Source organism: Dipteris shenzhenensis, chromosome 16 (genome assembly GCF_047967505.1).
Source record: "Dipteris shenzhenensis isolate YYH24624 ecotype China chromosome 16, Dip_SZ_1.0, whole genome shotgun sequence".
In the NCBI taxonomy this organism is placed as follows: Eukaryota; Viridiplantae; Streptophyta; class Polypodiopsida; order Gleicheniales; family Dipteridaceae; genus Dipteris; species Dipteris shenzhenensis.
Genome location: NC_141611.1, coordinates 55,241,837 through 55,313,925, shown reverse-complemented (window position 1 = coordinate 55,313,925; position 72,089 = coordinate 55,241,837). Strand labels below are relative to the sequence as shown.

Here is a 72,089-nt window from a genome sequence, read left to right as displayed (position 1 = left end):
ATTCAAGAAAAGCAATGAAGAAACTTCGCTGTGTCCTACGTTGTAGTCAATATATCTTTGGAATTTCGGCGTTGGGTATGTCTGATCCTTGAACAAATCAAAATCAAAGTGGGGAGCTTGTTCTATTTTCTGCTGTTACGTACTTGTTCAGTTTTGGTTTCCCTCACCCCCTTTTATTATTATTTCGAAACAGAGATGGAAGCTTATGCTTGGGCATTGATGAGAACATAAGCATAGCTTTGCTTACTAAGTTATTTTTGTAAAATTTTCTCATTTATTCTTAATCTTGTTATCTTCCTCGTTTGTTTATTTGATGTATTTTAGTAAGCACTGGGTTTGCCCAAGAGACTCCACGGGTATAGCTGCTTATGCTTGGGCACTGATGACGACATAAGTGTTGCTTTGCTTTGCTTGCTAAGTATGTCTACCTTTTGTTTGTTTGTTTGTCTTTTTGGTTACCTCATTTTTCTTCTCTTTCTTTTTCTCTTTTATTTTCTTTGTAGAATTTTGGACTTTAGAACAACAAAAAAATTAAATTTGTACGATTGGATATATTCTAGTCTTAGAAGGGTATATATTAATTTTTTTAAACCTTGGTTACAAACTCTATTATTCCCTTTCTTTCGCTTTACTTTATTTACGACTGTTCCTCTTCTTCCTCTCCCTATCTGTTGCTGAAGGCCTGCTGGTTTTCCCTAGGATTGGGAGGCTGGGGGCTGCTGAGACTGCAAAGGCTGATTGGGAAATGAGGGGAAATAACCCTTTATTTAGGCCTTTAGGTCAAACTCCTTCCACAAACTGAGTCTGTAATTTATAGATGGAGTCTGCAAGTCTTTAGACTGGCTGAGTCTCTGCAAATCCACAGACTGCCTTACATCAACACGTCGAGAATGATAAGTTCTTCTTGAAAGCGAATGGCCGTATCCAGCACGTTATACCCACCTCCAAAATGGTATCTCTTCACATCTGTCAAGATCGTCGATGAATACCACGATGCAGAGATTGTTTTTGGGAGGAACCTTTTCTGATACATGTACCACTTATATATTACTGGTGGGAGCCCCAAGAAGCCAAGAATAGCAGGTACACGTGCAGGACGATGCAGAGATTGTTTTTGGGAGGAACCTTTTCTGATACGTGTACCACTATATGTCCCCAAGAAGCCAAGAATAGCAGGTACACGTGCAGGACAGGTCTGCGCAATCAGCACAAGGCTGGCACAGCCTTATGACAGCTGGCATCAGCAGTATGACAGCCGTAAGGTTAGCAGAGCAGGCCAGAGGCTGTCACGTGAATGTGCAGACATGGCAAAAATAGAAGCAGATGTACCAGGGCAGGAGGCGACTATTCATGGGTACGTACTTGGATAATTTCTCCCTTTTGCAGCTCCATTTTGCAGGTCTGCTGCTGTGGGCTGCAGTAAATCTCCTTTTGGACTTAATGGAATCATTCAAATAACTCCCATAGAGTCATTTCCTACTCGAGTACATCTGCCCTGGCTAAATGCATGATTTGAAAATCAAGAGTATCTTTGTAACCTTGACTCTAAATTCACACCATTCACCATAGTATCCCAGGCTTTTTCCTTAGCCTTTCTTTCTACTTACGCACATTTGGGACCTTGCACTTCTTAATGAGATGAGTAATTCAAAAGATATAAGGGCAGTACCATCCGTCGACCGTGACTTTTACTCTCTTCCCATTATGTACTTCATGCATCTTTACTACATCAAAGGTCAATTGTGATAATTCGAGGTTAGTTCATCATCTATAATAGTAGTAGACACGACCACAGGGAGCTGCTTTGTTTCCATGTGGACGCCTCTTTGGCTCCTTACTAGACCTCCGTGGCTATACATAAGGGCCCCAATATTGTTGATTACAAGTCCGAATGTATGGTTCCTTATCTATGGCCAACTGTTCCGACCACTTGATCAACCCTAGGTATTGAGTGTGGCTCATTGCTGATTCTGTACTCATTATCATTGGACATCAAGATAGGCACATGTCAATGACGTTTTATGTTATGACTGACACTTTCAATGGGATGTAAGCTTGAAAACTACCTACTTCATGAGAACTTTTTCGTCTATGCATGAAGCGTCATACGAACCTGTCTCATTATGGCCCATGGGTTGTAGGCTTTGTCTCAGTTAAGTTTTACTTCTGTGATATGAGAGGAATGTATAATTGTCCTGCTCCTTAGCACTTCATTCGGCTGATCTTGTTTTGTAGTTGCATAATGGCTTACTTGGCTGCTCTTGTTCTTGGACCATGATATCTTTCTACCCTTTCTTTGTATGTGAAGGACCTAGCTTGGGCCCGTTGTAAGGCGGTAAATATGCACTTTTGTCTTAAAAGTTTTGCATGACATAGGCTTGCTAAGTTTTTTCTTGGTGCATAGCCAATCAAGTTGCCGAATGAAAGCTGATTCACAGTCCATTTTTCCCCCTGCCATGGCTCCAACTTGCCTTTGAATTTACTTGCAAATATCAAAGGCATGTTATTGTTTTTCTCTCGTTGTTTATCCTGTAGTTGAAGGTGCACGAGCTCTTTAGATTGTGCGCTCTTGTCCATCTATGTAAGGCATAAGCTTGTTTTTACAGATGAAGATCCAGGCATGATAAGAAAACTTGGCATGTTCTTGATGTGAGGATTTGAAGCTCCTCTTTACTGCAAGTGGGATGATTGACAAGGTTTGTGCATCATTCTTCTCAAATTCTTCATGCCCTCTTTCAGTGGAGACTATTCTTGAATAGTCTCCGCCAATGAGGATACTTCTCAACATTAATCACTAGATGTCATAATGTCGTGGCTTTCAAATTATCTTTTTTGAAGCATCTTTAATTCCATGTTCGTTGTAAGGAATGTAAAAATCTCTCATCGGGTGGATCAAGATTTACCATGGATGCTGTCGGAGTAGGGACACTCTGCTATGAATCTAGCTAATCTCCACACGTATGTTGATATTGCAAGTATAACTTTTGAAGTGTATGTCAAAAGAGAAATAAAATCGGGAAAAACTTGAAAACTGGCTTTGGCAGCTTGCCTTTTTTCTAGTGTGCCATTGGGTAAAACCCTGTATGAAGTCCTGTAAACCCCTTGAGAGCAAGGGATGTGAAGCCTGCAGAGGATTGGTGGCCTGAGAGGCTGCTATGTGTGCATCACATATGAATGCCATATGGACAGATCTGGGCGGAAAGGAACATCCACCGAGCCTAATCTACAGGGCAATTGCAGAGCACTATGAAGGCCACTGAAGATCATAGGAAGTCTGTAAGCCCCCTGAGAGCAAGGGATGTGAAGCCTGCAGAGGATTGGGCCTGAGATTCTGCTATGTGTGCATCACATATGAATGCCATATGGGCAGATCTGGGTGGAAAGGAACATCCACTAAGCCTAATCTACAGGGCAATTACAGAGCACTATGAAGGCCACTGAAGATCATAGGAAGCATGCAGCCTGATGGAGTGTAAAGGGCAGGTTTTGATAGTAGATCTAGCTCTTACACTAAGGTACATGAGCAGTAGGTCCACTGCAGGAGTTGTGTATTTGTGTAAATTTTGGTGATATGCTTGGGCGTATCGTGCTGTCTCTCGTCCTAGAGTTGTGTTTGTTTCTTCTTGTGCACACTTGTTTAATGAAGTTGGATCTACATCAGTGTTCCCCTTTAGTTCAAGCTTTGTTCTTCTGTATCAAGATGCCAGGGTACAAGCCTAGATTCCCAATTTATTCATTAGAAGTGATTACTAGTAACAAAGGATAGATTTCATTCTATTAAGAAAGGATAGATTTCAAAGATACTTTCATGCCCTGTCTCTTCTGAACTGTTACGCACATTGAATTAATAACTAGGGTTTTCTTGTTGATTCAGTGTGTGTGTTTGAGCTTGATATAGTTGAGAGTTTTTTATTGTTTTAAAAGAGTTGATTTCTTTTAAGCATGACCAATTTACAAATTCCAGGAGAAAATCTTGTGAAAGGCTCATATAAAATCATGCAGAAAAGAGCTGAAATTGTTTTACCAATCCAGAGACTGAAAATGTCATGAAGTTCCTGTGGCTGTAAATGTGAAGAATAGACCATGGTCCCACTCTCTCACGGAAGCAGCTCTCCTGGCCACTGCAGCTGTGAGGAGCCTTGAATCCTGCCCTAGGTGGCCGTGAGGGTGTTTGTCTATTTGAAATATTCGAATCTGTTTGCTTGATCAAGAGCCTAAAATAGACTTGTCTCTAGTGGTGGGGCTGGTATAATGGATATATGATAAACTGCGTGCAAAAGCATCGTAAAACCTCCTTTTTTTGAAGCATGACCTTGGACTGCTATATTTTCGGCGAAGTTGGATGTCTAAATTGGTTTTTTATCTGGATATGTGTGCTTTCTATTGCTGTGGGAATTTTGGAATCCATTCAGGCAATTCTGATGGTACTGATTTTTTACCCCATGTGAACTGTGCAATTGTTTGTTCTCATATATGATGTGTCATGATATGATGCCATTAGATTGCTTCCCTGAAAGAGGGAGGGACTCCAAAGAGAGGAGCAGTTTACTTTGTTGCACCAGATGGAGAAGAAATAAAAAACAAAAAGTCGCTTCAGCAATATTTGAAGAGTCATTCTGGTGGTCCTGCTATATCCGAGTTTGACTGGAGTACAGGTGTTCCTTTCTCTGTCTTAAAAGTAGTTTTATCTGGAGTACTTTTTTTGTTCTCTGTATGTATGCTCTACAACATTGGAATCATCAATCTGACACGTACACAATTTTGTTCAGGTGAGACACCAACAAGGAGGTCTTCAAGGCTTAGCTCAAAGACAAGGCCTTCTCTGGACAGCCCAGAAAGTGGGTCAGGTGGAAAGCGGCCCAGAAGAAAGGTTACTGAGGAGGAGGAAGCTCCCCAGGATAAAGATGGAGCGGGACCTGAAGCACCACCAGCAGAAGTACCTGTTGCAGCTGGAAAGGATGAGGTGATGGAAGATGTTGGAGATAAAGAGGAGATCAAACCTGTAGAGGATATAATTGTACCCTCGCTTGAAGAAAATGATGATCACAAAAGTGCAGAACCAGTGGAAGATCAAATAGAAAAGGCTCCTGAAGAGGAGTCAACCAAACTTGAAGAAGCTGCTGAAGTTATCCAGGTGGATACAAAAGTAGATGAACAGAACAAACCTGAAGAAATTATGATCCCTGTCAAGGAAAAGTCAGCAGCAGAACAGGGTGAGGGGACTCAGGTTGATGTGAAAGTATGTGAAGATAAGGATGATGTGAAGAGTCAACCGAATTCTCATGATGGTGAGGTTGCCTTTGCAGGAGAGCATAAAGAGCAGAAGGAAGTTTCTGATAAAATGTCTAGTGGCTTTCCTCATTTCTCTGAAGCTCAAAATTCATCCAGGCCTGTTGGTGTTAGCATCTAATTATTACGTAGACCTTTTAGGTGTAATCATTAGTGGAGTCTCAGCGTAGGCTGTTAAATTTCCAGTGATGCTGCAAGACTAGAATGTGACTAAGCTTTGGAAGTTGCACATGGGGCCATTGGTTCTCTCTCAAGCTTGTTTTGACTTTGGGACCAGTATAATGATCCGGATGTCAGTTACTTCAGTGTTCTTCGAGTTGCAGCACTATCTTGAAGAACAGGGACTCCAGTTGTGCCTCAGAAGTGCACATTGCTCTGCAGTTCAGGTTCATACAGTATTTCAGAGGTTGACATTTTGTGACTTTTGATCTTTGACTTCATTGCTATCGCTGCAAAAAACTGACGTGCAGCTGTACTAGAATTGAGGGTTTGGCTCTAAACCTCTTTAGAAGCTTTACTTGTGGAAATCGCAGTGTTAGGATTTTCCCTTTTGCAACTAACAGAAGTACGTCTAGTTTTTGGATGATGAGATTGTCTAGTTTGGTTCTCAGGAAACCCTTTATGCTTGTCAACTTGTAACAAAATATATGAACTTTGGGATCCTTGTCATGAAATAGTGTTGGCATTTTAAATTGCTTTTAATATAAATGCTTGTGTGTACGTGCTTATCCACTAATGAATTCTGAAGTGAGTGAATTGTGTGAAGCTTTCCATTGATTTGTCAACGTGGGTTTTTAAAATCTTGATTGCAGTAATCAATCTCTCACAACTATGTTTAAGCATCACAGAAAATATTTTAGTTCTCGTGAATCCATCTATTAGTAAATTTCTTTCAAGCTAAGTAAAAAGCTAATTTAATACCTCGATGAGTGTTCAGGATGCTTCCCAATGCTCTGCTTCAAGTTGTATGAAGAATATATGAAACTCCAATGTGTTATACATGCAGGACAATGCAATGTGAAATGCATTGATGTTATGTCTCGCAGGCATGTAGTTGCCAGCTCACTTTTTGTTATATTGTTACCATTGCTGCTTGTTTATTTTTGTAACTTTTGCTCCAGTAAGTGGATCTTTTGGTGATATGATTATTTTTCGACGGTCTTTAGTCAGGTCTTTAGTCCGATCAAATATCAGACGACAGCAGATTGCCTCCCTCCCCCCCAAAAAAAAAGTTAATATGTAAAGGAATAGATCCTTCAATGTGGGAAAGCTTGTGGACTAATTTTATTATATCGATACAAAGGAGCAGCTTCAAATTGAATGAGTTTCTTTTTATGATATAAGTCAAAGTAGATGAATGAAAACTTTTCTAACCTATACGCAGAAGGATGAATATTTTCCATGGATTGTCTTAATCAAAGTCGTAGAAGCATACCATATATTTATCCTCAATTTGAATGTAAAAATGAAGATTTGCAAAAGCTTGACTACAGCTCCACTCATTGTTGGGAAAACCTAATTTGTCAACCGAACTGTTCTTTTCCCTCATCATTTGAGAGGAGAAATTTCATACACGAGTATCCAACCACTTATCTTGGACCATACCTACAAGAATGCTTACATGCACCTCAATGAAGTCAATGAAAGCCTTCCTTTTGCATAAATTCTTACATGTTGCACTCAGCATAAAGATTGAGAAAATTAAGGATGGAAGGCTTACATGCACCTCAATGAACTCAATGAAAGCCTTCATTTTGCATAAATTCTTACGTGTTGCACTAAGCATAAAGATTGGGAAAATTAAGGAAAAAGCTTTCTAAGTTGGGGAGGTACAATGTTTTTTCCTAAATCATTCACTTTATTTATTGGCCTTTGAGAAAGCTTGTATACTTTACTAGAGAGATTCTAGCTAGCTTGCTCATGGGTTTTGTTTGCTCAATCTCTAAGTATTTATGATGCATGGGGGGTAGGAGGACTATGGGGGATTGATTGAGGCTACATAGTGGGCAATTCGTTGAGTCACAAAACAAGCACAATCAAGTCCACCTGTGGTCATCTGAGCCTCACCTTCATCAGCTGATTTTCCTAGTTGGATTAAGTAGATACTGTACCTTGGACACATTGGTTGTTTGAGAGTATTGCTTTATGATATGTGATACTTGTTGGCTCCCTCTTTTGAAAGAACCAATATGTTTTTTGGCTATGTAACTAAAAATCAAATTGCAACATGTGAAACTTGGACACACAGCACGATCTTAGATACCCATTGCATGCATGCAAAACCACCACCCCCAAAATACACAATTGCGTATATGCCCACACCCCTACCCAACCCACATATGCACACAAAGTTGTGGACACATGGAGGTTCATTGCCAACATCCTTTCTTGACTAGCCTATTCATGGGGAGGTAACTTTCAGATTTTTCCCTTTCGAGCTTTCCTTCCTTTACGTGCGTGTAATGCACATTGATTACATACCATAAATCATCGCCTTTCGTTGTTAAACCTCACTACCTTTCATTTTTAAACATCAATACCTTTCATTTCCTATATGCACTATTGTTTTAAAAAAATCCAAAAATTATGCAGCTGTATTTTAAAGCCTCAAGACATTTCAACAAAGTCATATTGTATTACTTACACTGTACTACAATGCAACCAAAGTACTACGTGCCACTACTATGAATTCAAATTGGTATAATTGTTAATCCATTGTGATACTTATAGCTTCCTCCAAAGTTCCCTTATCTTCGACTGTTCCAAGCACCTCTTCGAGTTAATTTGTTAATATGTGGGGTTTTTGATACCGGTTTACATTCTACTCGTTCGTACTTCATGCACGTGTAAACAATATATGTATTAAGAAAAGTTTCTTTTATCTTCGAATGAAAAACAATATATATAGAATGTGCACATATAGAGGGCACATAAACATGCAATTCTTAAGCAAAGTAAACACAAGCAAAGTGACGCTCGACTTCAATATGAACTACTTGAAAGATTTCTTCGCATCTCTTAGGGGGGAGGAGCTGGAGTTTTCCTGGGCAAATGTACTTTAGCTTTGGTGACAAACCCGGAGGGACCGGAGGGGAAAATTAACCAATGGGCTAAAGATCATCAAGAAGTAGCCGAGGGACAAGCGTCCGCTACCACAGATCATTCGATAGCTTTGTATAGCCTTATGGACTACCAGGAGAAGGCCTACATTAAGTAGGATTTTCCTCGATGTCTTCCACTCTTGATCTTAAACAATCCAGGTGCCGTAGGACACAATCGTCTCTCACTCATGATATGCTAAGTATAGGTGGACTCCTTTTTGCTTTGGCTTCGTCATAGCTTCTTGTTGTCACTGCATGAGCTTTGTCTTTTGGCCTAAATAGACTAGGCGACTGTTGTGCTGTTCGTTAGAATCTGTATTCTGACTGTTTCAAATTCTTCTTCGCAAAGGCTTAAAATCCTGGTCTCATACGTTTAGCCGTAGATAGCAGCTCGATCTGCACGTCATGGACAAGGAAACCAAGCAGCATCTCCACGTACGTACGCTGACATTGTGCGAACGGCATTAACAGCCACTCAACACTGGCCCGTAAATCTGCTTAACCTTAAAGAAAGTTGAAGGCAAAGCCCCCTTGTAGCTTGTTGACCCTTAGAGAAAGAAGGCATCACAGAAGCAGCCGAGGAACGTGGCGAGGCTGGTGGTGATCCCATAATTCAGAAAGACAACAGGATTTGTCTTTCTGAATAGCCATTGGATAGAAGGCTCGCTGGTCATGTGGGCGACAAGACGTCTTCGGAGAGCTCCTTCAATTGCCTCACCAACCTTCCTGCAAGCAATCCCTTCCATCACAAAATGCAATGCCTAGTATAATTGGAATTTGGAACTAGGACGAAGCAAAATGAGGGGAAGTTATAACTCAATGTTTTTTGTTGGGATTGTGGCACTAGAGTTGGTCCACATTCAACAATAAATTGATAACATGGTCAAGATGCTCTAGACATGAACTTGCCCCCTATGAATAAAGGAAGGATTGCCATGTGATTTCCAAATAAAAATTTAAATACTTGATTTGACTTAGATTCGGTAATTTTTTTTTAAAAAGAAAAGAGTGATATATTCCATTCAAAACAAGGTGGGAGAGAAAGTACTCTATTCCTAGCCTCAACAATGTGGCAAAAAAGCCATGGAGGTGGTCTAAAATGCTATTCGAACCTCGAAAACTTTCAAGATCTAGCTATTCGGACCTCGAAAACTTTTGAGTTTGGATCCAAGAATGCTTTGTAGCCAAATACTGATTGCCTTGAACGTGGATCCCGGATCCCTTCAATCTAGACCTACTAGATCCCTTAATTCCGAGATCCTGAGACCCTTGACCCCAAGCTTTTGACATACTTTTCAGTGTGTCCAGCATATGATTGCATAGTTGGATGTTCGAGGGTTTGGTAATAGAGTTTGATGACATTTTGTACTAAGAATGAAAAATAAAAAAAGTATTTTACGTTCCATTGAAACTTCTTCATGCTTTGCTAGTATAGTTTATGTCTGTCTAAATTAGTATTGAATCGACAACACACACACACACACACACACACACACACACACACACACAAATGTGTGCATTGTACATATGCATGGATATACATGCTCCACACATGTGCATGTACATGTAGCACATAATTTGTATGTGTTCCCATTTAGCATCAAGGTGGGTGCATGGCAATGTGGACCACTTTTTTCACTAGGATAGTGATCTTGACCCTAATAGTGGATAGAACTACTCCTATTGGTGTAAGAAGAGAAAATTTTTATATTTACTTAACTAGGAACTCCTCAAAAAGCATAACTTATCATATGCGTGATGGAAGCCTGCCTCCCATGCACAATGGCAACTAGCACATGTGTAGAGCAGGGTGTGACAAAATCCATCTCTCCTTCATTCCTTGACGAGTTGCAAGTTTCAAACTCCTTTGATTACTACCTTTGTTTGTGATATTGAGATTTTGCTGCTAGCTTCTTCATGCTCCCCACAAGTGACATAAGCTTGTTGCTCACTTGTCTCACCTCTTCTGTGGTCTGTTCATATTCTAGGAGCTCAAGCTATCTTAACTGTGATTTGAACTGGAGCTATTCTGGACAGCCCTACATATTTGTAGAGTGAGTCCTACCTATGGACTAAAAAAGGGGCCCTATAAGAGAGCCCTTGGGCTATTGACATGGAAGGATAAGGTGAATTGAACTGAGTAAAGTATTGGATAGTAGAGGGCAATAGAATTTTGGAAATGACCTGGCTTTCCTATTTGAACCAAAGTTTGATGTAGACCTGCCACTAGCTACCATGGTTTTTTTCATTCTACTTTAAATACACATATTTTTCCTTTTTAGCACTCTTAATATTGCTTAGAAACTTTAAACATTGGTTTTAATTGGGCTAGTGAATTGCCATGGGTGAGGATTACCCCCCATTTGTAACCAAACTAAAAAACCTAGTTTCTCAACCAAACTTGCACCATTTGTCCTGAAACCACCAACCAACTATTGCACTCCTCACATTATCTCTCATTTCTCTTTCTTCTGCTTCATTTCTGAGTGCCATTTTGAAGTTTTCTTGCTCCAACCCTATTTTTAAATTTATTCCCTTGTTTTGAGCAGGTTTCCCTCCTAGAACGAGATTCACCCTAACTTCTTCTTGCTCTATTCTGGATGCTTTTCTTTCAAATCTTGCCACTTCTTCTCTCATCTAAGATTCTCTTGTGATTTCAAATCCTTGTCAGTCAAAAACTTGAGTCAATAATGTTTTGGATGAACCATGAATTACGCAAGGTGTTTCAATTCTCTAAAGAGATACTAGATAAGATTCTTTGAGAAAGGAATATAGAAGATTGAATTTCAGGCATGACACTTTCTTATGCATGAAAATCAATCTTTCTTTTTCCCATCTCTCAAACATTGGTCACTTTTCCTACTGTAATCTCCAAGGAGGCATGATTTTGAACCATCTGTGAAGATTTGGAATCTGCTTTCATGGAGGTTGAGGTAAGTCAACCATTGGAACAATGCAAGATAGTGACAATGATGAGATTTGATGCAACTTTGAAGAAACAGTGAGTTCATAGTTTGTTTTATATAGTTGCATTGTTTTCTTTTACTACATGGTTTGAAAACATTGAAATATTTGTTTGTTTTGTAAGAAAATCTATAATAAGTGAGAATATATAGTCTTTCTTATAAGAGAGATTAGTGCAATAGTAAAAAAGCTGTCACTTTCGCTATCTTTTCAAGCAAGTAAATAGTTTCAAATATATACACTCTTACTGTTTATAGTTTTCTACAAAAGTTTGCTTGAAATAGATTTTGAGATGTTTGGGAGCATATAACTTGTTTTGGAGAAAGACCCATGAACTTTAGTAGCCTAGAATACAAGAGGCGCCAATGGGGTGGACAAGTTTGATCACATTTTTCATTCAAAGATCCCTGTTCCAAGAATCTAGTACTATTCATTCACAAGTTTTGGGTTTTTTAAACATTTAATAGTTTAACAACGTTTGTCATTTTCAAATGTGATTTGTGTTGTATTGTAATTTACTAAGTCAAGTGTGCCTCTAAATTTGCCAAATGCAAGTCAATTTATTTATTGTTTGTGTGATATCTTTGTATGTGATAGTAGTTTATTTCTACTGTATATGTGTTGATGTTATTGGCATTCATAATTTGTTTTAGCATGTTTGATATCTTCATAGTTTGTTTAAGTTTTGATTTGCTTTACATGCAATAATTTAATAATGTTTGTGGTATTCAAATGTATTATGTGTTGTTTCTATATAATTTAATAAGTTATGTGTATTACTAGTATATTTTTCTAATGCAAGGTTATTTTATTTGTTATTTTTGTAATTGTGTTGTGATATTAGTTTTATCTACTTGTCATTTTACCATGTTTTATGTTATGATGTTATTGGCATTCATAATTTATTTTAGCATGTTCGATACCATAATTAGATAGTTTGTTTTAAATTTTGATATGTTTTATGGGGATTTTATTTGTTGTTTTTGTGGTCTCTATATGTGACATTAATTTTTTCACTTGTCATTTTATCATGTTTTATGTGCTGATGTTATTGACATTTATGTTAGCATGGTCTTGGGCAAACATCATTAGTCTAAAGTCATGAGATATTTGAATTCCTATTTCTATTGACACTTTCCATTCCTCTTATGTGTTTTGAATATCATATATTTTAATCATTGGATTTTGTATGTAGTGGGAATTTTATTTTTACTTGATTTGGTACTATTTTGAAACATTCATGTTTGGATGTTGTATGCTGATGTCAATGTTATGTTATATTAGGTGGGAAGTGCATGCAACCATGAAGGTCCTTAGCAATAAGAAAAAGGTGGACATCCTTTTACAAATTGATGCAGACAATGCACAATTTCTAAAGAGGAATGAATCAATTCCATGGGTTAACCAGCTTAATAAAATTCTTGTGTAACAGCGAGAGTAACCTTCACATGCAACATCAATCTTTTGTAATGAAAAAGATAAAAGGATTGCAATATTAGAGTCTTGGAATCAACATTTGGTATCATATATGCAAGCGATAAGTGTTTAGATGGCTACAAAAGAAATATGGTATATTGGTATATATTGGTATAGAGAAGAAAAATCAAGAATTACAGGAAAAAGTTCAAACATTAGATGCTCAGTTGGCACAGAGAACTTAAATGAAATTCATTTACAGATGCAAAACACATCTATGAAAGATGATATCGGGAAAGTGGGAAAAACATTGGCATTCATGAAAGATACTCCTATGAATCCAAGACTTCGTAAGAGGAAATTGCATCCCACTGGATGAAATATCCAATAAAAGTGGTCACTGGAAGCATCGAGTGAGGGCTTGTAGAACTATTTTCGAACTCTTGTCTATCCACCATGATGAACACTTTGTTGTTGTGGGTGAAGTGTTTATGAAGAAAATGTTAGAGTTTTCTTTATATCATCCCAATTTCAAAAGTCTAAAATTAGAGATAACATCTGAGTCAATAAACAAAGTTGTGGAACAATTCAATGCAACTAATGCATAGGGAGGGGATAAGTACAAGGGCATATTGGTTCATCTTTAAGAGCTTTAAAAAAGCATGCCTTTCCATGGTCATAAAAGCTAAAGCCCTGCTTCCAAAACTAATTGATGTGGATAAGGCAAGGCATGCTATCAATTTGGGTGTACTTGATTTAGGCCTCAGCATGTATGTAGTACACTAACTCTGAAAGGGAAGGTTGGGGAGTCTAAAGAACTGGAACACACAGTCAACAACAACTTTGTGATGGATTTTCGAATAGTTATACATGCCATGTTGAAGTTTTACAATATGCATGCGATAGAATGCAATGGTCAACTAAACATTGTACTAAAGCTTGATAAAAGTGAGTAGTCAAAGATAAAAATTAGGAAGAGTCAGTTTAACATTGATGAATAGAATATTGGACTTTCAAGTTGAGCTTAATGATGCAAGGCAGTTCAACATGTAATCAAAATAGGAGATTTGGTGGCTAGCTACATTTGAGGCCCACATGGAAAGCAAATTTTGATTTGGTAATGGAAAAATGCTTAAAATATTTTGAAATAGAACGTGATTTGGTTTTGCAAGTGCTGAAGGAGTCACATTCAATATTGAAGTGGTTCTTTGACCAAACCAATATCCCATAGTGATCAAAGGTCATAACAATGGTGAGTTGTTTGAAGTTGAGGGCTATGGATCCTACCATGTACAATGGCATCTAGCTCTGCTGGCCTCAAGCCTATTTAATGTGGCACATGGAACAAATGCAAGCCATCCTTGTCCATTGTGCATGAAAAATAGAATACCATTGTAACCATGTAGAAGAATAAAAAGTAATGGGCTTTTGTACTTGTAGAGGTCAATCGAAATAAGGCACCGAATCATGATGTTCTAGGAAAAGATCCAACTTGAAGTTTTATTATTGAAATTCCTCTTGAAAGAGCACACATTTGTGCTGTTCATTCTATTGTTAGAATAATTTGAAAGCTAGGCACCTATACATCATTGATGTGTATAACTTCAAGCCCTAATAAGAGAGTGCGAGGATGATAGCAAGAATTAGAAAGGTTCTTTTTGATATGGGACTACATGCTAGGCAAGTAAAAGTTACAAAATATGAGAAAAGGTATTGCAAGAATAGGAACTCTTCCATGTAATCCAAGATTTGGTGGTTTCAAGGATTTTAAATTTCATTTTTCAACCAAATAAAAGGAATGACATGATCAAACGTGCTGATAAGTTTGATGTATGGCAAAAGTTATACAATGCATGTTGTTGTGAACTAGGAGGAATGGGAAAAAAGGATTGGAAGGACTCAAGTTTGGTTAGGACTTGATACCTTGGCACATCTGCTACAAAAGAAAAGGCTCAAAGATGATGATGAACAATTTTGTGAATGACTTTAGAGCTCACTTGGAAAAAGAATGATTTCACACAGTACATGGTAATCTCTAATTTGGATGTTGAGATGTACATATTGAATGGTCTCATACTTATTAATTTGGTTTCTTGTTTGGCAGCACATTTTATATACTCATGCACCATACATGGCACGGCATTATGGAAGAATTAGAGTGTGGCCCACTCAAGGCATGATCTTTACATGGCACAACATTATGGAAGCATTAGAGTGTGTCCCACTCACAACATGAAAAGATCGCATTGGCATATGACACAACAACACAAAATGGGGGTGGTAGAACTAAGTCAAGCTTGAGGGTTCAATTGGTTTAATGGTAGTACATGCATATCAAAACAAGAGCATTTACAACACTAGCATTGAAAGACTCATTAGTGTCTCATGTAGTGCGAGATGTTAATGTTGAATAGTAGAAAAATAATATATATTTTATCAAATGCAAGATAGAATCATGCAAGCTGGCATGCAACTTGTAATAGAGAAGGGTCCATATGGGTGGTGTCAAATGAAATTGATGGTAGAGACTCTTCCAATGCGGATGCCCATGCATGAGTTTCACAATTTATTTATAGTTTTAGTTATGTGAATTGTCAATATATAGAGGCTATGAATTGTAATTCAAAAGGGAAAATTTGAGCTCATGCATGTTAATTATAAGTTTTCACTTCAAGGTTGAGTCGATTTTATGGTTTTTGAGTTTAGGTTGAAAACAAGTATTTTTAAAAATTAGGTTTTTGCGTCTTATAGAAAGGAATTGGGTCTTATTTTCATTTCATTATTTTAAGATCTCTTCACTACCACACCCTTCCTACCTACCCTTGATCCCACACCCATCCTCTCTCTCTCTCTCTCGATGGCCATGCCGAAGCAAAAGGCTAAAAAATTTAGTGAGCAATTACTTGGGAATGATGATGATGACACCATAAGCAATCCCCTCCTCACTTAGAAAGAGGCAACCGGGCTGCACACCAACAAGCTTGTAAGAAGATTCCCATCCAAAGACAAGAGAGGCAAGAGGGATGAGGATAATGAAGAAGAGATGTGGCAACGAGTGAAGCAGAGGATGATTGAACAAAAAACTCCATCGAGAGGAGGTAGAACAGAAGGGGAGATAAGATCTATGACCCTAACATGAACACCAGGGGGGGCACAGTAGCAGACACCTTTTCCATGCCCACGAGGCATAACAACCACCACGTCTAGGCCAAAGGTCTCATGCTCGTGGTCCTCCACCAGTGAGGAAGCATAGATTCAAACCGGTAATAGTGGCACTTTGGGCGATCCACAAGTATCAAGAATCTATCAATCTCCTTATCCTGAAGGCGAGCTTTTCCAAAAAGGGTGTGAGATCATGCAAGTCCTCAACAACAGCTAGATGTCTAGGTGGTACTGCTGAGGAATCGTGAAGGCCACTTGGTGTATAGTAGTAGATGAACTACTTGCCTTGTAGCATGCAAATGAGGCCAACTTGGTAGACCTCATGGATGATGTCCAGATGGCTGCCATCCATAGGAACAAGTTCACCATGACCGTAAAGAATATAAAGTTTATTGTACACCTTAGGCGATCCAAAAATACTTATGTTTGGTTTGTTTACTGTACCTTGGGTGACAATTTGGGTTGCTGTGTGTATTACACTGTAGGCAATCCCAATCTTATATATGGTTCCTTTCAATATAATTTAATCCTCTGAGCTACTCTAGGTTGATATCAATGCATGTCAATGCCATCCACTAGTGTCACTCTAGCGTCTTCTAGCTTATTGCAATTGTGAATCCATAAGGAGAAGAAGAGGGATGGAAGAGGGGAGTGGAGAAGGGAGTGGAGGAGAAGAGAACATGGTATTAAAAAAAGCCACTATGAGGGAACAAGAGACAACTCCTTAGAGGAGAAGAAGAGCTTGTGTTCCAATGTGTGTAACCAACAAGTGAAAACCAAAGTCAACCATTTGGTCTTTTATACATGCCACCTTTAGAAGGGAGGGCTAACCCTATTCCCTTTATATGACTCTCTTTCCTCATTCTATACAATAAACTTGGGCCTATCTGCCTCCAAGGCACAATCCTACTCTATAGGCTTGCCAGTATCCATTAAATGACATTGCCAACTAATGCCCAGCATCCTATTCTCGATCTAGTCCCTTAGATCATGCAAAGGTCATGTCACTTGATGAACATGAAGTTGTTGGCAGAACTCATCCAGGTGTACAACAGCAACACCTTCGTTGGTGTCCTATGAGATGCAACAAGCAATCCCCACCACTACCAAACCAATCAAGACTTGGTACAGGTAGCCTTCAACCTCTCGATCATCGGTGAGAAGTACTCCAAAAAGAAAAAGCTCCAAGGCACAATCTTAGCTCTATAGGCTTGCCAGTATCCATTAAATGACATTGCCAACTAATGCCCAGCATCCTATTCTCGATCTAGTCCCTTAGATCATGCAAAGGTCATGTCACTTGATGAACATGAAGTTGCTGGCAGAACTCATCCACGTGTACAACAGCAACACCTTCGTTGGTGTCCTATGAGATGCAACAAGCAATCCCCACCACTACCAAATCAATCAAGACTTGGTACGGGTAGCCTTCAACCTCTCGATCATCGGTGAGAAGTACTCCAAAAAGAAAAAGCTGGATGCCCTCAAAATGGTCTGTCACTATGACTGCTTGAAGAGTAAGGGCCCACTCCAATTCACAGCCATTCACAAGCCTGAGGTAGAAAGGCCAGCAAGAGCCTTGCAATGGCTCACACAAGTCAAGCACACGGACCACCATCAGTCCGTTGTGGCAAATATCCAGCTACGCCTTGTGGAGCCCCAAGATACAAATTGGGCAGGCTACTTCTGCACCCAAATGAGGGATGACCTCAATACACATGGGGAAGTAATTGGCAATCCCATGCTATACATCTCGGTTCTGTACTACTTGTTGCATCAGCATCTAGTAGTCGGCTTCAGGCTAGCTGAAAAATCCACCATAGGGCCAGCACAGATAGAGCTCGAAGAGCCAGAGGCCCCAAGCAAGCAAGAACAATGCCCAAAGCCACTCCGGCCAATCATGTGCAACCAGACCCAAGTCAGCTACTCGGACAATATGAGGGCCACCAGATGCAATAAATCATGCACCAACAACTGCGACTCTAGCAGGTGGATTCTCAAAACAAAGGAAAATAGTTTCAGGAGGAGCCCATTCTCATCGAAGACCTCTAGGGTGATGAAACAGTCACCATTGGCATCCATCGAGGGGCCCAAGCCACGTCGATTACTCCCGCTGCACCCTATGTCTCAGTCTCCACAACAACCCAGGAGACCACATTTTTCACCACCGGCACCTCTTCCTATCCATGGGCAAGCCTAGTAGAGGCCTTATAGTTTTGTAGTGCACCCCAATATAGGGCAGCTGGTTGCTATAGCCACATGTCGACCGAGCAGTTATCAAGTGTGGACCTGATGGAACTACACCTCTTTGAAGCCATCACACAACTCCCATAGGTCACGTGCAAAATTTTGCAGAGGAGGCAAGAACAAGCCTCATAGCTCTTGGATAGTCTCCTTCACGTACAGCTCTCCACACATGACAACCAATCCATAATGGTTGTAGCCCAATCCACGGGCCAAGCAATAGTACAAAGTGCGGAGGAGTATTGAGCCAAAGCTAAGGAGATTGAGCTAGCCATTACAAAGCTCAAAGATGACCTCGCCACCACAAGCGAATCCTTGGTCCAAATGCTCATGGACCAGGCCGACAAGGTAGAGTCAAGCCTGTGAACAATGCTGGAACAAAAAGCACAGGTAGAGGCGCAGTACGCCTGATCATAGGAGCACCATGAATGAGAGATATGATATCTACAAGATCTCCTGGCACAAGCAAGGGAACTTACGATTTTCCTCCAAGTAGAGAACGAATGCCAACGTGCTCTCGGCCAATCTGAGGAGTCAGAATTGGAAGACCAAGAGCAACAGGAGTTTCAAATGTATAGGGAGGTCTCCACACAAGTTGCCACATACACACTTGCATGACGCACCATCCCCTAGACCCTCCAAATGCACTTTGATGCACTCCACACACAAAACCTCATCTTTCACTTAGACCTCACTACTCCACTTCCTCCTAATGCCCTCCAGACTATCCTTCATTGACCTCGACCACTGTCGCCCTATCTTACCCATGTCATACTTCTCTTTAGATCTCCAACCCACTTTGCTATCTCTTCCCCACCCCTTTGATCTCCAGACCTTAGCTGCCCATCCCATCCTCCTCAATTTTCAAGCCTGGTGCCACATCATCATTAAGTCCCTTAATTCCCCAATAGACGATGAAGTGATGCAAATCACAAAGCTTGAGGAACTCACGCCGTGCTTCTGCACACCCAAAAGTTTGTTTGCAGACATCAATTGGATGTAGACCTATGATCGAGCCTCTATAGTCCAATCTCAAGGGCACCTTGCGGCATTCTAGTCCACCACCTATGACCCCCTTGACATAATAATCCTCTTCAATAGGGTGCTGCAAGCTCTCCAAGACTCGCTTGAGTCCTTGGTGAAAAATTTTGAAACAATTCATGTAGCCTTCCTTGAGGAAGTCACCAAGGAAGAGGGAAACGAAGCCATCACCCTCTTTAATACTACCGCCCCCTGCCAAGATTCCACCACCACCTCCTTTGGATCCTTCCCAACCCATCCAACCTCCTCTCCCTCGGACAACACTGCCCGAGTATTCATCTAATGCCTCTACTGCCACCAGCGCACAACACGAGATCTCCCAGTCCATCACTTCTACTGCTCCAGTCGACCTTCTTGACGCAGCCTTCAACACGCTACTCAAGGTAGCCAATTTTGTACAAGCAGCTGACGCAACAATGCCAACAGGCACAGTAGAGCCGGAACCCATGCCCATTGCAGATGATGATGCTTCGCCATCCCCGCCTGCTTCCCCCCCTAAAGATGTCCAATGGCACCTGGACTTACAATCCTTTCAGGAGTTGTCAGATAGTGTGCTAATGCATCATTGGAAGTGCAAGCTCAAGGGATCCCACCTCCATCTCTACAAAATCCTTGAGGTGCGCCCCCTCACACAATTCATCACGTAGTCCTTCAATGACTGGCAATGCATGCACCCAAAGCACACAAGAGGATACAACCTCGCCCCCGACGCTCTAGTCCCAATGACCGATGCAGATGCCGGTCTATAGCCATGATGGCGACTCCCCTTCTTGAAGCTGGATAAATTTTGGTGCTACTACCGCAGTGCACACGTCGATCATCGAGTCCACCCACTATATATGCCAATGGAATGATGATGGACTTGGGCCAAATTTAAACAACTCCAATAGATGAATCCAAATGTGTTGTACAACTTTCCAAAGTACAACTGCCCCAAAGACATGTCAACTCAAGAGGGATTTTGCTTTCGCCTCCAGTCATTCAACGACACATACAGCTCAAAGTTCCAAATCTTGCCATCATAGTAGTAGTACAATTCAACTGCCTTCTCCTCTTACTCCTCCATGATCTCCTTGCCCACAATCGCCCCATCGGTGACTGCCTCCACAATCTGAACAACCAGATTGTCTTCAATCCCGACGTTCCTATGCAATTCTAGGACCTCTGCCTCTACCTCCATGTCCGCAATCTCCACAGACATCACATTTGCACGTACGAGGATATGCATGCCACACATTTTCGAAAGTATTACTTGTACCTTGCTCGCCTCACTCCATGACAAACTGGTGGACCACTACGCAGTCGTATAGACAGTCCTCACCACCAACCTCCAGTGCGGCTGACTCGAGGACGGATCAGCAACATCAAAGGGGGCATGTTAACATCCACAGAGTACAATTGCCAAATGCAGGGTAATCAGTGATTAGAGGTGATCATGCCGCATGATCTACTTCAACGGATAAGCTCAGGGAGTTTGACCCCCAAATACCTCAAAGCTAGTGATTGCAAGCAATGTGCACATGGAAGGAGTATAGCTCAAACTCAGGGAGTTTAATCCCCAAATATCCAAAGTCCAAGGATTCCAAGCACAGGTTATATGTTCCAGCTAACACCCAAGACCAAAGATTGTAGGCAACGTGCACATTTCAGGTCTACATCCATGAAAATAGCCATGAAAGGATTACAGCTCAAACTCAAGGAGTTTGATTGCCAAATATCTTGAGGCAAAAGATTCCAGGTAGGTTGCCATTGACCACAAATGGTTTAAGGCATGAGGGCACTCAAGGAGTTTGAGCCCCAAATCACCTAAGCCTAGGAGGCGCAAGGCTAACACAAGCGCTATTTGGGAGCCGGTTAGGAACACCTCCTAATTTAATGCAACTCTCCCAAATCCTTCATCTCAAACTTCTACTTCAATAGCATTTTCACATGAAGGATATCTTCATCACTATCACCTGTGATGATCAGATCATCAACATAAATGACAAGTAGCATGATACCTTTCTCTGTTTTTCTCGCATAAAGTGAGAAATCTGCCTTGGAAATTTGAAAGCCAATAGTGACAAGATACTATTCTATCTTGTCAGACCATGCTTTGGGTGCTTGCTTCAAGCCATACAAGGCTTTCTTCAACCTGCAAACAAACTTAGGATGAACAACATGCACATAACCTGGTGGCTGCTCCATATAGACCTCTTCTTGCAAATCACCATGCAAGAAGGCATTCTTTACATCCATCTGATGTAAAGACCATCCCTTTGATGCAGCCATAGCAATGACTGCTCTTACGGTTGCCATCCTTGCAACCGGATTGAATATTTCTTCATGATCAATGCCATATGTCTATGCATACCCCTTGACAACTAATCTTGCCTTGTATCTGCTCACAGAAACATCTGCATTGTGGTTCACCTTATAAACCCACTTGTAGCCAATTGCATTCTTGTCTTTAGGCAAAGGCACCAATTCCTATGTAGCATTTTCTTGCAAGGCATCCATTTCTTCATCCATGGCTTTCTCCCATTTTTCTTTTCCCATGGCTTGCTCAAAAGAAGTGGGTTCTTGTTCGTGTATCACTTTGACCATATACGCATAGTGAATGGCTATAAATCCATCATATTTCAGCCTATCCACAAGATACTTAACTCTGGTAGACCTGTGCAAAATAGGCTCACTACTAGGTGCTCTCAAAACATCCCTTGTCTTCCTTACTCTACGTGTAACAACAAAAGGAATACCCAACTCATCATCAAGGCTCTGTTCTGAGCCACTAGATTTACCATCCACATAAGACTGACCTGCATTCACATCAACCATGGGCTGATCTACTTTCTCTTTTCGTTTTCGTCATACTTGCATACCACTATCTGCATTGCTTTGAGAAGATCCTCCTGATCTCAATCTGCCTATCCATGGCAAAGTATGTGAACCACTGCTATTGTGAATTCTATGCAGCATTACCATTTTGTGCATCTACATCATCAATCACATTTACTGGTTTATACCAGCTACTCATCTCATCAAAAACAACATCTCTGCTTACTGTAAACTTACAAGTAGAAGGGTTATAGCATCTATACCCTTTTTGCTACAGAGAATAACCAATAAAGATGCACTTCTCAGCTTTTGAATCCAACTTGGATCTCAACTCATCTGGCACATGAACATAGGCAATGCAACCAAAAACTTTCAAATGAGAAATATATGGTTTCCTACCAGTATACCTCTCCTCTGGCGTCATGCCATGTATTGCTACAGTGGGAGTCCTATTCATTATGTAGACTACTGTAGCAACTGCTTCAGCCTAATAATAATCTGGCAGGTCTTTTTCGTTGAGCATGGCACAAGATACCTCTCCAATATGCCTATTTTTCCTTTCTACAAGTCCATTTTGCTGTGGGGTATGATTGCATGAATATTGTTGCTTTATGCCATGCTCTTGGAAGAACCTTGCAAACTCATTTGAGAGGTACTCTCCCCCTCCATCTGACCTTAGGCATTTTATTTGCAGGCTGTTTCTTTCTCAACCATAGCTTTAAAGCTTTGAAATGCCCAAACACTTCACTTTTTTTTCATAAATTTACACCCAAACTTTTCTACTGTAGTCATCAATAAAAGTGACAAAATAATGATAGCCTCCAATAGATGCAGCTTTAGTAGTCCACACATCAGAGTGGATTAATTCCAATGGCCTCTTACTCTCTTGAACATGTCTAGGAAATGGTTTCCTTGCCTGTTTTCCAAATTGATAGGCTTCACATACCTTATGCATTTCTGCAACCTTGAACTTAGGCAATCTTGCAATAATATTTTGAGCCTACATTAATTTAAGTCACTGTACATTAACATGACTAATGCGTTTATGCCAGATATGAATATATGCAACTACATCGGTCCCATGTGCAAACATTGCTGCACTTAATTCAGGCATGTTCACATCCAACATAAACATCCTACCCTTCTTCTTCCCTTTTGCTATCAAGCGACCTTTATTTTTCATATCTTGAACAAAGCATTCATGAGGATTAAATCTGACCTGCAAGCCTTGCTCAACCATTTGACCAATAGAAACCAGGTTCTTGGTGATATTTGGGACATGAAATACATCAGACAGGTATTCCTTTTTGCCATCCTGCATAGACAAAGGAATTTTACCAATCTGCACAATAGGATGTGCAGTATCATCACCAGTCTCCACAAATCCTAGTCTTTTCATTTTCCTTACATCCTGCATCCATTATCCTGCATCCATTCTGCATGACCTGTCATGTGGTTTGACGCACCTGAGTCAACATACCACACATCATTGCTTTCTTCTACACTTGTCACAGAATTGGTCATGTGCTACACCACAAACAAATGCTCATTTCTGTCATCACCCTGTCTACTAGAGGATGCATAATTGCCTTGCTGTAATTTTCCAATCATGATGTCATTTTGCTTTTTATAGCAGTCTTTAACCATATGACCCATTTTACCACAGTAGTAGCATTCAACATTGATGTTTGCATTTTGGCCTCTCTGCCATCCACCACGACCTCTTTGGCTCCCCCTGCCTCTAAAGTTACCACATCCTCCTCCATAGGACTAGTTTTCTTAAATTTGCTGCATATACTGATTTTTGCCACAGCCTCCAGATCGGCCTGCTCTACCTCTGCCTCTACCTCTTCCAGCATTTGAGTAGAAGACAGCTTCTTTTGAAGTTCCTCTTGAAGAAGATGCACCACCATTTCTCTGCTCTTCAGAAATTAGAAGAGCAATCAACTCCCCAAAATCAGGAAAATTCTCACGGATGGCAATGGATGTTCGGAACTGTGCATAATCCTTTCCTAGACCATTCAAGGTCACAGAAACTAAATCATCATCTTCCACTAGAGACCCAATAGAAGCAAGTGCATCTGCAATCTTCTTCACCTTCATGTGGTAGTCATTGATGCTCATATTTTCTCTCTACACATTATGCAACTCCTGCTTGAGATGCATTTTCCTGGCTTGTGTATTTGTGCTATACATTTTTGTCAAAGTATCCCGTGCCTTCTTCGGCGTGCTTGCATCCTCAATATGCACAATCATAGAATTTGAAATACTGATAGATAGCTAGTATATAACTTTTCTGACTCTCTCATGCCAGCCTTTAAATGCCTACAACTCCTGTTGATTGGGAACATTAGGAATAACTGGTTCTTGTTCAGCTCTAGTAATGAACTCCCAATAGCCTTTTCCCTTAAGGAAATTTGTCATTCTAAACCTCCATGCTTTTCAGTGACTATCTATGAAAGAGCATCAGACGCCATTACAGAACACTGCAAAAATATTTTGTCACTGCAAAAAACACAACTTCTGCTGAACAAGGGCAAATCTGCAAAACTGATGAAAGTGGTATTTGACCACACAGTCACTTCCTAGTTACGATTTTGCATCAACTGGCAATAAGAATGATTCTGTCACTCCCAATATCTATGTGCATAGGCATACGATGCAATTTCTATAGCAACTTTTCATCGACTTGCGGAACAGTGGTCGCACAGCAAAAAACAGGGCACTTTTCTGAGTGCCTGTGAAAAACTTCTGCCACCAGAACGGGCCCCAAAATGGCCTCGAATCACACCACAAAGAGCGTCCCAATCTGAGACAGTGCACTCTTGCACTTTTCGGCTGTGCTACCTATAGAGATTTGCTCCCAAACTCGAAAAAGGAAAGCAACACTGATCCTCTTACCAAGACACCGCGAACTTCGTTTGCTTTCTTGAGCTCCTTACCACGAACTGAGCTCTAATACCATGTGGAGAGTGGGAGAGAAGTAAGGAGTCTCACTTGCAACTTTCTCACATACACAATGGGGGAAAATAGTTTTCCTCTTTTTAGTTGTGAAAGCCAAAAGAACTCTCTCTAAGTACAAAAGGAATAGATGAACCCTATATGTGGGTTCAAACCAAACTCAGCTAACCTAGGTGGCATACTAACTGAGCCACTAACTAGAGTACATAAAAATAGCTATCATCTAGCTATTATTCATGGGTGGTGTACCAACCGCATCTGCACCTAACAAGTCAGTGACATAAATGCACAACGGTCACCCTGGCATATCACGAGTGGAGCTCGATATCTCAACATCTACCTCCCTTCTCCCCTCTCCTCTCCCCTCTTCCCCTTCCCTCTTTCTCGCGTGGATGTGCGTGGATACACATTGTAACAATCTGGAGGCCTCTCGAGTGACACTTGCAGACAACTGGTACCTTGCATTGCTCCCACAAGGACCATGGAGGCTCCATTGGCATATCTTCAACATCCCCACGACATGTGAGTCACCACCGTCGAGACCCACAACACTGCCAGATTTGAAAGTTTCTTCAACTCGTAAGACCTTTGCAATGGCAATATGCACCCCAACTATTGAGAAGTTCATCGGGGAAGGATTTCATACTTGGTCCACACAAATGAGGTATGTCTTGATGCATCAAAAGCTTTGGAAGACCGTAAAAGAAGACAGATTTAGCAGATTGGAGGCCAGGTCACTCTATCCAAGCCCTTGGGCTCATTGGTCTCCATCATTTCTACACTTGAAGACCTAATTGATGTAGCTATTTCTGAGGGATTTGGGATTTTATCCAAATTTGCCTTAACCATCATGTTGTCACTTATACAGACGACAACCTTGCTGCATAGATCAAAGAAAGTAGGATTCATCACCATTAGGTAGTTGTGCAGCTTCAGGTCTACCAATCCAATGAGGAAGCAGGGCAACAGTCATTTATCGCTCATCTGCTCATATGGTTCACAACGAGCATTGAGGTCCTTGATCTTGGCAATGTAATCCCTAAGGGATTCCTTATCATTCTGCTTTAACTCATACAATTGATTAATTGGGCTCCATTTATGGCCATTGGCGACAAACCCCACAATGAAGGCCTTTCTCAATGTCTCCCAGTTGATTTTCTCTTCTGGGGTGAGAGCCCTATACCATTGACCTGCTTTGCCATCAAGCATGAAGCTTATTATCGAGTCATTTGTTTTGGTCAAATTATGGCACATTCTATCATTAGAACAGTTGGCAGCTTTGTCAAAGATCAAATAACAACTAATTCATATGGTTGATGCCTTTGCAATAAGTTTAAACAAGATTTTCATCACAAATTCTGAGTTTCAATAGATGTAGAGCAATCTTCTATAGAATGGACAACAATGTGGGAGAATATTAAGACAAGATTACAAAAGGTGGTCAGTAGGCCTTTTCAAGTGTATGCCTAACATGATAACGATGTCGACAAACGTGGCTAACTTGTCAAAGCCGATGATCTTGAAGGGGTATTTATTTTTTGCGAGCTTTTTGGCCAAAGAAAAAAATTTGCAAGATTTTTGGCCAAGGAAACAAATTTGCGAGCTTTTTGGCCCTGGAAACAAATTTGCGAGCTTTTTGAGAGATTAGTTGCATTCATGAGGGATTGGGATTGTTCCTTCTTTCATATTAAGGTATTTAGTCCATCCCCATGGCTTTCTATTGGTATTATGGAGTCCAAGGATAGAGTTCTCACTCTCCCACCTCCTTTATAGTTTTCTTTGAATGAAATATATTACTTATTTGTTTTAAAAAAAGACTGCTCTAATGGAGCATGAAAAAGTATGTATCATTGCCTCAAAATTGGCATATACATTTGGACTTTTACCGTATTAAATTCTGCTCTAACTGAGCATAAAAGGCATCCTAAATTAGTCTGCAAACCTGCCTCAAGTTTACTTCATGTATTAAGCATCCAACTACATATTCAAATCACTGTATATGCATCACAATGGCACAAATAGCATACTCATTTCTGATTCAATGTGTCATAAGTTTATCAACTGATATGTGCCAATGTGTCAAGTGTGTGTCAAGTGTGGACCTACATATAAACCTCTTTGGTCACTCTACCAAGTTTCTCATTGCTTCCAAACCTACAATCCACAAATTAGATAGGGGGAGAATAGGGTCTAGAGACAGATGTTGCACAATACACATGATAGGGTCCCAATATCACTAGGGCTTCAACTTTAATAAACTTTGGAGAACCACTTCACAAGATCAGATGCCAAAGCTGTCAAAAGCAAAGTTGTAGCTTGTAGTAAGCACCACAACTTCTCTGTTGAGCACATAAGCCAAATCCTTGTACATTCTCAGATATTCTCCCTTCAAAACATCTTCAAGCACATTGGTCACCAATAGATAGCGGACTGTATGCAGAGGCTGTATCTTTTGCTAGATATACTGAATCAACTTGCATCAAAAATCGAAATTGTAGTTTCTTGAAGGATCTACAACTCTCTAGTTGAATACAGAGGCAAATTTTGCACAAGTGGGAATATATACAGCCTGCAAAGTGGCTGTCAACACACCGGACATCAATGTCGAACTGTCCCTATCACTCTCCACTTTCTGTGTTTTTTCAGAGGCTATATCTTTTGCTAGATATACCGGATCAACTCGCTTCAAAAAGAAAAGTTGTAGTGTTTTTTAGGATCTACAACTCTCTAGTTGAATATAGAGGCAAATTTTGCACAAGTGGGAAGATAATGCAGTCTGCAAAGTGGCTGTCTACACACCGGACATCGATGTCAAACTATCCCTATCACTCTCCACTTTCTGTGTTTTTTCAGAGGCTATATCTTTTGCTAGATATACCGGATCAACTTGCTTCAAAAACAAAAGTTGTGTTGTTTTTAAGGATCTACGACTCTCTAGTTAAATACAGAGGCAAATTCTGCACAAGTGGGAAGATATGCAGTCTGCAAAGTGGCTGTCTGCACACTGGACATCGATGTCGAACTGTCCCCGTCACTCTCCACTTTCTATGTTTTTTCAGAGGCTATATCTTTTGCTACATATACCGGATCAACTTGCTTTAAAAAGGAAAGTTGTAGTGTTTCAAAGGATCTACAACTCTCTAGTTGAATACAGAGGCAAATTCTGCATAGGTGAGAATATTTACAGTCTGCAAAGTGGCTGTCTGCACTAAGTCTACATTGTGACGTTGAAAAGAAACACACATTGAAATCATATCTCATTTCAAATAAGGGACATCACATAAGTCTACATAAAAAAGTATCCACAAGCAGAAATGATCTTAGTATAAAACTGTTCTCAATAAGAAATACCACTCTTCATCATGTTCCTCATCAACATATCTTTGAATCTCAAGCATTGTAGAGGGATACTATCATCATTTTATAATAAATAAAAGCACGAAATCGAAATCACATAAGGAAAGGGAACCTCTTACCACCTCATTTCAAGTAAGGAAAGCACAAGAGTCTTTATTTACCGCAAAAAGAAAAACACATTGAAATCATATCAAGGAAAGGCAACCTTTTAATTGGTCTTTCAAGTATGAGAAAGCACAAGTCTACATTAAAAAGTATCCACAAGCGCAAATGAACTCAGTACAAAACTGTTGTCAACAAGACTACAAGTTCAACTTCTCTTGATCATGTTCCTCATCAACAATGAGGTCTGTAAGCACAGTACTACAAAGCACATCATCTTGCTCGATGCACAGGCAATGCCGAAGGGTCTTTTTGCATTTCTGGCGTGCAACTGAACTCAACTGAACTGAATCGCTCTGATCTCAGAAGAGCTGTATCGACTGAGCATGGAGACTTCGAAGTTCGAATGCCCATCGGACCGAGAATTTCTTCAAAGTTTACGAGCTACTACTCCAGTTTTACTCCATCGCACAGCGACACATCTTATTAGGGAACGTCGGAAAGTCTCCGGCTGATTCGTCTTTGCGAATCGTCTAGGAACCAGGTTCGAACTTCGCCATAAGCGGATTATTCCAGTCTCATTCTGTCTTCCAAGTTCCAGGCTCCAATCTGAGACCCCCCCCCCTCCCTCCCTCGACCCAACCCCCGCCTCCGCCCCTCCCTCCCCCCCCTCCCTACCCGGCACCCCCGCCCCCGCCCCCGCCCGCCAACCCCCCCCGCCCCCCCTCCCTACCCGGCACCCCCGCCCCTCCCGCCCCCGCCCGCCACCCCCTCCCTCCCCTCCCCCTGGAGCCTCCCCTCCCTCCCTCCCTCGACCCCACCCCCGCCCCTCCCTCGACCCCCCCTCCCTACCCGGCTCCCCTCCCCCTCCCATCCCCCCCCCTCCACCCCACCCCCTGCTCCTCCCTCCCCTCCCCCCTCTCCATCCTCTCCTCCTCCTCTCTTGGCGAACCTCTCTCTCTCTAGTTTCTCTCTCTTTAAATTTTAAAAAAAAAATCTAGATAAAGAATTAATCAAAAAAATTTGCAAGTACCTGGAAAAAGTTTGTAAGTTTGCTCTTTCTTGCTTTCTTGCTCTTCCTTCCTTGCTTTCTTGATCGTCCTTGCTTTCTTGCTTCAATGAATGAAATGAGGGGAGAATGAATGAAGAAGGAAGACTATATATAAGAAAAATTAGGTTTTCCTCCTCTTCTCCTATTGGCTTTCCATTCCTCCCCTCTCTCCTATTGGCTTTTCATTTATCCCCTCTCCCATTGGCTCCCATTACTCCCCCTCTCCCATTGGACCCCCATCCCTCATCCCAATCTTCCATTAGCCCTCCCTCCATCCATTTCTTCTTCCTCCCCCATTGCCACCACTCCCATCCCACATTTCCATCACGTCCCATACTCCTCCCATTTCCCAAAATCCCATATTTCCCCATCTCACCCTCCTCTTTTTCATCCCCTATTAACTCCCCTCACTCATTTCACTCCCTTATTATCCTACTCCCCTATTACCTTCCCCTCTCCCATTCCATTCTTCCCTCCCCACTCTCACTTTCACTTGCCATTTGAAAACTATTAATATATTATTATACTATCTTTTATACTTATTATCATACACTCCTATTACTTCCCTCTCCCATTCCACTCCTCCCTCCTCACTCCCACTTTCACTTCCCATTACTCACTTTCGATAACACAATCACCAGGGACTGTGAAGGCAGTAATAATCCACCTTTGAAAACAAAAAGATCACATTATGAACCAGTCTTTGTAACAGTAATTAATGAATGAGCTTTGGTGAGGAATTATACCTGTGGAGATACTCCGATCTCTCTGCACCTTCTCGTATGTACGAGGGTCCTCTTTTAGTTCTTTCATATGTAAGATGCTTGCTTGACTCCATCAAGACATCCGTTCTCTTGGGAAAAAGTGTGTTGGAGATGCTCTCCCCCAGGTCTCGGTCCATCTTTGGGACCTCATATTTGCCTTGCCAAAATATCCCCATTATTAAACTTCTAACCTGCATTACATAATTTTAAATGATGAGAATAGAAATACATGATACATATGAATAAATTGTTGGTTACATATGAATATAAATTCTCACATAATCTCCATTGGCATAGTTGTATCCGTAGGCACAAATCACTGTGTATGTCTGATGCAGAGAGAACCCTAAATTTATTGCATCACCATATACTGTGGGAAAGTGCTCCGCCAAGCAACAAGTGATGAACCACCCCTTGTCTGTAGTGAAAACGTCTGCAAAATCTGCAATAGCGAGGGAGAGCTCCTCAAAGAAGTGGTTCCAATCCGGGCATCCTGCGGAGTCAAGCAACTCCAGTCCCAAGCTGGTTGGGATGTCGGCCCATACCAATCGCGCGACATCCTCGCAAGGAACACCTTCATGTGACATGTCAGCATTGACCTTGACCAAGAAATTACTAACCCTGAAAGAACACAAAATAAACATTAAAAATTGCATGTGGGATACATGGAAGAAAGCATTGCGACTATTGTTGTGCTTATGCTTCTGGTTTTTCCCCCAAGGTGATGACATCCTGACAAATAACATTGATGTACGTCATATGGTCTACATCACCTACATCCTCATCACCTACAAAATGAACATAGTATTGCATCACAATGAATGTAACAATATTTATAAACACTTAAGTTTCTATACATTTAGGTATGGGTAGATGGTACCTTTGAAGCTTGTAACATGTGCTACACTCTCACTTAAACTTATCTTCTCCTAGCTGCATTTTTCTTTATGAACTGATTGGTCTACAGATATTGAGAAAAGAGCAATACATCAAACAATATTCAACTACATTAAATTCTGCTCTAACAGACATTGGACTCTAACTTTCTGTGTTTTTATAAACAGTGAACTGTAACTTTCTGTGTTTTTACAGGGGCTATATCTTTTGCTAGATATACCGGATCAACTTACTTCAAAAAGCGAAGTTGTAGTGTTTTGAAGGATCTACAACTCTCTAGTTGAATATAGAGGCAAATTCTATACAGGTGGGAAGATATACAATCCGCAAAGTGACAGTCTGCAAAGTGGCTGTCTGCACACCAGACATCGATGTCAAACTGTCCCTGTCACTCTCCACTTTCTATGTTTTTGCAGAGGCTATATCTTTTTCTACATATACCAAATCAACTTGCTTCAAAATAAAAAGTTGTAATGTTTTGAAGGATCTAAAACTCTCTAGTTTAATACAGAGGCAAATTATGCACAGGTGGGAAGATATACAATCTACAAAGTGGTTGTCTGCACACCGGACATCAATGTCGAACTGTCCCTGTCACTCTCCACTTTCTGTGTTTTTGCAGAGGCTGTATCTTTTGCTAGATATACCGAATCAACTTGCATCAAAAATCAAAATTGTAGTTTTTTGAAGAATCTACAACTCTCTAGTTGAATACAGTGGCAAATTCTGCACAAGTGGGAATATATACAGCCTGCAAAGTGGCTGTCTACACACCGGACATCAATGTTGAACTATCCCTATCACTCTCCACTCTCCACAATACATCAAGCAATATTCAACTACAAAGCCCGCATAGATATAGATCTTGCCTCATTTAAAAAGATACATTGCCTGGCAATATAAGTGTATGTAACAAGATTTACATACAAGTATATTGCCAGACATTTAGACGTGTAGATGCTACCTTTGAAACCCGCAACACGCGCTGCAATCTCACTAAAATCGGTCTTCTTCTTACTGCGTCGTTCTTTCTGAATTGATTTATCTACCAATATTGTAAAACAAACAATACGTCAAACAATATTCATCTATAAAGCAAACATAGATATAGAACTTAACTCTTTTGAAAAGATAACTTGAATGGAAATATAAGTTTATGTATCAATATTTGCATTCACTATACTACCATACATTTAGAGATGGTCAGATGCTACCTTTGGAGCTTGTAGCATGTGCCGCACTCACACTAAAATCGATCTTGAGCTTGCTGCATCGTTCTTTCTGAAGTGTTTGGTTTGTCGATATTGTGAAAACAACAATACATCAAGAAATATTCATTCATCTACAATGAACTCATACATATTGAGCTTGACTCATTTATACAAATACCATGTCTTTTCGTCAGCACTAACTATTGCTCAATAGGAGATTCCCAATTCTGTCTAACTTAATCCTCGTTTTCTTGCGAACTGACATCTCCCTCCAAAAATTGTTGCCTTTTGGTGTTCTCAACAAATTCTACACATAGGAAAATGTTAATTAAACACAAATCATATTTAACACAAGGAAAAGTCTATTATACAGACCACACTCACCTGCATACATATCCTCTTCGATGGGATGCCTACTTCCAATTGGATAATCCAACCACCATGGACATGCATTGAACTCCCATTGTGAAATGTCCATCTCCTTGAAACTTTCACGATACATGCCATCAATATTATCCAATTTTGCCCAATTATGCACGAATTGTGGAGTGGCTTTCATAGCATTTCTTTTGCACAAGGAGCGTATCCACCTTTAAAAAATAGCATCTCAAATATTTGAATTGTGGGAAACATACATGAATTTAAAGAGCACATGTGGCCAACATCGAAGATTGTTAAGTACCTGTAAACTAGTTGACGTGCACTATTCTCTAGATCAGGTTGTTTGTCCATACCATTTGTTGGCTTCATGCTATTCCCCAACTTAGGGAATGCATTCATCATGTGTAGCTCCTTCTGTTCCTTGTAATAGGTCTCAAAGCTATTTGGAAGCTCATGACCATGGTGTCCTTGCAGGTCCTCAATGATGGCCTTTGCAGCTTGAAGCATGAACCCCCAATATGTCTCTTTCTTCATGTACAACCTAAACTTGCCTGCATCACCAAATTGTGGTGCCACTTTGGGATCTTTCATCTTATTGGATATAAGGGCATGCACCAACTCCTTCCTATGGTTGCAAAAAATAAAATCATGTGTTTCTCATTGTAAACATCACCCAAAAAGGAAGATCGATGCAACATTGTAGTCACCTGTCTGGACTCACTTGAGAAGTGCAAAGTATGAGCGGTTTGTCTTTTGATATGGCTGCTTGGGAATTCTTTGGCCAAACATATGCAAACAATGCACGCAAGAATCCCTCTCCATTTGCAAGGTTTGCAATGGGTGCCATCTTATAAGCTCTATCTCTGAAGTTTTTCTCGACACTCTTTTTGAATATCGCTCCATATACTCTAGTGACAATGGGTCCAAATCTGCAGTTGCCTTTTTAACGGCATCAATAAATTCTTCTTGCATCCAAGTATAACATGCTACAGAAGTTAGAGGAAGATCTTACACAACATCTGACCAAAATCATGATTGTGTGAGTAGGGAAATGTATAATTCATTAAACATCACCTTCCATACAAGTTGGGCAAGCACACCGGCTGGGGCATTGTACCATGGAGTTGTACCAGATTTATATTCTAATGCCATTTCCACCTCCACCCACTTCTTCTCCTCAGGTGTCAATAGGTTTAGCACGGACGTTTTGTTAGCAATACCAAATTTATGGAATAAGAACACATCATGCAAAAAGTTTGGCTCTATGGGGGAGCGTGTCACCCTGCCAATGGTTTCCAAATAACATCTATAAGATTCTAACCAATGCACTTACAAGAAACTTACTCATTTATGGCTTTCAATGCCAAAAGTAGCTCCCCCTCTCTTTCACGGTCCACATGTAGAAATATGCATCTCACCCTTATGTAACGATGCATGGAGAGAGTGTAAGCTGTAAGAAAAGAACCAACAGTCAAATGCATAGACGAGATGACCAAAAGATAATAACGAGGTAAATTGACAAAACAAAAAAACTACACCTTCTTCAATGTGTGCATACCAAGCCGTCAATCTATTATTTCCATCACAAACAAGGAACTTCCGTCCCTTCAACATTTGCCACTCATCATTAAGCTCATTATCAAACTGATCCGATACAAGATTCCATATAGGGCCCCACTCTCTTTTATCATCATCTGAGACATTTAAGAAATCCTCACTAGGCCTCCTCAAGGACACTAGAAATGGAGCACCACTAGACACATATCCTTTTGAATTGAAACTCGACCTGAGGGCTTCCACCTGACTAGAGGCTGTTCGAATAGCCTCATTTGCAACCAATATACATAGTGGAACTAGGGGGGGCTCGGTTTTGCACTTCAAATGAAAGTCTTGCAAGACATCTTGCAAGAGCCCCACTTGTATCTCCTTTCCTAGAACACGAGGATGCTTTGTTTTACTTTCTTCGTCTTTCTCGACCTCTTCTGGTCTCCCCCATCTATCACAATTCCGCTCCCTTTCTTCATACCATCTTTCTCAGCAATAGTGGTGGTGTCACCCAAGTCACCACTACCAGGATGATCAACATGATCCTCAACATCAACATTCTGACCACCAGTGTCCAAAGAGGTGTGAGTGAGGATTTCCTCTCTTTGTTGATCACCTTCTTCTGCAGCCCAGGAACAACACTCCTCACTAATTGTCCTTAATGTCCTTCCTGAACGAAGACTATATGACTTTCCTGCACCCAATAAAGGAGCAAGCATTACATTATCAGTGGGCAAAGATCGCAAAAAGCACATTCTAGTGGAGTATGTACATTACCTGAAGCACCACCACTTTTTGATCCCCTCGTCCAACCCCTTGGTTCCATGTCTCCTTTTAAACAAACAAAGCCAATAATTAGCAAATGAGCAATGATTTCATGTCTGCAGAAAACAAAGGGATGATTCACCAAAGGGATGTCTCACATCTTTTCAAGACAATTCATTTCAAAGAGCATTGGGAGGTCCAAATCTAAGGGGTGCTCTAGCGCTCGAAGACCCCTCAGATTTGGACCTCCAAAGAGCTGCAAAGAACAGTCGAGTGCAAAAGAGCTTACGGCGGAATGCATGAAAAGTCGAGGGTAGAAGAGCTTACAGCAGCCCGGGGGGTGCTAGACGGATGTGCTAACATTCTGTGTGCTCTATTGTGTGGGGTCTTGGAGCCCAGCGCTCCAAGACCCCACACAATAGAGCACCCAATGCTGCTAGCTTATGGCATATGGCTAGTCGGCTCTTTGAGCGTTGGGAACTATGTACTCCATCTTCTCTCAAGTAATAAAATCCTTCGGGGGGGTCCAGCCCAACTTTTTTCCTGGGCCCTAGTGTCTCTGTTGAGAGAGGGAGAGAGGGAGAGTAAACTAGAGTGTTTCTACTGTATTTTTACAACTGAGGTTTCATTCGTATCCGAGCGCTCGAAGACCCGACTAGCCATATGCCATAAGCTAGCAGCATTGGGTGCTCTATTGTGTGGGGTCTCTAGCGCAGGGCTAGGGCCAGCGCTTGAAGACCCGACCAAGGCTAGAGACCCCACACAATAGAGCACCCAATGCTGCTAGCTTATGGCATATGGCTAGTCGGGTCTTCGAGCGCTAGGATTGGGTGCTCTATTATGTGGGGTCTTGGAGCGCTGGGCTCCCAGCACTCCAAGACCCCACACAATAGAGCACACAGAATGTTAGCACATCTATCTAGGACCCCCCGAGCCACTGTAAGCTCTTCTGCCCTCAACTTTTCATGCATTCCACTGTAAGCTCTTCTGCCCTTGACTGTTCTTTGCAGCTCTTTGGAGGTCCAAATCTGAGGGGTCTTCGAGCGCTAGAAGACCCCTCAGATTTGGACCTCCCAATGCTCTTTGAAATGAATTGTCTTGAAAATATTGAGATATAGGTACCTTGTTCATTGGTGAATCATCCCTTTTTCGGATCCCTTTGTTTTCTGCAGGGCTCCCAGCGCTCCAGGACCCCACACAATAGAGCACCCAATGTTGCTAGCTTATGGCATATGGCTAGTCGGGTCTTCGACCGCTGGGAACCCCTGCGCTAGGGGTTCCCAGCGCTCAAAGACTCGACTAGCCATATGCCATATGCCAGCATTGGGTACAGGACTTGGATGGAAGGAAGCATGGAGTAGTGGGGGAGGAGAGGACTGAAGGAAGAAGGTACACGAGGGGATCTTGAACATACCTGGCAAGCAGCTTCAATAAGTCGAGATCCTTTAATGATAGCTACTAGCGAGCACCTTCAAGGCTAGCTGTTGGTGAGCTTCTTCGAGGCCAATGGTGGGAGGAAAAGGAGGAGGAGAAGGTGAGTCGTGATGTGAGGCTTGATGAGGAGGAGGAGCAGCAGTAGTAGGATGAGGAGCAGGAGCAAGAGCAAGAGCACCTTAATGAGGAGAACGTGAGGAAAAGTAGAATGAGCAAATGTGAAGAAAAGTAGAATGAGCAAGAAAAGGAGAGACTGAAAGTGAGGCCTGTCCAAATGAATCACCTCACCTTTGGCCTAGGTCCTTTACCTCTCCCTTACCCTATCTTTCTCACCTGTGGCCTAGGTCCTTTGGGCCTCTCCCTTACCCTATCTTTGAGCCAAAAGTTAGGCCTATCTAAATGAATCTCCTTTACCTGTCCTTTGGCCTAGGTCCCTTGGCATTGGCTTATCAAAGCAGGGACCTAGATTTTGAAAAAGAGACCGTTTAATTAGCCGTTTGAATGAATTAGATGACCATTTTAATGAGCCGTTTGTATTAGCACGCGGTTTATAATTTGAATTTGAATTTTTAAAAATCGACCTCCCAGGCTTTGAAATGTCCTTTCAAGCACATTGTTTATTGTTTTTTGCGAACTTCATAAATCACCTCAGTCTGCTCTCTGAGACGCCTGCCAAGATATCTTGTCTTTTTGAAGCGCCCTTGGTCTCCTCACTTGTCAGCCACCTTCTATCGTATCCTCACTTGTGACGTGAGGCTCTTTCCACTGGTGAGAAGGCTTCGAAGTTAGACAACGAGTTCTTGGTCTCCTCCTTGTCAGCCACCTTCTGTCATATCCTCACCTGTGACGTGAGGCTCTTTTCACTGGCAAGAAGGCTTCGAAGTCAAACAATGAGCTCTTGGTCTCCTCACTTGTCAACCACCTTCGGTCGTATCCTAACCTGTGGTGTGAGGCTCTTTCCACTAGTGAGAAGGCTTTGAAGTCACACAATGAGCTCTTGGTTGGTGTGTTCAACCACGTGTCCCCACGGCAATCTTCTTCTCCTATCTTTTGACTAGAGCTCAGGTAACAATCTTTTCAACCACATATTCTTATTCATGAAGTTCAATCTTCTTTCTATTCAAAATATTCTAGTTTCTTAACCATGGATTTGGAGGCCGCCATTGATTGGGTTCTTGAAGATTCGTCAAATGTCTATGCTAGCAAGTCACTTCAATTGACACATGGAAAAGTTATTGTAAGTCGCCAATATCTGGAAAATTTTGTGCACCCTATGTATGCTTTTCGAAGCTTCAATGCTATGATATCTCATGCCAATGTTAGTGGGGTTTTAGATGTTCTAGTGAACATTTCGAGTCATGTTGATGTGGAAGGCAAAGAGTACTATATGATTGATTCGTCTTTGTCCATGAAGTATGTTGTACTTGGGACGAAACTTGTGCCAGACAAAAATAACACTATTGATTTAGAATGTTCATATGTTCCATCATCCAATGCTTCTACAGAGAAAGCTTTTGGGACCTCCTGTTCTTCTAATTTGATTGATTTGGATGTTCCATCATCCTCTGAAGCTCCAGAGAAACTATTAGGGGTCTCCTCTTTCCATGAATTGACCGATATGGATGTTTCTTCATCCTCTTCTGCTCCACACAAATCATTTGGGACCTCCTCTTTAGCTAATTTGATTGACTTGGATAATGATCAGGATGTCCCGATGGTCGCAGAGAGCATAATTCCGATGATAATGGAAAGCCAAAAAAATAGTGTTCTAAAAACTTACATTGCAAGGATAGCCAAACGGATGCCTGTGGATGAGATTCCAAGACAGTATAATGGGAATCTTATAATGGAGTTTCAGCCAACATTTGGTCGATTAAAGTCCATGGATGGCATGGAGCAAAAATATGATGGAAATTTATGGACGAGACCAACTACTACAAACATGTCTGTCAATGCCATTGTCAGAGTGAGTTATTGTGTTGGATCCATTGAATGTCATAGGATCACTTGCCCATATTATGAAATCAACAAGAAATACAATAGATCATTTTTTAAGGGGTATCTCTAGAAGAAATGTGCAGTTGGTCTCTTGACAGAAGAGGATAAGAATAGAATAGTATGTCATCATTGTAGAAAGTCTAGATTTTGTGTTGCCACATGCAATTGTCAAGTGTACTATGTCATGCCCCATGAGCAAAACAGGACAAGATTAATGGTTCATGTTGGTGACCATAAGCATGATGTGCAACCTGGCACTTCAAAGAGTCAGATAGAGAAGACTAGACAATTGGTTGCAAATGTGCTCAAAGTTGAAAGGAATGCTGGACCAAGGAAGATTCAAATGAACATTGCAAAAGAGCTTTTGACAAGCTTGATGTTCAGGGCTGAGCATGAAGACCAAAAAATAGAGGGAGCTACAACACTCGGTGAAAATGAACTTGCAAATTTCCTTGACGAGATAAGTCCGCTTGTTGTAAACCAAAGGTAATTTACTAATTCATGTGTTGAACATGGTATGATGGTATAGTTGATATAATTCTTTCTAAGTGAGTATTTTTGTTTGACGAGTTTAGAATAATAGTAGCGGAGGAAAAAAAAGCAACAATGCCAATGGGAAAAGGCTGCTTGTTGGCACTAAAGAAAAGGTCAATGTATGCGTTTCCCACCCCGATTTGAAGAGCGCTTCTTGTCAGTTATGAGCAGAGCCGAGCCTAAGAGGTTAAAAGAGCATTTTTCCATGGAAGTAGATTGCCACGCCAAGGAATGCCTGAAGATATATGCTTTGTGTTTAAAATATCAACAACAAAGGGTCCTACTTTAGGTGTAGATCTAATGAATCGAATGCGAAGGGATGGAAGTGGAGACCTAAAATGGTCATGGATCCAATTTGATCACATGCATAGAGTTTTGCAATGGAACACAATGGCTTGTCATGTGTATGATCCTAGGTAATTCTTGTCCACATTGTTCAGGTCTGATAAGATAAACTTGGAACAATAATTTTCTTTCGGATCATGATTCCTTTCTTTCATCCTGTACTGTAGTGTTTAGGAACTCATGACAATTGCAACATGTGAGATGAAAGAAGAAGATGAAACAAGCCAAGTCCTTTTCTGGGAAATGTTGAATAATACAATGAGACAATGTGGATTTGACAAAGCAAATTTCTATGGGTTCATGGCAGAAGAAGCACAGGCAAATTGGAGAGCCATTAGAACAATTCACAATGGGGGTCTTGAGAATGTAATGGATGGTCAAGAAAGGACATGTTTTTTTCACTGGGCCCAAAGTTTGCAACAACACACCAAGAAACACATCAAGAAAGAATTATATGAGGAGCATATATTGATGTGCAAGCAGTGGAGAAAATGTAACTCAAGGACCGATGCACTTGTCGAAAGTTGTAGGATAAGGAATTGGTGGAGAGTGATAGAAGTGGCAAAACAAGAGAAAAATATAGCACAACCTATAGTGATACAAAATACTTGTTTGGGCAATACATTAAAAATGTGGTCAAATGATGCTCATCTAAGGGAGAATCTTAGAGTGGCCGTCATAGATGTTTTGCAAAAACTTTGATGGTCTTTAAACAATGCTTTGAGTAAAGGGGGGACAAAAAGAGTTTGTAGTTATGGTGGAGATGGAACTACCGATATGTAAAAAAATCATAATTTGTTGTTTTCTAAGCAAGTGGTTAGTGTTAAAACAAATTTATTTCTAATAGAGTCTCCAAAGATTATGAGAGCAATAGGTGTATTCCCATAATCTAGCTCCTTTTTAACTTTTTGAGATTGCTGCCAAAGTTTGCATTGGAACCTTGAACATACTAGATCATTATAAGAAATGCTTATCATATTGGAGCCCTATAATAGTTTGCAGTGTGACCGTATTTGTCATACTTAAAGCCCCTAGGTCATCCATCCAGTGTTGAGGCCCACCTCTCACCCATGTGGCCATCACTTTGGGGAGTAACAACAATATAAGAGTGGAGGCCATTTTGTAACTGCTCACAATCTAGAGTAGTGGCCTTGTCTAGTGAATGATGCTTAGAAATCCGACTATTGTCAAAATACTATTAGAATATGTTATAAGCACTGTGTCGTCTCCTTTTTCAAGGGAGTTGTATGTTGTAAGCTGAAAATACAAACTAGTTGCAAGCTTTTGCCTTTTAAAACGTTGTTTCGTCTCTCTGAATGCACATTTTTGATTCGTCTCTTTCCGAATTTAGTCAGACGTGAATCCGACTCTGGTAGTTCCATTACTAGAAGTGGATTTGTGTTGGTGTTTCTCTCCCTTTTAAAGACACCAATAACACTATTGGAGATCCTCTACTGTGTTCGAACTCCCAGTCGGTTGCTACTACATAGCAATTGTGCAAAAGAGTGACAACAGTATGATCCAAAATGACTCGAATAGCAAGAAACCAACAATAGCGACAACTCGAACGAATGCAATCAACAATAGAGTGCCTACAGAAAGGCTACTTCAATACAAAACAAAGACAACTTAGCACCTCAACAAATCGGTGCATTCATAACACAAATTCATTCAAAATCTCAACTTCCAGCGGACTACGGCAAGAGATAGATTACGACTTTCTCCCAGCAAGAACTCACAAAAAGAACACACTCAAGAGTCTCTAGCAACCTTTGAGCAACCTGCGACAAGGTGCAAATGACTACAAAGCCTGTTCTCAGATTGGGTCTTTGACAGATGCCGATCAACGTCGGCATGGTTCCGACTAGACAAAGTGATAGAAGGTTGTTTTGGAGCAGTTCATCAATAAAATAGCAATAACAAAGTACTACACAAGGTTTCAATTTATCAAGCTTCATCGACATTACAAGCAACTTAGTCGGCAAGACTGCAGTACAAGCAGTCTAACATAATCCAGTGACATTAGTTCTCCTCTTTTCTTTCATGGCGAATATCTTGGCTCATGTCAGATAGATTTCATGAGCCCTTGTCACCAAGATGAATAGGATACGTCTACTTCACATGTAATCAAGCTCGTGTTGAAGCAGCAACTCAAACTGACCAAGATCAACAGGATATATTCCATGATCCAGATTACACACCAAGTGGAACAAGCTCATCTGACAGCTTACTCCACAGCAACGAATTATCTGAAGCTCATGCTGAACTCGGTACGTTGATGATATCTACACCGACAGAGGAATTCCTCAAAAGAACTCTTACAACCAATATAGCAGCAAGTGTGGTTGTTGCAACCCAGAGAAGATTGAACTTTGACCCACTACCTACACAACAAAAAAGGAGAGTACCAGCCAAAGCTCTAGCTCAAAATCTAGCTCCACCAAGAATGCAGAACGCAAAACCAAGATCAAGCATGCACATACTATGGCTTGGATGGTCATAGACAAGGACCACAATGTGAATTGTGGGGTAAGCATAGAGAAGAACGAGGAATACCTATAATTCATTACAATGAAAGAGGTAACCAAAACCAACAGCAGCAGCCCACCACCACATGTCAACATGGTTTACTTGGCGCCAATTACTGTGATGATTATAATATACAAGGACATAGGATTGAGAGAAACATTGAGGCATTGGCTGTGACATGGTCTAAAGGTACAAAGCCACTGCCCGAGCTCGGAGATGCCCCAAAAGATACAACAAAGCCCATGAATTGGCCCAACCAGGCACAAATCAGAAACAAAGCCCTACAACAAGTACTTGACAACAATGTAAGACAACATGCAAAGACAGCCCACCACAATAACAAAGGTAAGGTTGAAGTTGATCCGATGCAAGTCAGAGCCCAGTGCGATAGTTCTCTACCAGAAACAGTCCGACAACATGCAGGCAATAATTTGCAATAAAACAATATTTCTCAAACAAGCATAAGTACAATGGATGCACAGGCATCAGGGCAATCTTCCTCTAGCCAGAAATATCTTCCAAAAAAGGAAACTGAGCTCACTGGTGGAAGAAGCTCAGGAACAGCTAAACAACAGGACAAGAGTACAACCCACACCACCCGGTAAGCTCCCGAACAGCTGCTTGATCTTCTCAGCAACACCGCTCTATGCGACACTGACATGGGGAAGAAGACAAAGCCTCACCCCTACCTACAAGACTCCCCGAAAGAAGGAAGCTAAAGAGGAAAAGCCTATAGTCATTCCCAATTCGGAAGACACAAAGTCCGACAACAAGATGCCCTTGCCTCATCTCAAGAAGCAGACCAGCCTCGCCAATTTTAGGGTGTAGCAGAGAAAAATAAAAAAATCTCATGGGCACATCTTCTTCACTCCCTGCTGATGAGTGAGATTGCAAGGAAGGATTTAAAAATGTCAAATGCCCACACCAAAATCACACCTTTTATTTGTGCTCTTTTTGAGTATGCTCATCAAGCAGGCCAAAAGCGCTCTGAGGTAATTGTGCCAAGCAAAGGTATCGACCATGGAGGCAGAACATGCAGTGCAGGTATTGCAGATATTCCATGAGCAGCAAAGAGAAGGGCAGATGCAGCTTCACAAATAGATCATGGAATTGAAGTAGGACAAATAGGCTGTACATGATTACATCATTCAGCAGCAAACTGCCTAGAAACAACTCGAAGAGACAAAAAATGAACTTGCAGCAATGAAGCAAGAATATGCCCAATACAAGGAAATGCAGGATAAGTAGATTTCCAAGCTTACAGGCCAAGTCAGGGTGCAGAGAGAATGTCTACCAATAGTCACAACCTGGTTAGAAGAAATTAGAGTTTTTCCTCCAGTTGGAGAGACTATCTGCCTCACATATGGACCTGCAAATTGAGAACACCATCTCAAAGAAAGAGTTCATGCACTCAAAGGGGTAGAGCAATCTCTGAAGGAGATAGTTCAAGAAATCGACGGTGTTTTTCTCAGTTCAACAGACCTCAGAGATATGAAGCGACAATTAGCTAAAACTGCCCAAGGCCTGTGGTATAATTTGAAACACAGATTATATGTGATTGCTAAACAGCCTTATGAAGCATTTGCTTCAGCCGCTTATACGTACGACATTATGGCCAATGAGATGGAATTGCTAAAGTCAAAGGCTCATAGTTCAAGAACAAAGACGGTGCAGATTTAGGAGGCCACAGCCCCAGATGTATTTGAGGCAGAGTTGTTAAACTCTAAAGTGGCCCTCCTGCACTCTATGCCTACCAAGGAAGACACAAAACATAGCATCCTAACAAATGCCACGAAGCATAATAAAGATGCCATAGGAAAGCCCAGTTATGATGTGCAGAGAAAAGCTCTGCTGAAGGTTGAACCCACTGAACAAACTGTGGAAAACAAACTAGTTGAAAGTGGAGCAGCCAATGACAAGGAATGGACAAACCCCCAGCTTGCCCAGAAAGGAAGCATTGACATCAATTGTACACAAACAATCAATGTACAATTGATGAAATATTCCAATAAAGGGTCCACGTCCCCGGTTTTTGGAAAAAACCTCTCCATCGGGGAGTGCCAACAAGTGTTGAGGCCCCTCTCACCCATGTGGCTATCACTTTGGGGAGTAACAAGAATATACGAGTGGAGGCCGTTTTGTAAGTGCTCACAGTCTAGAGTAGTGGCCTTGTTTGGTGAATGATGCTTAGAAATTCGACTGTTGTCAGAATACTATCAGAATATGTTATAAGCACCATGTCATCTCCTTTTTGAAGGGAGTTGTATGATGTAAGCTAAAAATACGAACCAGTTGCAAGCCTTTGTCTTTTAAAACGTTGTTTCGTCTCTCTGAATGCACATTTTTGATTCATCTCTTTATGATTTTAGTTAGACATGAATCCAACTCTGGAAGTTCCATTACCAGAAGTGGATGTGTGTTGGTGTTTTTCTCCCTTTTGAAGACACCAGTAACAAAGACCCATGAGAAGTCGAGAAGCTACAAGAAATGAGACACTTGGTATAACTTACTTTTGCCTTCTATGGGCTTACGAACGTTCCTTTATAAGCTTCATTAGGCAATTAACAATGCCACATGGATCCACCGCAAATACATGCCACTAGGCAACTAATTACTAGGACTGGTTAAGATTGTCACAATATGTTATAAATTTAAAACTACAATTTTTATATATATTCTACATGGTGATGGAATGTAGGCTTGGTGCATGCATATAACTTGCATTTAATTAGATTGCTCAAGTATTGCCTTGCATGAAATTACATTTCTTGTGATCTTTTCTTCTCTTCTTGGAAAATAAACTTTTCTCAATAATCAATTTTTTTAAACCTAATAAAACTGTTTAGAAGGTGTCTTGAAGATGAAAATCATGAAAAATATTTTTGTGATTCAAGCATGAGAAAAAAATGCACACCAACATTCATAAGTATTGACATTCTTGCTTACTTCCACACATCATATAGGATTCTACAAATCGAGTCCATGCCTATTGTATTGTGCTTATAGCTATGAAAATGTTATGAGCCCTATAAGTGACAGCATACTAATAATATTCACATAATATTAGCTAAAATCTCCCTAATAGGACTTGAATGGACAACACGTATAATACATTTATGTTGCAACAATAAAGGCCCTTGATAAATACAACAACATTGTTAAAAGCCTTGTTAAATACCCCAACCTTCTTAAAATCCTTGTTAAAAATATTGTGGAAAAGTGCTCTATTTATTATTTTCTAATCTCATACAAATTATTGGCAATAAAACTTATCAAAATGTCATTTGTGTAACCTAAACTACAAGTTGCTCCATGAAATCTAGTGATTTCATGTAAATTTAATAAGAAAGGGGCATACACCTGCTACACATCTCATAATGGCCCATGCATCTTGGTGTATATAATCTAAGAAGTCAAGATATCTATATGGATATTTTAAGATGTAGGAAGATACATGTTGTCTCATTGGCTTTTGTATGGCATTGGACAGTTATCCAAAAAACATGATAATGTTTCACAAACAACTATGTCTACACAAGATGGTATATCTATACTCTAAGGTCAAAGCTTGGTTCTAAAAAAAAAATATATGTGATCCTTTTTTTGCACAAGATGGTATATCTACACTCTAAGTCCATTCTCTCTTACATCACTAATGGCTTTTTCTTTTCAAGAGTTTTCAAGTGAGTACCTAGGTTGTATAGTTTCAATTTTGTCTTGAACCTAAAAAATACTTAGTGATTAAAGTACCTTTTTCCTTAGGGCTAAAATTTCAAGCATCTTTAACATGTGATGAAGATATGTAAATAAATGGACTAGTTGAAGCCTACTCAAAAGAGTGTACAATTCCATTTAATTTCTTAACTAGTTAGTGGGAATAGGCCCTAAGTTAGGTAAGGTGAGGTAGCTTTGTTGACTTACATGTGCACACCAGTTTAATGCCTATGGAGAATAAAGCATCTTGTTAGGTAAGGTGGGGTAGCTTTCCTGACTCACACATGCACACCAAGTAATTTAGAGACTAAAATATGAGTATTGAAGAAGGCTAGTGTTGAGAAGTTGGCTAACCATTTTGTTGTAGATCTTCTTATTTACGATGGGGATGTAAAGAGAAGAGAGAAGGACTTGGACCCACTTGGTCCAAGAAGGAGATGACATGTGTTCTTAACATAGGAATAATAGTTGGCAAGAATGACCTGTGTCCTTAATATAGGAAAGACAATTGGCAAGAATGAGACGTGAGTGGGGGAAATGATGGAAAAGGTGGTACAAATATCTTTGTCCTTGTTTGATGGCTTCCATAATAAGGTTGGAAATGAAGTTATTGTGGTCTACATGTAGAACAAGACCACTTGGTATTTTGTGGAGAATGGTCTAACGTTCCTAGTGTTCTTAATGGTAAGGTGGCTACTGTAGAGGGGCCCTTCCATGTTTATGACCTACCATGTTGAGTATTTTGCGATATATCTCCCATGATTTGTTACTTTAGTGCGATCTAATAGGCTATGCTAGTTTTAGTTGGGGCTCGTGAAAGTCTCCACCTCAATTGGAGGTTTGGGCACTTTTGTTGTATGCAACTATTACTGCTGCGAGTCTAGCACCCCATTTTGCAATTAAAAGCCCCCATATTATTGATGGAAGCAAGAGGTGTGAAATGGAGTGGCATTGGAGGGGAGCATGCAATGAATTGCTCATTGAGCAAAATGCTCACATGTGGAGCAGTGTTCAAAAAAAGCAAAACCTCAAGCCAGCCAGTTTCCTATTGAATGGCAATCAAACCAGCAAATTTGAAATTTCAACTAAAAACTAACTGGTTGGTTGTAATCCGATGAGCAAATGCTGAGGCTTTAGTTTGGGGAGAAAGGATTGACCTAGCCCTTCTTTTGCGTGATAGTGATGGTAAAACGACCATATTAAAGAAAGGAGTGAACTTAGCTCTATCTTGTAAGTCAAAGACATCAGATGAGATGAGATATGATCGATAGGAGGGAGACATTTTGCGGGCAGAGGTGGGTGGGTGGGTGTGTGGAGGCAATTCTTTGCCATATTTGGTGGAAGAAGTCGATGGGAGGTGTGTGTGTGTGTGTGTAACAAAATCAACGAGCTTCGAAAATGGATGGCGCTAAAGTGCGCGACCACCACCAAATCACTTTGAGAACCAATCAAGACGGGCATGCAGGGGAGAAGAGTGGACATAATGAAGAAGGGCAAGCAAAGATGGATAGAGATGGAGAACTTTCTTCTCGGGAGACTTGAAGCCCAATTTTCGAATTCCGTGTAACACGTAAAAGTGACCCCCGGGCAAGCAAGGGACTTTTGAGGCCAAACTGATAAGAGTGAAGGGGGGGGGGACGGAATGTTGTTCTTGTAATCAATCATGTGCTTCTGTTTGTCCAAGAAGGAGAAGCAAAGACCTCCTGCTATTCTTAAAAGGAAGCCTCCCAAAAGCCCTTCTTTCTCCTCCTCCTCCTCCTCCTCCGCCGCCGCAACAAACACCTCCTCCTCCTCCTCCTCCTCAGATTTCTCCTCCTCCAGCTCCTCCTCCATCGCCTCCATCAAAGACTGGCTCCCCTATGGCCCCTCCCTCTTCTCCTTCCATGAACTCTGCCTCTCCACCCATAACTTCAGTCCCTCCCTCAAAATCGGTCGCTCCGTCTGGCGTGCCCACCTCCGTCACTCCCCCGTCGCCATCTCCAAAAAACAGGCCTCCCCTCTCCCCCTCCGTGACGTGCTCCGTCGCGTCCATGCCTTGCACCATTCCAGCCTCGTTCGCCTCCTTGGCGCTTGCCGAGAGGGCGAGGATCTCTACCTCGTTTACGAGTTCGTCGAAGGTGCTAACTTGCGGGACTGCCTCCGCAGCAAACACGTCGTGGGCTACTCTGCTCTCTCGTCGTGGAGTGCCAGAATGCAGATAGCTGTGGATGTGGCCAAAGGTCTCGAGTATCTTCATCATCTCAGCGCTGAAACCTTTGTGCACAAGTACATAGACAGCAGAAACATCCTTGTAAGTAATAATGATTTGCGTGCCAAGATTGCGCATGTTGGAATTTCCGCATTATCTGGGGAAGCGCGTCCAGAACTCCCAGAGACTGACGAAACAGAGGCAGTAAGTGAAGGTGAAATCAGGGAGGAAACTGAAAGCAGTGTTCGCAGGTTGGCACGTTCACGAAGTATCAAGATCACGGGTATACAGGGTTATATGCCCCCTGAATACTTAAGTGCAGGTGAGGTCACTCCAAAGTACGACGTTTTTTCTTTTGGTGTAGTCTTATTGGAGCTCCTCTCGGGTAAAAGTGCTCTTAATTTTGAGCCCCGCCAAGCGCGGAAAGCATCCTCCTCCCTACCGGACTCGATGCGTGCCATCATGGCAGAGTCAGATCCCAAAGGCAAACTTAGGATGTGGATGGATCCGCTCCTGAAGGACTCTTATCCACTCGATGATGCTTACAAAGTGGCTATCATCGCCAAGTCCTGTGTGGATCCGAATCCTCAAAAACGCCCTGAAATGTCTGCCATTGCTTTGAAGCTGCAAAAGTACTTGACATCTTCGAAAATATGGGAAGCCACAATGCAAGCTCCAAAAGAAATCATGACCTCGTCTCTACAGCCCAGATGACAGAATTTATTACAAGAGGAATGAGTATTTATCTGGCGCTTCCTCCAGCTATATTTTTTGAAAGCTATATGGATCCCTCGCTTGTACATGCAAGGCCATTCCATGCTAATGGCTGAACCGATGACAGTTTGCTTCCTCCTCATTGGCACTGCTGCAGAGATCAGAATCCAAGTGCAGCTTCTCAATCACATTTCTTCCAAGATGCACATAAGAGTTAATGGCTGTAGGCCTCTTGATATGAAATTGGGAGATGCAACAGTTCTTCACTTATATAGACAATGGATATCTGGGGTTGCTAAGGTAGCCCCTCCTGTAAGCCCTTGAAAAAGGGGAAGGACAACGGTAAAATCAAATTTGGAGACCTAGTCCTAGAACAGCATGCGGCAATGTATTTTATACAGCTGGAAGGCTGGCATAGTGAAGAGAACAGAGCGTGATTAATTTCACATATATTCGGTGGTCTCTCAGATTGTGGGGGTTGTCAAGGTTATCACCTTTGTGGAATTCGAACTCCCTCCCTTGCAGCAAATAGATTACAACGTGACATTGAGATGGGATGAGTTTTTGGCACCTAGCCCACATACCGCTAGTCGTCACATAATGCTTGCAGTGGACAAGTATCTTCAAGAATGTTGTTGTCTACGATAGGAAGTTTTTACTTTTTGATTGAATGATTAAGGCCCAAGGGAGGAAAGAGGCTAGTGGAATAACGGCAGATGTAGGTGAGTTTAGCACAGGGCATTAGTGACTCTTTGCGGGACTGGCATCAAGGCAAACACAATGCAACAAACCGCATGTCAAATGGACATGAAAGCAAGGGTGGTTTTGGGATGCTCCATCCGAGGCAACTGCAGGGTATTACCCTACCACATGGCAGCACATGGACAGCTTCCACGCCCTTTCTCCCCCCTTCCGCTCTCCCCTCTTCTTTTCCCCTTTCCCAATGCCCCCTACATGGCAGTCAGCCATCTAAAATGAGGGACTGCCCATAGAAGAGGGTGGATCCCTATCCCATTCTTTCAGCCATCTAAGAGCTTTATGAGCAGGGAAGGAGCCCCCCAAGTACCCGCTGCTTGGAAAAGCTCTTGGAGGAATAACTTCAACCTCACTTCAGTGTTCAGGCTTGTGCACTTTCCTACCATTGTAAGAAAAACTCTCTTTTCAAGAGGAGGATTGGGGGGGGTGGAGTTGTTGATGCGCATGGACCCACCTGTCATCTCGTAATTCTTTCCTCTTTCCTCTTCTATTTGACAGCATACAATGCTGTATTAATTGAACTGGGAATCCTATGCACAAGTGGGTGCAATTATAATGTTGTTACATACAAATTTTCATCGGTGTTGTTTGGTGTTGAAGGTCTGCAAATGCTGAAAATTTTGACGAGTCAGCCAGATATAGACAGCAGTGAGCTTCTTTGATGTGATTGCTTGTCACTTCTCTTGAACCAAGGTTCAGCAGATGGGTTATAGAATTCTCTCGATAAGCAGTGTTCCTGTTATGCACCGTTTTTTGGCATGCAGAATGCTGTTCACAATAGCCAGGGTAGTCTAAAAGTGACAATACCAAGTGGTGAACAGGCTTCGTGGCAAAGGCCTTAATTCAGTTTTCAATTCAGCAAGGCTGTCTTTGTTTATTGTCGTGTCGTAATCAGAATCATGAAACAGAATGGGTCTGAGTTCGTCTAATCCAGGGTTCACATAGAGCTGGAGGTTCCTTGACTATCTCTATGCATGCTATGGATTAAATGACTAAATAGATGCAACAGCAGATATTTGAAAGGATCTTTAAGGGCAAGCAAAAGAAAAAATGGGCAGGGGGAAAAGAAGTGTTGTCGTCTTTGTCAAACCTCATAAGGAGTGCACTACTTTTGGAGCTGTAGAGAAAAGGAAAAGCACTTAAAAGTAAGGTCCGCTTTTTTGTCCTTTCTTGAGAAATGGACTTCTGTCAAGTATTAAAGAAACCACCTAGAGTAAAAGAAAAATACATAATACAGAGGATGAAAAAGTTGTGGAATCAGAGACCATGCAAAGCTTGAGAGAGCTAAGACTGGTTGGAAATGCCAAATCTCTTTTCCTTTTCGTGATACTTGCATACCACTAACTGCATTGCTTTGAGGAGATCCTCCTGATCTCAATCTGTTTGTCCATGGCGAAGTATGTGAACCACTGTTAGAGGACACTACAGGTCCATTAATATTTTGTGATTGCTGCTGTGAATTCTGTGCAGCATTATCATTTTGTGCATCTACATCATCAATCACATTTATTGGTTTATACCAGCTGCTCATCTCATAAAAAACATCTCTGCTCACTGTAAACTTACGAGTAGAAGGGTTATATCATCTATACCTTTTCTGATGCAGAAGAGAATAACAAATAAAGATGCACTTCTCAGTTTTTGGATTTAACTTGGATCTCAACTCATCTGGCACATGAACATAGGCAAATCAACCAAAAACTTTCAAATGAGAAATATTTGGTTTCCTATCAGTATATCTCTCCTCTGGCATCATGCCATGTATTGTTGCAGTGGGAGTCTTGTTCATTATGTAGACTGCTATAGCAACTGCTTCAGCCCAATAATAATCTGGTAGGTCTTTTTCCTTGAGCACGGCACGAGATACCTCTCCAATATGCGTGTTTTTTCTTTTTGCAAGTTCATTTTGTTGTGGGGTATGACTGCATGAATATTGCTACTTTATGTCATGCTTCTGCAGAAAACTTACAAACTCATTTGAGAGGTACTCTCTCCCTCCATCCGACCTTAGGCATTTTATATTTGCAGGCCTGTTTCTTTTTCAACCATAGCTTTAAAAGCTTTGAAATGCTCAAACACTTTACTTTTCTTTTGCATAAAATACACTCAAACTTTTCTGCTGTAGTCATCAATAAAAGTGACAAAATAATGACAGCCTCTAATCCATGGTAATAGGCAAACACTCCCAATAGGCTGCCTTAGATGGTCTCCAGCCATTAGCTTGAATCTAAAATTTCCCTTGCTTTGCTAATTGTGAACTAGAAAAAGGGGATTATTTTAGAGTCGTTATTTGCTACTATCTAACTTCACTCACTAAGGTTTGGAGTAAAATTTCACGATGGGATAACCTTGTACAGCCATCAATAAAAGTGACAAAATAATGACAGCCTCTAATCCATGGTAATAGGCAAACACTCCCAATAGGCTGCCTTAGATGGTCTCCAGCCATTAGCTTGAATCTAAAATTTTCCTTGCTTTGCTAATTGTGAACTAGAAAAAGGGGATTATTTTAGAGTCGTTATTTGCTACTATCTAACTTCACTCACTAAGGTTTAGAGTAAAATTTCACGATGGGATAACCTTGTACAGCCATGACTTCAGTTTTCAATGACAGCCGTTTGTGAACTAGGGTCAAGCCCTCTCACCCAAGCCGACTACTTTGATAGGGAAAAGTCATGCATCTTGAAGTATAGTTTTGCAAAATATCAATCCTTGATAAGGCTCCATCCATCTCAAGCGGTTGGGTTGTCCCCTATTCCTTGTAGTTTACATGAAAGGGATAGTTGAGCCAATTTGGTAGCAGACCACTGCATATGTGCCAGGCCATGATGATAGATGCCATTAGTGGTGAGGAAGGCACGTTATCATCTGCTGAAGTGGATATCCCCTGATGTTGTGCTACCAATCCCACAATCAATATGCTTTGTAAAAAGAAAGCACTACACAGTTCCTATCCAAGCTCCTAATGCTCTCCAAAATAGGAGCAAACAATTACATGGAGAAAATGTCAAAGGCTAACTTGACAACCCAAGTATTTGACCGAGTCGCCTCTTTGAATCCAAGTAAAACCAATGTCATTTTCCCAATCAAGATGAGGCTCATCATTGACCCAAAATCCATTGGATTCATTCCAATTAATTTTGGCACTTGTTGCAATACAAAAAGTATCCAGGGCCAGCTTGGAAGAGTTAAGCATTTGAGATGAGGCATCGAAGTAAACAGTTGTATACTTCAGTTGTATCATCAGCTAGCTCATTGTCTTCCTCCTGTGTGATGGAGTCTCAAGCCAATAATCTCCGATTGAGATATGAGAAAGAGACCCATTGCATCAGCCATAAAAATATATAATTCAAAACTTCATGCGTTCACAAGATAGGACTCACAACTTACAAGAAGCAAACTTAGGAGATAGACAACATTAGAACAGTTCAAAAATGCCTCAGAATATATTGCACAAATCTGAGCCAAACACTCTTTTAGAAGGCTTCACCAGCAATCCCGAAACAGGCAGCAGTCAGCTGCCCTGGATGCTATATGGTGAGCTCAAACTCTGCTCTAATTCTGCGTTTGCACTCCTTTGGATGTGTGCTATGCACCAAGATCTGCTCCAAGATGTAAGGGCTCTTCCAGTCTGAGCTGTGGCCTCTGCTTCTGCACTCATCCACTCTGCTGTCCAATAGATTGCTGACCTGCACACTGGACTAAGGTGGAATGCCCAGAAACTGAACTCGTGAACTGCCCTCACAAAGTAAGGTAGGAAACCCTCTAGACTGGCCAAATTGCTCCTCCAGCCAACCGACTTGGATCTCTAGCCAACCAAACTGCCACCAGCTGACCTGGTCCGTGGATCTGCCAACCAGTGGTGGGCTTTGTCTGCTGGCGTATCAGATGTCTTCTGCAGGCACTTTTTGCTGGCTGTCTGTCAGTCTACCTGCTGCCCTTTCCCAATATCCAGGCCTTTCCAGCTGCCTGTACTTCTACTGTGACTCCTTGCTGTGCTGCCTCTGCCAGCCTCTTCTCCAGCAACCTACCACCAGCTCTTTCGTTGGCAGCACATGCGCAGTTCTGCATAGCAGCCACACAACTAATCCACGCACCTTGTGGATGCTCCAGGAGGTCCTGCAGTCGTCGCCTTACAGCCCTGAACCTCATGTCCACAGTCCTACATTCTGCTCACAGGCTGCTTTCTTCCTGAGCTTCTGCCCAACAGTGGACCATGTGGCAGCCCACGTGGAAGCCTACAGTGCTGTCCACGTGGCTGTCTTGTGGATGATTCCCTCCACCAAGATCTACCCATGTGGCATCCATATGTCATGCTCACACAGTAGACTCTCAGACCTCCCAATACTGCCTTGGTACCATGTCTCTGTGCTCTCATGTGGGGGCCTACAGGTAGGACAATGGACTCTAGTTTCGAACACCCTCTCCCATTGTCACCACTGTGGGCCCTCAATGACCCAAAGACATATACAACCGACTTGGATCTCCAGCCAACCAAACTGCCACAGACCAGCCGACCCGGTCTGTGGATCTGCTGACCAGTTGTTGGCTCTGTTTGCTGGCATGTAAATGGATGCACGCATGCACGCGCGCGCACAATTATATATTACCACTTTGTTAGCTGGTTAGGCAAAATATATAATCACAATGCAGTGATGAGGAGTCATCCAATGACAATATCTTTATGATACCATGAATGAGGATGTTGTTAGTAATCTGGTGGAGAAGACGTTTGGAAGCCTGAGTATTGCTTGATTCTATCTTTCCTCCTTGCCAATATCAACCAGTAGGTGTTTTGGGATCAGAATAGACATGATTGTTGCATCCATTATGTATTTGTGTTTCCCCAGATGCCTATCTATATTTTTATTTTTCCAAACTACCTTTCTGACAGTGGGGATCACTCCAAATCACCGGGGTCATCAGTAGGGGCATGAGCGGGAGCAACAACAGAAAGAGAAGATTGGGGTTGAGGCAATGGGGCTGGATTCTGGGCCCACTGTACCACCAAGTCAAAAAGGGATATGTATCACTATAATTGTGGTAACCAAGCTGCAGACAGCATCTGGGTGAGGCGTTGGATCCCAAAGCATGCTTGATCACCTAGATCTGGTTATCTTGTTTGCATTGTGTTGTAGGAACAAGAATGGAGATTGATTGTGAACACAAGAGAACAAGAAGTGAACACAAGTGAACTCCAACTGAAATGTTCAACCAAATGAAGTACAAGTACTTGGTATATATAGAACACACTAAAATTCCAAAATAGATTGAAGTCCTAGACTATCCTACACCACCATAGCATTGTATATATCTCTACTAATCCCCCCTCAATATATGGTTGAAGTACTCTGGAATGATCTCAGAAGTACTTGAAATACCCAAAGTACCATGGTTGTACAAATTTATCCAAATGTGGATATAGCAACTACAAAAGAAAACAAGATCATTTTACAACCCCCCTTGACATTGTTTGAATATCTCGTAACCCCAAGCCATGTCGATATCGTGTGAAGAGAGGGGTTGACAGGCTTTTAGTGAAGAAATATGCCACATTATCCTCAATGGAACAATATGTGAGATCAATGAAGCCATCTGTGGTGCAATCCTGCACATAATGATAGTGGTTTTCAATGTGTTTCATGCGAACATGAAATACAGGATTGTTGCCAATAGCAATTGAACTTTGGCTGTCATAAAAGATCGGAGTTGCGTTACCATCTTGAGCATGATGCAAGTCATGTAGGAGCTTCCTTAACCACATATATTCCATAGTGGCTGAATTTGCAACTTATTCTGCTTCATTGAGGAGAGAGACATGCTCTCTTGTTTCTTATTGAGCCATGAGATGCACACTGAGCCCAATGAGAAGCAATAGCCGGAAGTTAACCTGCGATCATCGATGTCCCCTGACCAATTTGAGTCAGTGAAGCCACTCAAAGAAATGTCACCATATAGAGCATAATGCAGCTCATAGGAAAGTGCGCCTTGTACATATCTGAGAACCCTCTTCGTTGCATTCCAATGCGTGACTGTGGGACAATGCATGAACTGGCTAAGAAGCCATGTGGCATAGGCAATGTCTGGCTGTGTCGAGCATAAGTAGATCAAATTGCCAACCAACTGACTGTACAATGTTCCATCAAACTTTTTAGCTGTATGATGCTTACTCAGCTTGGTTCCCTTTTCCAATGGAGTGGCCACATGCTTACAGTTCTCCATCTTAAATTTTTGGAACAACCCCTTCGAATATTTTGTCTGTGACATAGAAATCCCCCCTTAGGTTTGCTAAAATTCAATGCCAAGACAGTAGTGTAAGAGGCCCAAATCTATCATGTCAAAAGTCTGACACAAGACGGACTGCACTGCTACAATTTGCTGCTAGTCAGTATGATGTCATCGACATAAAGCACAAGCATGACCTAATCTGATTTTTGTTGCGAAACATATGAAATTTGGCTCTGTATGAGTGTTGACAAAGCCTTGGGGCAGCAAGAATGGATGTATTTTATGATACCATGCACGAGGCGCTTGCTTCAGCCCATACAAGGCTTTTCTGAGCTTGCATACCTTGTGCTGTTATCCCTGAATAACAAAACCCTGGGATTGATGCACATAGACCTCCTCCTTGAGATACCCATTGAGGAAGGCGGTCTTGATATTTATCTGGTACAAATACAACCATAAAACGCCGCAAGAGAGATGACAGAGCGAATGGTAGTCATCTTGGCCATCGGAGCAAAGGTCTCCTCATAATCAATCCCCTCTTCTTGTGCATACCCCTTGGCAACTAAACGAGCTTTGTACTTCTCAACTGTACCATTTGCATTTGTAGATCCATTTGGTGCCAACCACATTCTTGCCAATGGGCGCATCAACCAAGTCCCATGTAGCATTTTTTGGAGTGGATCTAATCTCAGCTTCCATGGCTTTCTGCCATGCCGGATTGCCTTGAGCATCCTCAAAGCGCTGAGGCTCAGGTTCAGCTTCCATCATTTTGATCATGAGAGCAAAATTCACATGCTTCTTAGCATTCTGAGTGCTGTTCCCAATACAGGCTGATGTTTGGCATGTGAAGTGTCAACCTAGCCCATCTAGGAACTGAATTCTCAGCTGTCCCACTGGGAATAGCATCTGGCATTGCACCCTTTGCACGGTGCTGATAATGCTTTCAAATATTGGGCGCTCCTTCCCCATGAGCTGGCTGCAAATTTGAAACATTCGAAGGAGAAGACCCTCAGCATGCGGCAACCCTGCTGAAATCAAAGAGGTGGAAGGAACATCATGTGGAAGGAACATCAACTGAAGAACCCAAGTCAACTAAAGTACCAAAATCAGCATCATCCTCAAACTGAACAATATCCAGAGGTGTATCATCATATGCAGGCAAATCCTCATTGATGGGTTGTATACATGCTATCATGCTCAGCAAATAAAACATTCCCGTTTATGATTACTTTCCTTGTGGTTGGATCATAAAGCCTAAAGCCTCGGCTTTCAATGCTATATCCCACAAAGATGCATTTAATGCTTTTATCATCAAGCTTGTATCGATTCTGAGCCGGTACCAAAGCATATGCAACTAACCCAAATACCCTTCAATGATTCACCTTGGGGTTGTAGCCATAAAATGCCTCAAAAGGCATCTTGTCAACCAATGCTTGTGTGGGGAATCAAAGTGGTTGTAACTATTGCTTCATCCCAAAATGCTTTTGACATTTTCTTATATTTCAGCATACACCGTGTCATCTCCATGAAAGTCCTTTCTTCCTCTGTGCAATCGGATTATGTTGAGGCATGTATGGCACTGTTTTGTGCTGTTTTATCCCATGCTCTTTCAAATACCCTTCAAAGGCATTTGAAGTGTACTCTCCCCCATTGTCAAAATTGAGCGTTCCAATTTCAGATTTGGTTTGGTTCTCAGCCAACGCTTTGAACTCCTTGAACCAATTGAACACTTCAGATTTGCATTTCATGAGAAAGAGCCACGTGAACCTGGAATAGTCATCAATGAATGTAACAAAATACCAATACCCTCTACGGGAATTAGTGGTCCACGAACATCACGATGCACAATCTGTAAAACCCTGTGTTCTCTTACTCAACTTGGGCCATCCTTTTGAAAAGGTAGGCAATGTAACTTTCCAAGTACACATGTTTCACACACCTCTTGAGCGGGTTGCTGTAATTTTGGCAAACCTTCAACCATATTATGATTATGCAAATATGCCAAAGCTATGCGATGCGCATGACCTAACCTGGCATGCCATAACTCATCAGAAGTAGCATACAAGACAACCAAAGCATGCTGATTATAGGGATGAATATCAAGCTTGTAAAGACCCATGCTGGCCTCATAAGAGCCCGTAGCCACAATCTCATACCCTCTCTTTGGATCCTTGATTTTGCATTGATCATCCTGAAATTCCACGCGAGCATGTGCCGGGCCATGGATGGAACTGAAACACGATTTTTCCTCAAGTCAGGAACATACCAGACATCACTGATATAATCTTCAAACTACTCTTTCCTGTGAGTTATGTGATTTATGCACCACTACCTAGATACCAAGTATCTATGGCACTGAAAGAAGAAGCATGAGAGGCACCATATGCAACTAAATCCCCCTTGGCAACATAACTGTCATGAACTATAGTAAATACAAAATCTCTTCCCTCTTTTATAAAATTTGCATGGGATGGTGGATCATTTGCACTCTTAGCTAGTGTAACATAAATACTCCTTGTGCCTTTTGCCTCTTTTTCTCATTGGTAATCCTTTCGTGGCACTCTCCAATGTAATGACCAAGTTCCTTGCAATAGTTGCATTTACCCTTCTTCACCTTTGCACCTTTGTTTGCATTCCCTACATATATGTTTGCATTCCCCTCCTTTCTAGGCTGATAAGCATGGCTGGTCTTTTTCTAAAATTTACCCTTTCCATGAGTGGCAAGTTCTTGCTCACTCTGACTAGAGGAATGGTCTGAATTGTAAGTCCAGTTTCTTCTTTTAAAAGCAAGCCAACTAACTCCGCAAAAGTGAGTGGAGCAACCCCGAGATTAATGGTCAAGAAGTAACAAGCATATCATATGAGGGAGCCAGACTATTGAGGGTGATAGAGACCAATTTCTTATCTTTTATATCCTCATCAATAGCTGTGAGCTCATCCCGAGAATGTCAGTAATCTTTGCAATATGCGCTGAAATAGTCTCACCTTCCTGCATGGACAAGCCATTAAAATTATTGTGCAAGGCAATGCTTCTTGCTTCATTCTTGACCTTCCATGTACTTTTCAATCTATCCCAACCTTCCTATGAAGTCTTGCAAGACTTGATAGTGGACTTAATGTGTGTCTTCACAGACAATGCAATAAAAAACAAAGCTTGGGAATCCTTGCGATCAAACCTCTTCTGATCTTCCATAGCGGTCACTTGGGTAATGGTAGTAGAAGTCTGAGTGGTAGCACTAGTAGAGGAAGATGTGCTAGGGCTAGATCCAGCAGGTGTAGTCTCATCACCTAGCACAATGTCCATAAGCCCTTTCCAATAAAGATATTCTTGAGTGTGAATGACCACAAAGCATAGTTGGGTCCATCCAACTTATCCATCTCAATCATGGTATCAAAATTCTCATTGAGAGACATGATTGCAAGCTTAAGAATAAAGGCAAATGTGCCTGCAAAGAAAAGACATCAAATGGACAATTGAAAGACCACTGATTGCTATGCAATCATTGCGATGGCATTCACTGACAATGGCTGCTTTAAAATATCAGTAAATCTGGCAAAAAATTCTGCTCAAACCTCAATCCCTTCTGAGATACAAAATGCAATCAAGCACCATATTTTTGCCCCAAAAGTAGTCTTCAATCATAGCCAAACACTAGCTCAAATGCAATGTACTTCTGTCCCAAAAATCACCTTGAATCTCAGCCAAACAATAGCTCACAATGCGATAGCAAATTCTTGTTCAATAGGCATCCAAAAGTGCATCAGCTTACAGCCAACACTTGGCTGCAAAATGCACCACACCTGAGCAATGATTTGCAATCAATGTGCAACCCAAAACTGTCCCAAATGCATTGACACCTATGCAATGCAATCTGCAAGAAACCTGTGCAATGCTATTTGCAAGAACCAATTGGGAGAGGCTAAAAATGAGCTGATGCAAGAGCTGAAGCTGAAGCTGGAGCAGGAAGGTATGGACAGAATGGCGAGGCAACAAGAGAGGCTGGTCATCAATGGCGAGATGTACGGTTAGCAAGAGCCGGTCCCGAGATGCAGTATTGAGGTGTACAACTCTGTATGGTGGGCTGACAAGTACGATAGAATGGCAAGGCAGCAAGAGAGGTTGGGCAGCAATGTCAAGGTGTACGGTTAGCAAGAGCTAATCTTGGGATGCAATGTCGAGGTGTACAGCTCTGTACAGTGGGCTGACAGCAGGTACGACGATCGTATGGCTGTACGGATGGCGAGGCAGTTGTTCGAGGCTGTGGGTAGATGAAGTGTACGGCAATCAGTCCGTATGGCAAGTGGTTCGTACTATTGTACAGACTATTTGAAGTCGGCCGTACAGCCTGAGTTGACCTGTTTGTACAGCAACAAGAGCAGAACTGATGGCAAGCAAATGGGAGCTGGTTTGGGAGTTGTATAGCCACCAATGTGCACAAACCGAGCAAGGAGCTGAGCTCTCAAGCTCTCACAGAGTGTGGGTGAGCTAAGCAGTCAGCTAGCAAACATAACTTCTCCATGATAGAAGTGCAACGGAAGCACATGGGAGAGCGAGAAGCAAGTAGGCAGGTTGAATCGACTAGCTCTGATACCACATGTACGAATAAGAATGGAGATGGATTGTGAACAAAAGAGAACAAGAAGTGAACACAAGTGAAATCCAACTAAAGTGAACACAAGTGAAATCCAACTGAAATGTTCAACCCAAATAAATACAAGTACTTGGTATCTATAGTCCAAGTACTAGAACACACTAAGACTCGAAAATAGACTAAGTCCTAGTCTATCCTACACCACCATATCATTGTATATATCTCTACATGTGTATCCCCTAGTTGCCGTTGAGGTAGGCATTAGCAAAAAAGCTCCATGTTGTGTTGCCCAAGTAATGGATCTCTTCTTGCAATGTCAACTTTTGGACATCAGATTCACAACTTCTACCAGATTACACTGATTTTGGCCATGGGAGCATGGTTAGGTTGGTCCCCAGAGAAGGCGGGGATGGCAAAAGCTCGAGTCAGATGTGGGGTCGGAGTCGAAACCTGGAGGTAGATTGTAGGATTGGAAGGGGCATCTCTAGGTGTTTTTTTATTGCTAGCCCCTTCGGACGCCAAGGAATGCACTTCGTGAATGATACAATTAGAATATTAATGAGTGGGTTCTTCATTGTGCATCAAAAATCCACTCTATACTACCCTTGAGCTAACGCTCAGGCTAAGAGCTCAAATAAGCTTTTGTGCCGAATTATGACATGCGTGGTTGAGGCCAATCGTAGCAACTGGGAGCATAAACTCACTGCAACACTATGGGCCTACCGAATGGGCTACAAGGTGGCAACGAATTGCACACCCTTTAGCCTTGTGTTTGGGATAGAGGCAGTTATGACCATGGAATTTATTGTGCCAAGCCTCAGAGTCACGGTTAGGGATCGAATATACGACGAGCCCACTCTTGAGAGATTAACGGAGCTAGAAAACCTTGATGAGATGAGGCTAAGAGCATCCTATGGCATACAAATGGAGAAGTTGCGCTGCAAAAAAAGGTTTGACCACAACTTGTGCAACAAGGATCTGAAAGAGGTGATCTTGCCCTTTTATATAGCGTTGGAAACACCAAGGGAAAGTTGAAGCATCGCGACATGGGTCCATATCCAGTGGTGGAGATTACACCTCAGAGTTCTTGCATAATTGCAACCCTTGATGGAACTGAGATGGATGGCTACATTAATGGTAGTAAGCTTAAATGCTACTATGGTCCTTTGACATTGAAAACCTTATAGGCTATCTATAGGAAAAAGGAACTAAAATTGGAGATCACTCAAATGAAACAGTAGGCATTAAAAGAAGTAGAGCACATCAGGCTAAGGTGAAACAATTAGGGCTTGTATCAATTTATAAGGCATTTGTGGAAAGGCCAAACACCATGGAGGACTTAACAATTGCCCCCGCGAGGGTGCAAGCCAATTTTTGACTTGTGCAGGGAAACAATTTGTTCATCAAATGCAATCATCGATCTGGGTGCTAGCCACAACTAGATCTCATACCCCATGTGTACTCAACTCCTAACCTTCAAGGTAACTTTGGAACCCACACATGTGGTTCATGCAGTAAATGGTGAGATTTGCCCTGCCATTGGTTGTATTGAAATTCCTTTGTAAGTTAACAACCATTGCCTGGTGAGTATATTTTATGTTATGCCAGCAGGTGCCATGTATGAATAAGTAATTCTAGGAAGGATATGGTGTTGGGTGATCAATTCCCAAATTGACTAGCGAGAATGAAGGGCTACCCTTACTAACAATGGCCACACTTCAGTGGTCTCAATCAACGCAAAGGCCCCCATTCCCACATTTCCTATAGTGAAGAAGTCTGGCAAGTAGCCTATGAACCCTACAATTCCACCTATGGTTTCCTCATCAATTGCAACCCCTACCATAGTTCCAATCATAGCTACACTAATGAGGGATGACGGTCCTACCATAGCTACACCAAACGTATGGTTTCCTCATTAATTGCAGCCCCTACCATAGTTCCAATCATAGCTACACTAATGAGGGATGACGGTCCTACCATAGCTACACCAAGTGCACATAAAGGCAAGTGCTCATACTGGTTGCTGAAGGACTCAAGTACCAGCTCCACTTCCCAGGTTCCACCAAGAAAGACTAAAAGTACAATTCACTCTACCCACTCTCCCTTGGTATCCATGAAAGATAAAGCCGTATTCTCGAGAAGAAACAGTTCAAGAAGATGCCAACCAACAAAGAGTCAACGAAAGTGCCATTATAGGTGGATACCAAAGAGAATATTAGAAGCTCAAGGATTTTATTAAGGAAATAGCTTCATACGGGTGTCTACGGCTCACACATGTTTAGGGGGTACCACGCAACATCCTACATCATCTACGACATGAACCACAATAGTTACATAAGAATCCACCTCTACAAAAGAGGTAGCAACACAAGAACCTACTATTGGGAACTCACAGATGAAAACAACAAAGGTAAAACCACAAGAACACCCTTGCACCACCGAGTTATTATGATATAGAAATTGGCAGCTCGAGTTGTGGCAATTACATAAGAACCTGTCCCTAAGAAGGGGGCTATAACACAAGAACCTGCTGCACCAAATGGGAAAGGGCAAAGCTCGATGGGTTCCAAAGTACCTTTCCCCACAGTCAGCTTCAGCATCAACTTCTACAATGGCAACAATAGCAAGATCTCCTCAGGACCAAGCAAAACTTGAAAGGCTCTAAGTAGAAGAGGAGCGAAAAAACACTCCTGAAGCACCTAAATGTAGGAAATCGTCCAACAAAGGTTAAAAAGACCCATCCGCTCGAGGGAGGATATTACAGACTTAAGATTTCCAAGAGTGAGACCCCCGTCGCCATAGCTAGCAGGTGCTTCGAGACAACCACTATTGTCTCTGTGCCAACATGGAGTTAGGTAGTATAAAATGTGTGTAGAGTAGCGGCAAAGCTTCGCTTGTTCTTGAATAAGGCTAGGAATAATCTCTCTTAGGAATCCTCAACATGCAAGTTCAACTCGACTCCTACATGCATGTTCTAGATGCGATTCCTACATGCAAGTCCTGCATGCAACTCCTACATGCAAGTCCTGCATGTGATTCCTACATGCATGTTCTACATGCGAATTCTACATGCAACTCCTACATGCAACATGCAACATGCGAGTTCTACATGCAAGTCCAACATGCAACATGTACCTCCTACATGCAACATGCAACTCCTACATGCAACTTGCAACTCCTACATGCAACTTCTATATGCAAGTTCTACATGTAGAGAGAGAATGTCTTACAATTCCTACATGCAGAGAGAGAATGTCTTACAATTCCTACATGCAGAGAGAGAAGCTCTGCAACTTGTATAAATACTCCATAATGGAATGAAGCCCATACTCTTTGGGGCATTGTGTTGAGTTCGACTTTGGTATTCCAAGAAATTGTCTCAAGTTTTCATGCTTCCTTGCACTCCATGTCCAAAAGCATGTCCTAACCTTGTAACTACTCCCCTCTTCTCCAACCTTGCAACCCATCCTCTCCTTCTCCTCCTCCCTCCTCCTCCTTTCTCTTCCTCCCTTCTCCTCCTCCTCCTCCTCCTCCTCCTCCTCCTCCTCCTCCCTTCTTCTCTCCCTCCTTTCCCCCATGCTCTTGCACCTTCTTTCTCTCCCACTCCTATGCTCCCCCTAAACCCTTAGTTCTTCAACCCTTAACCTCCATGAACTACGAGGGAGACAAGTTCTCCACCATGTACTCTACCTTGAACCTTGGATCCTCCTTCTAACTGTTGAACCTCTTCTAAACTCTAGAACCTCTCTCTAAACCTTGGAACCTCCTTCTAACCCTAAACCTCCCCCTTATCCTTAAACTCCTCCTAAACCCTTCAACCCTTGATGAAGGTGAAAGCCTTCATTACCCCAATCATGATGATGCACATTCCTTTCACACATGCATGCACTATGTTTACTTACCATAATTAAGCCTACGTCTCTCACCGAAATAGGACTCAAGGTCCTAAGCTACACGTATACTATAAACGACAACCCCGATATATTTGTAGGTGACAAAAAGCCTCAGAACCCTGCATACTGATAATACCTTGCCCTTCTTTTGTAGAAGCCATGGGAAAGAGAAAACATTTGGTGCCACTATCGGGGAGACCGTCTCAAGTAACAAGTAAACATATGTAGGTATGTGCAAAAAACAAATTTGAAAAAAAGAAAATGTACCAAAATGTTTAATTCCTGTGGTAAGGAAATCCTTTAGAGCTTTTTATTTTGGTTTGAAAAACATACCTTTTGCTTCTTGGATTTTGTTGAATTTTTTTGGGGTGCATTTCTTCCTTGAACATCTATTTTCATCCTGTCAGTCATCTATAAAATCACAAACATATTTTCAAAACATAATAAGAGCATCAAAAAATAAAACTTGAACCAAAGTTTTTATAAAAAAAGGAACATATTTGGAAAAAATAAAAAATTTTAATAAACATACTTTACATATTCACACATTTCTTGCTCAATCTCCTTTTCTTATAGTACTTGAAACATTTGCCATAAGAGTCTCTTGAACTTCTTCCTCCTAAGGAGAGAGAGAGAGAGAAGAGAGAGAGAGAGAGAGAGTTAATTCTTCTTAAATTTTGAAGCATGCCTTGAGCATAATGAGAGAGAGAGAAAGAGAGAGAGAGAGAGAGAGAGAGAGAGAGAGAGAGAGAGAGAGAGAGTCAATTCTTCTTGAATTTTGAAGCATGCCTTGTGCTTTATATACATAATTTCATAAATCTTCTAAGACAACTATAACTTGAAGACACTAAAAGATGCAAAGATAATATGAGTAAAAAGTATAGCTATAGCATGAGAAAGAAATCATAAACTAATAAGAGAATATACAAATGTTTACATTTTATCAAAACAAAGAATTTGTGAATTAAATATAGAATTAACAAGAACTCACTCGATGAAATAAAGACTATAATTTTCAATTGATTTCTTTCTTTGAATTGCATTTAAGTTAAATTGAGGTTGCAAAGATAAAGGCAAAATATTATTTTCTTTTTTCATATTGCATTTAAGGAAATCGATATCACAATAACAAAGACATAGACTACAAATGTTGTAATACAGAACACTTTATTATATTCAAAGTATTGCATGTAGTGAAATTGGATATTGTAATGACAAAGACAGAGACTGCAAGTGCTGTAAAACAACATTGATAAGGGCTCAAGGCGCTGCACATACACCATCTCCAACAATCACCCACATTAGGTAAAAGAAGCTTTAATTCACAACAACCTATTGTTACATATGACCAAAAGTCAACATGCTGACTCATATGTCCATGTCTATATACTACATGCTAAATACCTTATCAAATTTTAATATTTCCTCTTGTTGACTTTGCTCTTCCTTATCAACTCCATGAGTATTTGTCTACATGAAAAAAATAAATACAAATGCAAATACAATTATAATTATATATATATTTATATATATTCAAAAGACTCAAAATGAACTGAGGTGATTAAAAAATATTGAATCATACATGTCTATTCTTACATATATATATCCTACAATGCATACAACATATTCTTAATTAAAAACACAAAACAAGGAATGGAAAGAATTTTTAAATAGTCTATTCATGTCTCATATAAATACCAAAATTTGTCTTCTTTTATGATATGAGATATGGTACATACATGATCTTCTTGAAGTCTTCTTCATTCTCAATTCTATGAGCATTTGTCTACAAGAAAACATATCCATATCCATATCCGTTTTATGAAATCTCACAATCAACAAAGATTTAAAAAATTTGCAATCATGTAGATCCATTTTACCCATATCTTAGATGAATCTAGTAACATGATGAAATTTATCACATGAAAAAGTGCAACCTTAAGAGATATCTCTTAAAATAGTAAGACCTATCTCTTACTTGAAAAGAAGGAGGTAAGTTCTCTTCTTCAATTTCTTCATGCTCGGACACTTCAACTCTGTGGGCATTTGTCTGCAAAATTTCATAGGCAATGACATTGCTCCCATGTGGTAAAGGAATAAACTTATGTAATAGAGAGGAAATAGGCCTTATGAAATCCCATGTAAAAGGAAGGCGAGCCCTTTGCAAAACACTCTTGTCATCAGTAGTAGTTTTTACAACTAAGTTTTTAGTACCACCTTAGATGCCAATACATTGTCTATAGTACTCCGCTCCAAAGAAAAGCATATATTTATCCTTGTGTTATGAGACAAGAAATGACATTATGCATGCTTTCCAATGGCCTACACTAGATATCACTTCATCTTCATGATCATATTTAACAACCACCTCATCACCAATCTTATAGATCTCTCCTCTAAACAAGACTTTGTTAACGATAAAAATGTCCCAAAAGCATTTCATTGCCTTCAATACTCCAAAAATGTTTAAGATACTTTGTTTCTTCTATGGTAGGTGTATGGTGCACTCTCCTCTTTCAAGAAATTGCGATTCCCTTTTTCTCTATTGTCCTTTCACATGGATAGCCTCTTTTGTTAGAAATGTAACATTTCCAAAGCTCTCTAGTCTTTGAAACTAATGATACCTCTAACATCCCATACTCATGCCATTCGTGATGATTGCAGGGAGGTCACTCACCATATGTAACTCTATCATGTGAGTTCAACAAAAGGTTCTTTTTAATTTCTAAATTTTATAAAAATTAATTTACATAATGGAAAATTTAAAGTACTTTTGGGAAAGAAATTTTAGATTTGTATAGAAAAAGGGTACATTTTATTAACAAAATATTCACAGATAAGGGATTTTACAAATAGGCCTTGAACAAATGTGATATAGAGGGTTTGTACATAGTGACCCCCCTAAGATGACAATTATGAGAATCAAGTCTACCTAGATTATATCCACCTAGAGTAATTAAAGAACAATGCAGCTTTTGACACAATCTTTCATATTGCATGAGGCCATCTCTATCCTCCTGTATATGAACAAAGATCCATGTGAATAGTGTTCTTCGATGATAGTGAGCATATGATATCTCATTTTGAAGATTGTTGGTTTTTATATTCACATATGTTGACGCTTTACGCTCAAATCCAAACACCAATAGCTATCATGAGAACCATGTCTATAGACATCATCAAGCATTTCTCCATTACTTGTCATTGAAGCATTAGAGAGATCGGTTAGGTCCCTAGCTACCATTAGCTTACATAATAAACAATAATTTCAAAAAAAATCCATGTATTGATAATTTCTTCCACATGTGAAATGCAAACACTTTATGCTCAAATCCAAACACCAATAGCTATCATGAGAACCATGTCTATAGACATCATTAAGCATTTCTCCATTACCTATCATTGAAGCATTAGAGAGATCGGTTAGGTCTCTAGCTACCATTAGCTTACATAATAAACAATAATGTAAAAAAAAGTCCATGTATTGATAATTTCTTCCACATGTGAAATGCACCTGCTACATGTTATAAGGGAGATGAGCTTGATCCTAAAGATTCCTCGGACCTTACTCTCCAAGATTGTAGCAAGGTATTGACCACTTTGATAGTATCTTCTTACCATCCATTGTCCCTCTAGTGAAATTGTAAAATGTATGCGCAATGTCAATAAATAAAAGACCAAGATAGGCAAGTAGCGAGAGAGAATTTGAACTTCAATTTCAAAGTACAAGGCACTAAAGGCTGAGCATAGGGTTGTGGGCATGCAAAAATGGCAGGACCTAGGGAGAAGTACATTAAGGAGCACAAGGCAGCAAGAAGTACAAGGAGTACAAAGCAACAACGAATGACAGAGAGAAGTAGGGTTTCCAAGTATAGAGCGGGATAGGACCAGCAAGACTCGTCGTGCGGCTCAGAGCATTTGGTTTTTTTTTTTTGGCAAAATACATTTCCACCCTTTCCCCCTAAAAGCCCCTCTCCCAACCTTAATCCCTCATCCCAATTAATAAGCCCTAGATCTAACCAAGTCTTGAGAAGGCTCATGAATGGGCATGAGAACAAGGATGTAAGTTCACTTCCATATGATGTCCTTTGACACTTGAAGGCCTCTAATACATTTAGGGACATTTTAAATGGGAATTAAAATGTCAAATTTTAACTATGCACAAGCTTGTCATGCTTTGTCAATGCAATGAATACATCACCTTTTTCTCTCTTGCATGATTGAAACATTTGCTAGAACCCTATAGAGATAAATTCGAGTATCTCAAGGGTTTAAGTATTTTTTAAGGCATTGTGATGGTCATTGTCTACCTATAGAAGTCATCTAGGAAAATTGGACCCTCTTTGGCTTCTATACCCTCATGGATGTTCTTGTACCCTCATGGATGTATCTTTGGCTCTACCCTCATGGATGCTCTTGCATGTGAATGCCAACCTAGTCATCTATCAACACTCTTTTACCACCCAACAACTTTAGAGCTTTATGGATCTCACAATCCCTCAATGCTCATTAGAAACCATGCATGATACGACCAATTTTCATGCTATAGATCTCCTATAGTTGTATCTACCCTCATGGATGTTTTTGTATGTGTATGCCATCTTGCTCATAGATCAACACTCTTACCCCACCGTCTCAATTTCCCTCATTTGAAACCACCCTCAATATCCATAATGTTGGACCTCCAACATTGGGACTCCATATAGCCTTCCATTACTCAAATATTTAACACCAAAAAGCATAGGCTGCATGTTGTGATTCAATAATCGATCATATATTCTCTTTGTCTTTTGGGTGATTGGGCAATTGCAATTTAAGGTTTTCAGGAAACTGATAGCAAGTGTGCATCCCAAAGTGTACTAGAAAGATAGTGTGTACATACAAATGCCAAAAGAGAAGTGGAACAAATGACAAGTCCACTTAGAGAAAGATTGGTTCTATAAGGCAGGGACAAACCAAATAGATATAAAAAACCTTGGCTGTAGTGTACACACTTGCAAATCTTCCTCTAGAATATCCCCACATTGCCCAGTATAGGACTCAGAATCCTAAACATACTATCGTGAAATGGACTTAAGTAGAAGGTACTACCCACGTCCTTTACACTCAATAAAAGGCTTTGACATTTGCATGCTTACTTTCATACCTTCTTCATTTGGCTCTAACATCCCTCCACCTGTGTTTTGGATATTATGCTCCTTGCCATGCTACATCTTAACTACCCTTGAAAGGGGCTCTAGAAATTGATGTTGACTATTGTCTTTATGGAGTTATTGCATCTGCCAGGTCTTGCATCCACCTTGTCCAAGAAGTCATTCAAGGGGAGTAGCATGTTGTTTGTTTGTACAGGTGCAATATTCTCCCCAGATGTACTTCAAATTGCATCCTTGTGGTATTAAGTATCAAGGTCTGTTTGTGGAAATGATATTTGGGCTTCAACGTCCATTTGGTATTTAGTGGGTTTTTTCTTTCACCCTCGATCAACCAAAGCTTATTAGCCTTGGCCGCTGTTAAAGTTCCATGATTTGGATCTGCTCACTTGCTATCTAATGGAAGTCCCACTACATTGTTTTGATCTAGAGGGTATATTGTTGGCTAGAGACATATTCCCAAACCATGGTGTCCCTATTGATTTTTTTGTTGATGGCACATATGGAAAATTTTGGTCTATGGTTAGAGGGGTAGGCCAAAATAATTGTGAAGAATAGGATAGAATGGGGATAGTCCCATTTAAATAAGAAGTTTACAATGTTGAAATAGTGTTGTACATTCAAATTGCTTCTAGACAATTAGTTTCATAATTTTATAGAAACATATGCATTCGCATAAAGCATAAAGCATATACTAGCATATATAGGCATACATAGACATAGGCATAATAGACAAGCAAAAAATTATGATTTAAGCTTTATATATGAGAGCTAATTCAAGATATACATCCTTTGGTGTGCACTTCAGTTACAAGAAATAGCATTTACATAAAGCATAAATCACATACTAGCATAACATAGACATAGGGATACATAGATAGAAAAGAGTAGATGGAGTGGGTTGTTGGTAGTAGTGAGCATAAACTATATATATATATGTCTTAGCTTTAGAGTTACAATGAAGAGAAAATGTAGAATCATATATATATGTATATATGAGATATTCAAAAGATATATATAATCCATGTATAGAATCATATAGTGTCTCTTCAACCTATCATAAAACTCTCTTCCATGGGAGTGGATGCAATCTTGCAATCTGCCATATGAAATTTCTTCAAGAGACTATCAAGATACTTGAGCTAACTCATGAATGTGCTATCTGAATCTCTCCAGAACTCAAGACCAAGACAATAGTGCATAAATCCAACATCTTTCACATCGAACTCTGCAGATAAGTCTTGTTTTAGCTTTCTAATGAAGCTATCCTTGCTTTTGGTCATAATCAGATCATCTACGTACAAAAGTGCAATAGTAATGTCTTCCCCTTGAACTTTGTAGTAGAGAGTATGATTTGCATTGGATTTCATGTATCCCAGATCAACAAAATACTTATCGATTTTGTTGTACCAACTTTTGGGTGCTTGCTTTAAGCCGTAGAGACTCTTCTTGAGATGGTAAACCTTATTCTCTTTTCCTAGTTCAACATAACCTGCTGGTTGTTGCATGTAGACTTCCTCATCTAGATAACCATTAAGAAATGCATCTTGACATCGAGCTCGTACACATTCGATGTGCTGAGTATCGCTAGTGATTTCAAGAACCATATCCATGGAATCCATCGTTCCATCGTTGCTACTACTGGAGCATAAGTCTCATCATAATCTTGACCATATTGCTGTGCAAATCCTTTTGCAACTAGTATGGCTTTGTATCTTTGAATACTTCCATTTGGATTGTATTTCACTTTGCATACCCATTTGTTTGTTATGGCCTTCTTTCATGGTGGAAGGTCGCATATTCCCAAGTATTATTCTCATACAAAGCATCCATTTCTTCATTCATAGAAGTTTTCCATTCTGGCTTGTCTACTACATCTTCGAAGTACGTTGGCTCTTCTATAGCTATGATGGTAGTCATAAGAGCATAGTTGGTGGTTTCAACCTGAATTGCTTTTCCTTTCTAAGCATATGCTAAGCATATGACAATCTAGCTGGTGGTCTACTTTCCCTAGTAGACCGTTTGAGCTACTATGGCTCTGCTTGGGGTGTTTTCGGCAATTCTTGCTCTTCTTATCAACCTTTTCTGTAGATGACTGTGAAGTTGATGCTTCTATCTCCTGTGTATTTGAGGTTTTCCATTCTGATTCCTCATCAAAGATTACATCTCTGGAGATAATGACCTTGCAGTTGATGGGATCATATAACTTGTATGCTTTGCTTTCTTCACTGTAACCAACCATGATGGACAAATTGATGTAATGGGATCATACCTAGGGTCCTAAGGTCTATGGTTGTGAGTGTGTGAACATATGGTATGTGTAGGTGTGCCTGAGTTAGGTGTGATTGATGATGTGTGAGTTAGTAGGTGTGATTGAGAGATAATTGTGGATCTAGAGATGCTCTCTTGAGCTCCCATATGATGTCATTCTTGGATGTAACTTGTGCCTATATATTGGGCATATCTCTCATGAATAAACTCTCTCTCTTTTCATCATCTTGTCTTCTCCATCTTGTCTCCATGCTACTCCAACACATGATGCATTTGCATGACTTCACATCCAATTTCCTACGATGATCATCATGTATGTGGGCATATGCTATGCAACCAAATATGCAAAGATGCCCAATGTGTGGCTTACCCTGTATCGGTCCAGCAGGAAGCCGATTAAGCAAGTAGTTCATAGTGGCTATTGCTTCTGCCCAATACTGATTCGGAAGATGCTTCTCACTAAGCATTGCTCTAGCGTTGTCTACCAAAGTACCATTCTTCTTTTCAGCTCTTGCATTCTGCTGAGGGGAATATGTTTCTTGCAAATGAGGAAATGCAACAAACTGATGCATTCTACCTAGACACTGATTTTAATCCAAAAGAGGATTTCAGCTCTATCAAGTCGACTAAGCAGAATTCTCCTTGGTATATGACAACAGTGCATCATCTCACATG

General features: G+C 41.0%; 3 protein-coding genes across 8 annotated transcripts in view; 2 read left to right on the top strand and 1 right to left on the bottom strand.

The window, feature by feature from the left end:
• LOC147893154 (uncharacterized) overlaps positions 1-5,872 on the top strand; it is an 8,613-nt gene extending 2,741 nt beyond the window's left edge. The window contains exons 2-4 of one of the 3 annotated variants that reach the window (XM_087387809.1): positions 4,502-4,655; positions 4,770-5,213; positions 5,307-5,872. In XM_087387809.1, the coding sequence (XP_087243935.1) occupies positions 4,502-4,655; positions 4,770-5,213; positions 5,307-5,410 (702 nt within the window). In that variant the 3' untranslated portion in view covers positions 5,411-5,872. Of the gene's footprint in view, positions 1-699; positions 1,355-4,501; positions 4,656-4,769 lie in introns of all 3 variants that reach the window. The other 2 variants (XM_087387807.1, XM_087387806.1) reach the window with 2 other exon arrangements.
• Positions 5,873-30,255: 24,383 nt separating this feature from the next.
• Positions 30,256-36,761, bottom strand: LOC147893153 (uncharacterized). Of its 4 annotated transcripts, XM_087386725.1 has the most exons (9): positions 36,483-36,761; positions 35,081-35,134; positions 34,297-34,997; positions 34,103-34,208; positions 33,833-34,040; positions 33,466-33,687; positions 33,060-33,309; positions 32,762-32,967; positions 32,556-32,684 (listed from the first exon to the last, which is right to left on the bottom strand). In XM_087386725.1, exons 7-9 carry the CDS (start codon positions 33,290-33,292, stop codon positions 32,614-32,616), a joined length of 510 nt encoding a protein of 169 aa, XP_087242851.1. In that variant the 5' UTR covers positions 33,293-33,309; positions 33,466-33,687; positions 33,833-34,040; positions 34,103-34,208; positions 34,297-34,997; positions 35,081-35,134; positions 36,483-36,761; the 3' UTR covers positions 32,556-32,613. The 4 variants fall into 4 exon arrangements, 2 of the variants coding, with proteins under 2 accessions (XP_087242851.1, XP_087242852.1); XR_015542306.1 differs by lacking the exons at positions 33,466-33,687; positions 33,833-34,040; positions 34,103-34,208; ... (1 more) ...; positions 35,081-35,134; positions 36,483-36,761 and adding exons at positions 30,256-30,460; positions 30,548-31,057; positions 31,150-32,211 and having other exon boundaries at positions 32,358-32,865; positions 33,060-33,198; XR_015542305.1 differs by lacking the exons at positions 33,466-33,687; positions 33,833-34,040; positions 34,103-34,208; ... (1 more) ...; positions 35,081-35,134; positions 36,483-36,761 and adding exons at positions 30,256-30,460; positions 30,548-32,211 and having other exon boundaries at positions 32,358-32,865; positions 33,060-33,198.
• Positions 36,762-47,285: 10,524 nt separating this feature from the next.
• Positions 47,286-50,054, top strand: LOC147893152 (chitin elicitor receptor kinase 1-like). The gene has a single exon (XM_087386856.1). The coding sequence runs from the start codon at positions 47,286-47,288 to the stop codon at positions 48,522-48,524; it is 1,239 nt and encodes a 412-aa protein (XP_087242982.1). The 3' UTR covers positions 48,525-50,054.
• The last annotated feature ends 22,035 nt before the right edge of the window (positions 50,055-72,089 follow it).

What these genes read in the sequence shown, in the direction of transcription:
- LOC147893153 (XM_087386725.1), bottom strand. Translation starts at nt 33,292, where the DNA reads ATGAAGAAAGAGACATATTGGGGGTTCATGCTTCAAGCTGCAAAGGCC. An exon ending in GCACGTCAACTAGTTTACAG is followed by an intron (nt 32,968 to 33,059) that starts GTACTTAACAAT and finishes TATTTTTTAAAG; the next exon opens with GTGGATACGCTCCTTGTGCA. An exon ending in CGAAGAGGATATGTATGCAG is followed by an intron (nt 32,685 to 32,761) that starts GTGAGTGTGGTC and finishes TCCTATGTGTAG; the next exon opens with AATTTGTTGAGAACACCAAA.
- LOC147893152 (XM_087386856.1), top strand. Translation starts at nt 47,286, where the DNA reads ATGTGCTTCTGTTTGTCCAAGAAGGAGAAGCAAAGACCTCCTGCTATT.